We start from the raw sequence: 72,089 nt of genomic DNA on the forward strand, positions 1-72,089 counted from the left end.
AGTTCGACGACGGTGATGGTGGTGATCCGATGTGACAGTGATGGTGGTGATCCGGCGGATGGATGGCAGTCACACCTTCAGGTAATAGAACCCTAGCCCCTTTATCATTTCCTCTCTCTTTCCCTCTCTAAAACCAGTCACTGGAGATGAAATTCCGGCGACGTGGTGACGATGATAATGTTGACTGAGATGATGATGATGACGATGGAGAATAGCAGTGGTCGAGGTGGGAAGACGGTGACAGCAGGTGGAGATTTGGTTGAGACGGTGGTGGGAACTTCGGTTCACTGTCATAACAGTGGCTTTTATGTGTTTGATGATATTCTTGTAACAAGCTGTTTGATTAGATCTGGACATTCGTCTGTTGATTTATTAGAATTGGGATTTTTTATTTAAGTCATGGTGGTGATTTGGGGGTTTTGTTTATGAACAATGGTTGAAGATTGGATGATGTTTTAATTTGGGGGTTTTGTTTATAAACGAGATAATCTGGTGGTGATGGTGGCGGCGGTGGTGGTGGTGGCGGCGGTGGAGGGTGGTGGTGATGGTGATGAAGGGTGGGGGTGATGGTGGTCAGTAATTTACTCTATATATAATAATAATAATAATAATAATAATAATAATAATAATAATAACAATAATAATAATAATAATAATAATAATATTTTAATTTTTTTTGTTTTATTTTTAGATAATATTAAATAAATGGGGTAGAAAGACTGAAATGCCCTTGAGTGACCAGAATTAACCAAAAAATCTAACTGAGTTTGGCCTAAAGGACAAAACGTGCAAGATTTTGAAAACATAAAGGACACCGCCTGTCAAGTTTTGGTTTAAAGGACAGCGTCTGAAATTTGATGTAAACATAAAGGACAAAACTTGTAATTTACTCTAATAATAATAATAATAATCAAATATAAACAATGTTTAAGATATGACGAGTTAGATTGCGCTCTTTAAAAAAGTCTTGGTGACACCCGTCGTATCGCATAGTACTATCTTATTTAAATACGTAAGTATATAATTACCAAATGTTTATATAGTTATAATAAGAATAGTAATAATAATATAATAATAGGGTTAGGATATACAATAAAGTTTATTTGGGTAGAAAGTATAGGAATTAATCTTGACCATCAATTAAACTAATCAAGGGTTTTGATTAAATGGATAGAATTGAACAAAAATTAAGAGACGCGTGAGATTTTCAAGGGTATTCTAATCCATCAAAGTTAGTAGTTTCTCTCTCCTCCAATTTCTCTTCATTTTTTAAAACGTTAATAACTTTTTTCATACGACATTATTTAAAAAAATTGCACCATAAAAACGAACGTTTTTTAATCTTTAAAACGAGCACACTATTGCTATACTTTTGAAAAAAAAAAGTTTTCGATAACCCAAATGCGTAAAACGCAATGAACAAAAAATACAAAAAATGATTTTTTTTTCTAAAACGCAATGGACTAAAAATACAAAAAAAAAATGTTCTTTCTAAAACGTAATGGACTAAAAACACAAAAGAAAGTGTTCTTCCTAAAACGCAATGTACAAGAAACACAAAAATGTGTCTTTTCTAAAACGCAATGGATCAAAACACAAAACAAAGTGTTCTTTCTAAAACGCAATAGACTAAAAATATAAAAGAAAGTGTCTTTTCTGAAACGCAATTGACTAAAAACTCAAAAGAAAGTGTTCTTTCTAAAACGCAATCAACTAAAAACACAAAAAAGTGTTATTTCTAAAACGCAATGGACTAAAAATACAAAAGAAAATGTTCTTTCTAAAACCCAATGGACAACAAACAAAAAAAATGTTGTTTCTAAAACGCAGTGGATAAAAAACACAAAACAAAGTGTTTTTTCTAAAACGTAATAGACTAAAAAATACAAAAGAAGGTGTCTTTTCTAAAATACAATTGACTAAAAACATAAAAGAAAGTGTTATTTCTAAAACGCAATTGACTTAAAACGCAAAAGAAACTATTTATTCTAAAACGAAATTGACTAAAAACACAAAAGAAAGTGTTTTTTTTTTCTAAAACGCAATGGACAAAAAGATCACAGAAAACGTATTTTTTTCATTCTTTTGTAAAACGCAATGGACAAAAAACTGTGTTTTCTTATTATTTTGTAAAACACAATGGACAAAGAACATAAAAAAATATGTTTTTTCATTCTTTTGAAAAACGAAATAGAAAAAACGTTGCATTTTCATTGTTTGGTAAAACGCAATGAACAAAAAAACACACAAAAATATGTTTTTTCATTCATTTGTAAAAAACAATTCTAAATGAAAGTTTAAACTAAAAATTGTTTTGTAATTTTCTTTGAGACATTTTGTCAAACACCAGGTGTGCAACTTTTTATCACTGATTTCTTAATAGAATTAGAACAAATAATGTTGCCCAGACGCAAGAATACATCAAGAGAAGGTTAGAATTATAGACATTTGAGAAAAGACGTACTTGTTTCAATCGATTTCTCAAGTTCCATTACATTGTGTTAAATTAAAAAAAAAGTAAAATTGCATAAAAATAAACTGGGTTTCTTCAAAGAAATTGAAAAACACGTTGATTGAGTGTTTAAACCATTAATTGATGAAGAAAATCGAACTATGATGTAGTAATTCTAGAGAGAGAAAGTGAAGGAAAGGTTGAAGATAGTGTGTTTTGAAAATTGTGGGTTTTGAAGATGCAGAGAAAAACAAACAGAATAGTGGAAAGGTGATTGACTAAAATGCTCATCCTTACGTTTTTTGTTATTTGCCACGTGTCCTCTTATTATTACTTCCTACACTTCCTACTCAAAGTAAATTTCCTATTTGATCTTTTCCCTATAATAATAATAATACACATGGTGTATGTCGAGTTAAATTACACTCTCCAAAACATACTCGATGACACTGCTACATCGTATGGGCCAACTCACTATTCTTCAACAGATGATTATATCAAACTTTTATATCCATGTTTATGCAACTTTGTTATATGTATGGGGTAATCTGTAGGGTTGAGTAAGACTCAGGTCATTTCAAGTAACCCGGATGACTGACTCGGGATCAACCCGATAACAGAGCAATTAAGCATATTGGTTCAACTTTTTGTCTTAATTTTAGGGGTGAAATCAAGTTCGGTTCGTCTAGGGTAAAATCCGAAATATGGAATATCTTAGTATAAAAAAATCATATTAAGTTATAGGCCAACCTAACTCATAAAGACAGATATAGACCCACTATATATTCGTCAAGTCTTTAATTTTGATTGTTTTTTTACATATTTCCCCCTTCTAAGTCGCCTTATTACGTATTTCCCCAAATAAGAAAAACGATTACATATTTCCGCTTTTTTAAGAAATCCCTAATTACCCTTGTAAAAACCCATTATCCATAAGTTGGTTTCATCTTCCTCTAGTATACGCACTAACAACAAAACCCCACACTAGACCATCGACCTTTTGCAGCCAAATCCAGTGTTTGTTTCATCAGTTCGTTTCATCGTATCTTCTGCTTTTGGCACTGATGATGCAGCCAAATCCGACGTTCGTTTCATCAGTTTGTTCCAGGTTTGTATATCCAATCGAGTTTTATGTTAATCAGTACATATTCAATTAAGTTTTACGTGCATCAATACATTCAATCGACTAAAGGTCCCAAACTATCTCTATATCCAAACCGCAGACGATCACCAACCAATTATTGCATATTACATTATGTCTATTTGAATAATAACTCTTAATATTAAAAGCAATCGTACAACAAAAGTTCATAACTTATATTTATTTATTATTCATAAGCGAGAAATATACCGGAACAACAATCGTACAACAAAAGTGCATATTAAATTATGATTTGATATTTTGTTATTGGGTATATGTATTGGAACAACAGGAACAACACATATTTGTAAGTATTTTGTTATTGAATGGTATTTACAGCAAAAGTATTTTGGGTATATGTATTGGAATGCAGACCATCACCTACTATTGTCTTTTAAATTATGGTTGTGTATTATAACATGTCGATGGTGGATTCTATATCAGTTCTGCATAATGATTATAAAATATTCAGAGCTCAACAAGTAAAAGGGTACGAGTAAAGAGTACAAAAAAACGTGAAAGTAATTAGTGGTGTGTGCGAAGCGTGATATATTTTTATTGATATTTTAAACCCATTTTACGCATTAGACAAGTTTTAAATTTATAAAACACGATATTCTACTAACACTAAACACACACTTGGGCAAGTGCACCCATCGTGAGCGTAGTATAGCGTTGGTAAGATACCGAGGTCGTCCAAGGACACTAGAGCTTTTAGTACTGGTTTATCCTCAACGTCTAATCAAGCTAAAATTCTTGAGAAAAGGTTAAACATGAAAAATAAAACTAAAAATGCAGAAATAAAAAAAAAATAGATAGAGGAGATGAATCACTTGGATCCGACTCGCCTTTTAAGTACCATTTGATGATTTTTGCACTTTCGGTCTTTTTAAGAGTAAATTAATGCCAAGACACCACAGACAAATGATAAAGAAAATTCACCTTCAATATAAGAAACTAGTTATTAAAGTCATTAATACAAAACCAAGTAAAAAGTGCCGAAAGATTAAAAATCAAAAGTAATACATAAAAGACTTGTCTTCACCAAGTGATGTAAGAGACTTAGCCAAACATGGCATTTGACTGACAAGAACTCTTACTATCAATCTTGGATCTCGAGACTACTACACACTCTAAAGGTGGATGATGGATGATGGTGGTGGGTGTTGGTAGTGTAGTGGTGGGTGGAGTGGTGGCAAAGAGAGAGAGGGTAGTGGTTTGCCAAGGGATGCCTTTGAAGTGAACCAAGCACCCCTATTTATAGCCTGAACAGAAGCCTGGCCACGGCCCCGCCCCCGTGGCCATCCTTTTCTCTTCCTTCATTAATTGCATTCAACATTGAGCTCTACACGGCCCGTGTTCGCTGCGCACGGCCCCGTGTGTCACACCCCAACCGATGGCGGAAACATCGGGGCGTGGCACTGAGCGAAACAGATTGTCCAGAAGTTTCCGTAACAACTATATTTACCAAATATTTATAGCAACACGTCCCATACCATGTCATAAATGATAATACATTTATTACAGAAAAGATCTAGTCAAATTGTTCTGTTCCGACAACTCAGATTTTTATTACAGACAATTGCTTATTGTTGACCTAGGTCTTTCCTAGCCTCGATTTCACACCAAAGAAAGCAAATAAGCATCCTAAGCACCTGTCACATACGTTAAAGTAAAAGTCAAGACACATAGTGTAAAGGTGAGCATACAAGTTTGATAATAGCATATAGAGTTCGAAAGTGTTACGCATAACCAGCACGTACACAGAGTGAAATGAGGCATGTTAGTTATCGACATGAACCTATCGATACCAATGACTGCGGGTTGACTGCCCAAGGCAGTTCGCGATACATTCTCACCACTGTGAGCCATGTAGGTGATTGTCCTTAACAACCCCCGAGTGAACGGGTGCTGAGTCCAAACTAATAGTACTATCGTTGCTAAGGCAGGTGGACAGCATTCCATGTGTAAACATAACAAACAAGCATTCATTAAGTCACGTATAACATGCGGTAACGGTTAGCGTTTAAAGTATTGCGTAGTGTGTTCGATGTGATTTAGTATAAGTAACGTATGTAACACCCAAAAGTGCGTAAAGCAAAAAGGGATCGAGTATACTCACAGCGGTTGATGGATTGAAGGGAGCGCTAGAGAGTAGGGTTGGCCTGAACAGATTGAATATCATAACGATAAGCGACGCGTAAAATGGAACAAGTGAAGGTTGGGTCGATCAGCAGTTCGATCGGATGGTAGTCCGATCGGACGGCCGGTCGTTCGGTTGACAGTCCGCTCGGATGGTCATCGGGTCGGGCGACCTTCGAGTGGATTTTTTCTTCCTTTGAGAAGGATGTGTTTGTGTATGATGGCTTGACTTTTAAAGTTTTTGTTGTAGCATTTTGAAAAAAATAGAAGTATCTCTACCTTTCAGGTCGGTCGATCGGACAGTCGTTAGATCGGCCGGCAACCCGATTGGTTGGGCACTTCAGTGAGAACAAGTTCAAAACAGGTTGTCACTCGATCGGACGGTCATTCGATCGGGCGGCATCCTTTGTGCATTGAACATGTTGAAAATTGTTTAAGTGTTGAAGTTTAATTGTCACATGTTCGAGCGGTTAACCCGGTCGGATGGTAGTCCGATCGGACAACAACTCGTTCAATGATCAGACTTCGAATGTTGGTGATTAGTTTAAGTGTGGGACCCAAGGTGCAAGTCGTTCGGATTGGCCAGTCGTTCGGATTGGCTGTTCGATCGGACAGCAGTCCGATCGGACGGCACTCCATCCTGGTCGACCTGTTCGTCTTACACTTGGTTGTTTTGATTGTTTGTCGTTTTTTATCGAGGTGTTGTGACAACGTGCTAAACAACAGAAACCTCGTCAATACTTGGTACTCCTGATCGGACATGAATCACCCAAATCCGATTAGTTAACTGTTCGAGACGGTGTTCCATGTTTAACCCGAAATCGGTGAACCTCGTGGATAGAATCCAGATCTTGGGCCACACAACCACAAGAATGAGTAGTAGGTCGGCACAAGCTCCGTTTCTATCGGTTTTGAAGGCATTGAGTGTAAAAGAGTTGAAAGAAAGTTAGAAAACCATCTTTCAATCCTTTTCATTGTGAATATGTTTAGATCTATGAAAGATCTTTGTTTATTCATGTGGAAATCGGTTAGATCTAAGTTTTTCTTGGTGGATTGAGGCCAAACAATGAAGTTCTTCAAGAACACATGATGACGTCATCCTAGAACACCTTGAATCTTGATGATTTCACGGTTAGAAGTTAAGATTAAAAAGATAGAAAGGTGTAGGAGTGCGTGTAGATTAAGGAAGTACAAGATTTAGGACGAGATCTTACCGGAGTTGCGAGAAATCGAAGGGAAAAGTGAGCAAGAGCACTGGTCGGACGTCAGTTGCCAAAAGTAGAAAGTGTGATGGTGACAAGGGGTATTTATAGGGTTTCCCAAAGTGGAAAGGAGGGGAGATAGGCTGGTCGATCGGCTAGCAGGCCGGCCGACTGGCTGATCGATCGAACTGCTGGTCGATTGGTTAGCTGCCTGGTCGACCAGTCACTTGGTTTGACGAGTTTTGCCGTTTCGATTGTGATTGCGAGCGATGCGAATGCGATAGAGTTTCCTATTCGAATTACTTTTAATGCCATCTACTATATCTAACATACAACCATCTTAATTCACTTGCTTTTAGCGTTTGCGATTGAGTTCCGATTGCGTTTCGATTGATTACCACAACACAACATATTAAACATGCACAGGTAACACATAAAGGCATACACACGTATAACAATACCCATAATGCATAATTCGTGCTGCGAGCGCGATTGCGATAAGCGATGAACATCAATAAATAGCGAATAAACTTCGATTATTAATAGATAATCCACATAATACAACCAACGTAAACGATAAAATAGACTAATTATAAGTCAAAGAAGTCAAAACATGATTAGAGCAGGGAGTGACAGATCGCAATTAGCGATCTTTTCTCCCTTTGACTTCAATCTTGACTTTGACTTTGACTTTCGAAACACGGGGTGTTACAGCCTCCCCTTGTTTAGGGAATTTCATCCCTAAATTAGGATTCAGCCGTAACAAACAACTGCGGGTACTTCGCCTTCATGTCGCTTTCGAGTTCCCAAGTGAACTCTGCGCCTCGTTTGCCTTCCCATCGAACCTTCACAATGGGAATGCGCGAGCGTCTGAGTTGCTTGGTTTGGCGGTCCATGATTTCGACAGGCTTCTCCACGAAGTGTAGTGTTTCGTTTATTTGGAGGTCGTCGAGAGGTACAATTAATCATGCTCAGCTAGGCATTTTCGGAGGTTTGACACATGGAAAGTCGGGTGGACATTACTAAGTTCCTCCGGTAGTTCGAGTCTATAGGCAACTTTTCCGATCCTTTCCAGAATCGTAAAAGGTCCAACATATCGAGGCGCTAGTTTTCCTTTCTTGCCGAATCTGACCACACCCTTCCAAGGTGATACCTTTAGGAGTACGTAGTCGCCAACGTCAAATTCAAGGGGTTTGCGTCGTCTATCGGCGTAACTTTTCTGTCGACTTCGAGCTTTCAACAAGTTGTCTCTAATTTGGAGGATTTTGTCAGTCGTTTCTTGCAACAGCTCAAGACCGGCTAATTGCGAGTGACCGATCTCGTGCCACACAATGGGCGATCGACATCTTCTTCCATATAAAGCCTCAAATGGTGCCATTTGTATGCTGGAATGATAACTGTTGTTATACGAGAATTCGACTAACGACAGGTATGCATCCCAATTACTACCGAAATCTATGACACACGAACGGAGCATGTCTTCAAGAGTACGGATCGTTCTCTTAGTCTGGCCGTCAGTTTGAGGGTGGAATTCGGTACTTAGATTAAGCGTAGTACCGAGAGCCGCTTGTAACGTTTCTCACAGTCGCGAGGTGAACTGAGCATCACAGTCAGAGATGATGTCGCGAGGCGTCCCATGATTACAAATGATCTCATTAGTGTAGATTCGGGCTAATCGTTCTACCTTGTAGTCTTCTCGTATTGGAAAAAAGTGAGCTGATTTTGTCAAACGGTCAACAACAACCCAGATGTTGTCGTGACCTGATGACGTGTGCGGAAGTTTTGTTATGAAGTCCATAGCTATACTCTCCCACTTCCACATAGGGATTGGGGGTTGCTCGAGTAAGCCAGAGGGTCTTTGGTGTTCAGCCTTAACCTTTGAGCAAGTCAGGCACTTCCCAACGTAGAGAGCAATATCCCTCTTCATGCCCGGCCACCAATACTTGTAGCGAAGGTCCTGGTACATTTTATCGGCACCGGGATGAATAGAATGCCGGGATTTGTGGGCTTCATCCATCAAAATCTTTCGCAATTCGGTCCGTTTAGGGATCCAAATTCGGTCCAGAAAATAAAAGATCCCATTCGACTTATTCACCAGTTGAGCTCCATCGTGGTAGATTCTTTCCTTCTTCAAGGTGCGTTCACTAAAACAGGCATGCTGAGCTTCGCGGATGAGGGTTTCGAGGTCTTATTGGGCTTGGACGTCACGAATGCTGAGCAGATAGCTCCGTCTGCTGAGGGCGTCGGCAACGATATTTTCTTTGCCTGGGTGATAACGAATCTCACAGTCGTAATAGCTGAGAAGTTCTACCTATCGGCGTTGATGCATATTAAGTTCCTTCTGATCAAAGATATGTTATAGGCTCCTATGATCGGTGAAGATCATACACTTGGTACCAAACACGTAGTGTCGCCAAATCTTTAACACAAAAACAACTGCGCCTAGCTTGAGATCATGGGTTGTATAGTTCTTCTCGTGGATTTTGAGCTGTTGAGATGCGTAAGCTATAACCTTGTCTCGTTGCATAAGGACACAACCGAGACCAAGGTTGGAAGCATCACAGTAGACAATAAAGTTATCATTTCCATCGGACAATGTGAGAACAGGAGCATTGCAAAGCATGTGTTTGAGGGTTTGGAAAGCAGACTCTTGTTCAGTTCCCCAAACAAAAGGCTTGTCTTTATGCGTAAGGGCGGTAAGCGGCACAACGATCTTTGAGAATCCTTCGATAAATCGTCGGTAATAGCCCGCTAGTCTGAGAAAAGAACGGACTTCAGATGGGTTCTTAGGTTTAATCCAACTCTTAACTGCTTCAATCTTCGCTGGATCAACGTGAATACCTTGACTATTGACAATGTGACCCAGAAACTGAACCTCCTCCAGCCAAAATTCACACTTGGAGAATTTGGCATAGATTCGATTCCCCTGGAGTAGCTCGAGAACCAAGCGTAGATGTTGCGCGTGTTCGGCCTTCGACTTGGAATAGATCAAGACATCGTCGATGAACACGATGACGAAACGGTCGAGATATGGTTTACACACGCGATTCATCAGATCCATGAAAACCGTGGGTACGTTGGATAAACCAAAAGGCATAACAACGAATTCATAATGGCCATAATGGGTGCAAAATGCGGTTTTGGGTATATCCTCCTCCTGAATGCGTAGTTGGTGATAGCCTGAGCGTAGATCGATCTTTGAGAAACACGTAGCACCTTGTAGCTGATCAAACAAATCATCAATGCGGGGGTAGGGGATAGCGGTTCTTGATAGTTAACTTATTCAATTCCTGGTAGTCGATGCACATCCTGAACTACCCATCCTTCTTTTTAACGAAAAGGACTGGCGCGCCCCAAGGAGAGGTGCTCGGGCGAATGAAGCCTTTCTCAAGTAATTCCTGAAGCTGACTCGAAAGTTCACGCATTTCGGACGGTGCGAGTCGGTAAGGAGCTTTGGCAACAGGGTTGGCTCCAGGAATGAGGTCGATACGAAAGTCAATATCACGACTTGGCGGCAGACCTGGAAGGTCTTCGGGGAATACATTCGGGAATTCACACACAACGGGGACATCGATTATACCCCGTCTTCCTTTCTTTTCCTTCTCCGCTACTACAATGTTAGCCAAGAAAGCTCTGTATTCCTTACGGAGATACTTCCTAGCTTGGACACATGACATGAGCTTGAGACCTTTCGAAGCAGTTTCACCATAGACACACAATAAATCACCATTCGCGAGGGAGAATCGGATCATCTTATCAAAACATACAACTTCAGCATGGTTTTTGCGAAGAAAGTCCATGCCTACTATGACGTCAAAACTTCCGAGTTGCATTGGAATAAGGTCGATGGGGAAGATGTGATTGTTGAGCTCAAGAGTACAATCACGAAGAACAGAATTAACGGCGACAGTTCTTCCGGTGGCGACTTCAACATCTAACGTCGAGGGGAGATGGGAGCGCTTACAACCAAGAAGCTTCTCGAATTCAAATGACACAAAGCAGTTATCAGCTCCAGTCTCAAACAAACATGAAGCATAAATACCATTCACAAGGAACGTACCATTGACCACGTTGTTGTCAGCCTGGGCTTGGCGCACATTGATGTTGAAAGTTCTGGCGCGTGCGGCTTGTTGCTGCTGTTGAGGCTGTTGCTGCTGGTGTTGCTGCTGCTGCTGCTGGGGCTCTTGTTTCACAACCCTATTCGGGCACATGTTCGAGAAGTGGTTGGGATCATCACATGAGAAGCAGACTCGGGCGTTGACCGCGGGTGCTTGAGCCACTTGTTGGCCTTGTGGGACTGGGAGTAGAGCTTGATGAGCAGTGGCTTTAGCTGGTGCTTGACGGGGACCAGTACAGCAGTTATCAGTGAAGTGACCGTACATATTGCAGTGGGCGCAGAAACGGCAGGCGAGACCCACCGGGCGATGATAAGAGCATGTTGGACAAGCAGGGTGGGGGCCTATGTATGCACGTTTTGCAGGCGGTGCATAAGTAACTGGTGCTGGTTGGTGATGGGACTGCTGCTGGGCCGGTACGGCTTGTACTGGAACAGCAGTGGTAGGGATGGCACAGTTCTTATTGCTGGAGCAGCTGTTGTTGTTCTTCTTCTTGCGGCATGAGGACTTGGACGATTGGGCGGCGACGGTTTCGGAGGTCGGTGCGGCGGTGACTTGATGCAGGGTCTTTGAAGGCTTATCCCAAAAACCAGCTTTTACTCGCTTATCTTTGATTTAAGCGGCAATGTCACACCCCGAATTTCCACGTGTCACCGGTGGGCCCGGTGGGGGATTAACGTGACGTAGTTGATATCATCATAGTCAAACAACACAATTTATAATGCACAGCGGAAGCAAATGAAAATAGATTTATTTCAACCATCGAATGTAATATTTAAGAATCACAAGTAGTCGAAATAGATCCACAGGCGGATCGGAATAAAAGGAGAAAATTGTTCAACAGATAAATGCATCCCAAAGCTTGCGAGACTCTATGATGCTAAGGAGAGACCAGCCTATTACGTACAGCACCTGCACTTAATCTTTTTGGGGAAAATACGTCAGTTTACACTGGTAAATACAATTTAACTGACTCATTTTGAAAAGATTTTAAAAATTGATTTAAATGCACAAGGCACAAAACATTTTTATAACGTGGGAATAATTAATCAAAGTTTAACTTGTAAAAGATTTACATGTTTGTTGTGCGTTCAGTCGCCCGAGTCGTGTCGGGTTTAAGGTTAATTGACACACCACTTAGTATAAGTCCGCGGCGGGAAGCCAACGTTTATACCTTAATAATGGACATAATACCGGGTGTACGCCTACACCCGGGTGTCAAGGTCGTGGCCAAAAATGATGCCAAGGATATCCGGGACATGGTCAATAAGCTCCCAAAGGCGTAAAAACAAACAAAACCAAGTTTTCAAACGGGTCACATTGATAGTACCCAACTACTAATGAGTTGGGGTCAATTGCCCGACCAAGCGGTATTTTATATACCGTACCCCCAAGCCCGTATAAGGGAAAATAAGTTAAAAGTATTTACCTGAGCAAGTATAACCACAAAAGAAAAATGCACGTGTCTTTTACTGGGCTCCTATTCTGGAACGAAGGTTATAATAACCTATTAGAATCCTAACGGGTCTTTTAACATAGCCTAAGCTTAGACCGGTTAGTTTCAAAGAATAAATATGGTTTAATCGCTAGGAATGCGAAAACCGGGACGAAATGTGATTAAGACCCTACAAGCTTGGATACTTGTATAATATGGGTAAACTAAACACATTCTGAATTTAGAGACTAAGATGATACGGTTTGACCCGTTTCGGCTAATATGCGTGAACTAGTCACATAAGCCGATCCGAACGCGAAAGTGCGTAACGAGTAACCATATAAGTCATATGCAAGTTTCCTGAGATGATATGTACCAAATATGTTGTAATATCAGTAAGGTATGTCCAATTATGCCCCAAATGACTTTAAACACCAATTACGCCTCATAAGGGCATTTTGGTAATTTTACATAAGCTAAAAAGATAAAAACGGGCAATCTGAGTTTTCATCTCTAGTTTACTGTTAAAATATGACATTCTTCTAAATATATCAGTAGGTATTAGACCTTTTATATAAAAACTAGTTTTGACATATACTATGTCGTAAAAATGCCAAAAAGGGTGATTTGGAGCCATTTCCGGGTTTTAAAAGAAAAGCTGATATTTTTATAATTCCAGAAGGCTCAAAATATTATATATAGCATAACAAATCAGTAGGAAAAAGTTTGGGGTCGAAAGGTTTAGTAAAACTCATTCTATGGCCGAAAAGGGCAAAACCGGCATAAGCCGAATTATACTTAAAACCTCAAATTATGCTCAGCCTAAAAATAAATAAAATATTTAAAATTCCCAAAATATTATTACATAACAGTGGGTATAAGGTTTTGGTATAAAATCTAAGTTTAAATAGGCTATGCATTAATTACGCTAATTATTCACTAAGAAAGCTTCTAATTACGCTAATGAGCATAACTCTTATTCTAGATTTCAAACTGATGTCAAATTTTGGGGACAAGCCTATATTTCAGCAACTAAGATGTCTACCCTTTTATATTTTCAAAAACCATGATTTTTTGACATTTGGGCATAACGGTCAACATATGGGCATTTAACGGAAACATGCACGTGATCAAGATATCTAATGAACCATGTTGTATAATCACAGGAGGATATACTAACATGTTATTAGGTCCAAAAAAAGCTCTAAGGCGATCTTAATCTTAACTAAAACGGGTCAGAACTGAAAGTCAAAGCGAAAGTCAAACTATGCGACTTTCGGTTCCGAACCGGGTCTAAACAGAAAATTGTCGAGTTGAACACGTTGGAACATGTTCTTATACTTATTACCAAGTTATATTAATGTTCAAACAGGTTACATGCAACCTACATTGCTAATTATGCATTAATTTGAAATTAAGCATTCTGTTGACTTTTTATGATTAACTTTGACTCGACAATTGACATGCTTAGAGTGGGAATCTGGAAACACCCTTTTAAGGATTTGTTACCCACTTAATTACCTTCCTAAAGGTACCTTTAATTCGTGATTTGACAGAGCACATTATGATTAATCACGAAGTCAAACCTTAATTACGACGGTTTGACTTTTACTTAATTAACTAAGTTAGAATGGATTAAAGGAGGTTAAGGACACTTACAAGAGTCCTAAGAAGGATTATGGAGCCTAAGAAAATGGGTTGCTGATCAGGGAAGCTCCAGAGAGTCTTGAACCAAAGTTCCAAGTGAGCAAGTGCCAAATGATCACACTCAAGTCCCTTATATAGTGAACTAGGAGCCTTAGGATCTTGCCAAGATAGTCTAGGGTAGTTAGGAGATGATCCTAGGTGTCCCTAGAGAGCTATTTACTGCCTAGCAAGCCCATAGATTCACAAATTTACGTTTTAAGTCGGTTAAACGAATTGGACAGGCAGCTGTCCAAAACTTACTGCCAGCGACGATCTTACGGTCCGTAAGCTTTAGGCCTTACGGTCCGTAAGGACCTCTTGCGGACCGTAAGCTAAGACCCTTACGGTCCGTAACCGACCTTACTGAAACATCTTCAGGTGCCTTCCTTACGGACCGTAAGCCTAAGGCTTTGCGGTCCGTAACCGATGGCCAGAGGACAAAAACTTGAGAACTTTCAAGTCTTGACCATGCATTCCAACTATTCCGAATTCAGTCCTCCCTTTTCAAATGTGGGCCATCTTGACCAGCCATTGCATGGCTAACTTGCTCTTACATGTTCCCCATTCAATTCAACTTATGAGGGTCTTGAAAATTTGACGGAGATTACCAAGAATGAGTCTTGGATTCTCATAGAAGTTGGCCAAGGAATAATTAACTATGTTAATTCTTATTCACAAGAATTTTATTTAGATTAGAAGTAGTAACAACCTATAATTCCAAAGTCCTTGATAAAGATGCAACTTTATTTATTTGAGAGCAACCAGTTATCATATGAGATGATCATTAATTGATTTAAGGATCTTGGGATTTATAAAAATTCGGGTCGCTCAGAGGTGATTTAATAACGTGTCGCCCTTGGGTCGTTCAGAGGTATTTTAAATAACATGACGCCCTTTTTATTAGAAATCCTACCACATATCTTTTTATTTAATCCGGTTTCTCTGACACGTCTATCATACATGACACGTGTCTTCATTCTAATGGACAGGAATTTTCGAGGTGTTACAGGCAAGCAAGTAAGTTTCTTCGATAGTTGCTGTCTTCGCGGCATGCGCAAAATCCGTAACACAGTCGGGTAGAGCTCGGATGTACTTCTTGATTGCCATGTCGGGCATTTTCACTTGATCGGGACAGATGATGCTGAGCTGCTTAAAGCGAGCAGTCAGGGCAGCGTTGTCACCTTCCTTCTCCTTAATGTTGCAGAATTCGTCCTCCAGCTTTTGGCGTTCATGAAGTGGGCAGAATTCATCCATCATGATGGCCTTTAACTCTTCCCATGTCAGCTCATAGACTGCATCATTCCCGCGTTTGTTTCTCTCGGCCATTCACCAGTCTAGTGCGCGGGACTGGAAGACGCTGGTAGCGTTTAGGGTACGGAGATTTTCAAGACAACCGCTCTGGCGTAGAGTGACTTCGACGGAATCGAACAATTGGAACATAGCTGTTAGGCCATCTTCTCCAGTGAATTCCTTTGGACCGCAAGCCTTGAACTGCTTGAAGCTAAAAGCAGTCTTAGGAGTAGCTTTAGGAGCGTCAGTTCTGGATTCCTCAAACGATTTGCTAACATTTTTCATAAATCTCACTCACGATCTGAGGCACAACCTTTGCCACTTGTTTAGCGAGGATAGCAGTAAGGCGTTTGTCCCTCTGTTCTTGACGAGAGAGTCATGGGTGACGGGGTCCAGATGATGGTCCAGTTGACATTGTCTGCAACAGACACCGTCATAGGTCTCAGACACATCATAATCGAATCTCACATCACACGTCTAATACTTACTAAAGCTCAGGAACACAGGGGAAACATGTATCACATAAACACGTAGGCACATAATCACAGATTCACAGAATCATAGGAGCACGTAAGCACGTAAGGCACAGAATCACAGAAGCACATATAACATATAGTTCTCCTAGAAGCACACAGAGGCAGTCATAATACAGAAACCTATTATTCAAAGTCGTGCGAGCGTTCGAGAATAGAGATTGCGATTTACATAGCGTATAGTACGGTAAAAGCGATCATCGATTCGAGATAGATGTGTAGTGTAGTCTGTGTGTGTTGATTGAAGCGGGAGGCGAAAAGCGAAATAACTACTAAATTTGAAGCATATAAACAATAAAAACACATAAAACACGCATAAAATCGGCAAATATCAGAGTCGGCAGTTGCGGGCTCAGAATCAAAACATATGAAACTCGAGAAATAGATTGTCTCAGGCTCGATAGAATTTGACTACCCAAAGTGATTCGACTATTCACATGGACCTTTAGCATACGCTTTTGACTTTTAGAACTGTGATCTCGCCTCGAATCTGGGCGAATGGCACGCATTCTTTCAGCTAAAACGCAACTTCAGGTCATTGGAGTCCGTCGAGACTTTGGTGAGTGTTTTGTAAAACATAATCGATCGGAATAAGCTGTCAAGGTTCGGGTTTCACCCCTGGCTTAACAACTTTGTTCCGGTTTTCGATAGAAATAGCGATGAAAATCCACGTCAAAGTATGGATTTTACTCCTGATTCAACGCGAATTCTCGCGTTTTATAGATAAATAGAGATCAATAAGTAATTTAATCGAGAGTTTGCGGTTTTCACACCTATTGTCGACTCGTTTGTGTTCGAAAAGTTGTGCCGTGATAGTGTGGTGGAAGCGAGAATAGCGAGATATAGCACATAATCTCGTATCCAACCCTAAGGATTCGTACAAGTCGGTCTGTTGGTTCCTAACTATAGACTAGGTCTCTAAGATGTTGACCCGGACTAGGTCGAGTCTGGCCTAATTCCCTATAGTTATGGCTCTGATACCAATCTGTCACACCCCAACCGATGGCGGAAACATCGGGGCCTGACACTGAGCGAAATAGATTGTCCAGAAGTTTCCATAACAACTATATTTACCAAATATTTATAGCAACACGTCCCATACCATGTCATAAATGATAATACAATTATTACAGAAAAGATCTAGTCAAATTGTTCTGTTCCGACAACTCAGATTTTTATTACAGACAATTGCTTATTGTTGACCTAGGTATTTCCTAGCCTCGATTTCACACCAAAGAAAGCAAATACGCATCCTAAGCACCTGTCACATACGTTAAAGTAAAAGTCAATACACATAGTGTAAAGGTGAGCATACAAGTTTGATAATAGCATATAGAGTTCGAAAGCGTTACGCATAACCAACAAGTACATAGAGTGAAATGAGTCATGTTAGTTATCGACATGAACCTATCGGTACCAATGACTGCGGGTTGACTGCCCAAGGCAGTTCGCGATACATTCTCACCACTGTGAGCCATGTAGGTGATTGTCCTTAACAACCCCCGAGTGAACGGGTGCTGAGTCCAAACTAATAGTACTATCGTTGCTAAGGTAGGTGGACAACATTCCATATGTAAACATAACAAACAAGCATTCATTAAGTCACGTATAACATGCGGTAACGGTTAGCGTTTAAAGTATTGCGTAGTGTGTTCGATGTGATTTAGTATAAGTAACGTATGTAACACCCAAAAGTGCGTAAAGCAAAAAGGGATCGAGTATACTCATAGCGGTTCATGGATTGAAGGGAGCGCTAGAGAGTAGGGTTGGCCTGAACAGATTGAATATCATAACGATAAGCGACGCGTAAAATGGAACAAGTGAAGGTTGGGTCGATCAACAGTTCGATCGGATGGTAGTCCGATCGGATGGCCGGTCGTTCGGTTGACAGTCCACTCGGATGGTCATCGGGTCGGGCGACCTTCGAGTGGATTTTTTCTTCCTTTGAGAAGGATGTGTTTGTGTATGATGGCTTTACTTTTGAAGTTTTTATTGTAGCATTTTGAAAAAATAGAAGTATCTCTACCTTTCAGGTCGGTCGATCGGACGGTCGTTAGATCGGCCGGCAACCCAATTGGTTGGGCACTTCAGTGAGAACAAGTTCACAGCAGGTTGTCACTCGATCGGACGGTCGTTCGATCGGGCGGCATCCTTTGTGCATTGAACATGTTGAAAATTGTTTAAGTGTTGAAGTTTAATTGTCACATGTTCGAGCGGTTAACCCGATCGGATGGTAGTCTGATCGGACAACAACTCGTTCAACGATCAGACTTCGAATGTTGGTGATTAGTTTAAGTGTGGGACCCAAGGTGCAAGTCGTTTGGATTGGCTAGTCGTTCGGATTGGCTGTTCGATCGGACAGCAGTCCGATCGAACGGCACTCCATCCTGGTCGACCTGTTCGTCTTACACTTGGTTGTTTTGATTGTTTGTCGTTTTTTTATCGAGGTGTTGTGACAACGTGCTAAACAACAGAAACCTTGTCAATACTTGGTACTCCTGATCGGACAGGAATCACCCAAATCCGATTAGTTAACTGTTCGAGACGGTGTTCCATGTTTAACCCGAAATCGGTGAACCTCGTGGATAGAATCCAGATCTTGGGCCACACAACCACAAGAATGAGTAGTAGCTCGGCACAAGCTCCGTTTCTATCGGTTTTGAAGGCATTGAGTGCAAAAGAGTTGAAAGAAAGTTAGAAAACCATCTTTCAATCCTTTTCATTGTGAATATGTTTAGATCTATGAAAGATCTTTGTTCATTCATGTGGAAATCGGTTAGATCTAAGTTGTTCTTGGTGGATTGACGCCAAAACATGAAGTTCTTCAAGAACACATGATGACGTCATCCTAGAACACCTTGAATCTTGATGATTTCATGGTTAGAAGTTAAGATTCAAAAGATAGAAAGGTGTAGGAGTGCGTGTAGATTAAGGAAGTACAAGATTTAGGACGAGATCTTACCGGAATTGCGAGAAATCGAAGGGAAAAGCGAGCAAGAGCACTGGTCGGACGTCAGTTGCCAAAAGTAGAAAGTGTGATGGTGACAGGGGGTATTTATAGGGTTACCCAAAGTGGAAAGGAGGGGAGAGAGGCTGGTTGATCGACTAGCAGGCCGGCCGACTGGCTGATCGATCAGTCACTTGGTTTGACGAGTTTTGCCGTTTCGATTGCGATTGCGAGCGATGCGAATGTGATAGAATTTCCTATTCGAATTACTTTTAATCCCAACTACTATATCTAACATACAACCATCTTAATTCACCTGCGTTTAGCGTTTGCGATCCGATTGCGATTGCGTTTCGATTGCGTTTCGATTGATTACCACAACACAACATATTAAACATGCACAGGTAACACATAAAGGCACACACACGTATAACAATACTCATAATGCATATTTCGTGCTGCGAGCGCGATTGCGATAGGCGATGAACATCGATAAATAGCGAATAAACTTCGATTAATAGATACTCCACATAATACAACCAACGTTAACGATAAAAAAACACTAATTATAAGTCAAAGAAGTCAAAACAGGATTAGAGCAGGGAGTGACAGATCGCAATTAGCGATCTTTTCTCCCTTTGACTTCAATCTTGACTTTGACTTTCGACACACGGGGTGTTACACCGTGGGCAGAAACGTATCTGTACTACCAAGATTTTGCAAGATTCAGCGTATCTTAGCGTTAACCACGCCCCGTGCTGAGCTGGGCACGCCCCCGTGGTGGGTATAGAAGCTTCCACAGCTTTTTCCTTTATGTAGATGCCCGACCACGCCCCCGTGTCTAGTGGGCACGACCCGTGGTCAGTTTTTTGTTTCTTGTTTTTGCTCTTGGGGATGCTGTCGAGGGGTCGGGCATGTCATGTCTATTCCTTTTCTTTGTATTTATGTGGGTTTTTGCTGTTTATTTGTTCTTTTTGCTCGTTTAAGCTTTTTGGTCCTGTAAATTCAAAAGGAAGACAAAAGCACACTTTTTCCAACATTAGTACTAAAAAGGGTTAGTTTTGTGCCTCATTTGATGTAATTTATATGTTGCATTTTGCACACATGAAATACCTCCACACTTGAATATTTGCTTGTCCTCAAGCAAAACTCTTTATTATGTGGCTTACACACCCAAATAGAATGGGTGGAAGAAAAGTTTTGGGCTTGTCTTGAGGGTCGGGAATCCAAGATCTTTATTGGGTTTTATTTTTATTCTATTTACAATCCTATTCGTTATGATTTATTTAGAACGTTTCATAAGAGAAATTACTTATTTGGGCATAACATGCCTCTTTAAAATTCCATTTATATACAAGTTCACATACCTCACGGGAGATCACTCAACATTCGGCCGAATATGTATTTTTGTGAAACACTCGAGACCTGCATGGAACTTACTTCTACCATATGCTTGCCAAGCAATCAATCATCCTCCTTTTTAACTATGAACCTTCTTAAATATCAAGAGGACTTTTTGGGAAAGGGTTAGGCTTGAGCTAAAGGTAGGTGGTTTTGGTTACTGGTTAGTAAAAAGGGCTAAAAGCGTAAAAAGCGTCGGTCGTCGTAAAACCTTTTGTTTTTGTGACTTTTATTCTAACTGAGCATTTTTAAACAAAGTTTCTTTGAGAAACTTGTTTGTTTATTGCTAGACTTTCATTTTTTTCGATAGAGAAACGTCACAAGAAAACTGAGCTTTCTACTAAAATAAAGGGGTTAAAAAGAAAAAGGTTTTGGTGGGTAAAGGGGTGTTTGTTTTGTGGGTTTAGAAATGAAAAGGTTTAGGCTCAAAGGGGTTAACTAGGGTGATTCTGGGTAGGTGACAAAGAAAATGAAAAATAATTGTGTTGAAAGGAAAATGGCTTAGTCCTAATGCCTCAGTCATTTACTTACTTGGGTTTAAGTTGATAAGGACCGGGAATGTATTGTTGTGGCAAGTTCTAGAGTCGTAAGAACCAAGCGGCTATTCACACAAGAAACGAAAAATGAGCATTTAGTTTAAAGATGTATGTTTATATGCTCAATAAAGGCTCAAAACTCACTTGCTGTGGGAATGGGTTTATAATATGATCAAGTATATATAATCAAATTTTAATTAGATTTGTCATGCCTTTTCATAATTTTCTTATGTTAGTTCTTTTTATCACGACGCTATCGGTTGTAAATTTGTAAAAATATAACCTTTTTAGAGCTTGTTATTCCTAAATTAAACCAAGACAAGTAAAAAAATGATTTTTTTTTGAAAAAAATTGAGGTGATTAGCGGTTCCAATAGAGTTTTGTGTAAGGCTTGTTATTAGGACTTGCAAAATTCAAGGTTTTAGCATCCCCCCACACTTAAATTACACATTGTCCTCAATGTGTCACAAAAATGAGTTTTTAGGTTGATTAAATGTGTAAAAAGGTGTTGAAAAACAAAATTTTGTGTTACTGGGCGTCTGGCCACGGCCCCGTGTTGGTCTGGGCATGGCCCCGTGGTCAGATTGCTAGTAACGAAATTTAGCAGAAGGCTGGGCACCGGGCGTGTTCAATGAGCACGACCCCATGTCCAGTTACCTGAACTGGGCAAATTTTTGCAGAGCCTTGGGCACGGGGCGTGTTGGGTTGAGCACGGCCCAGTACTGAACTTGCTGTAATGCTGGAAAATTATCGGGAAGCTCTATTTTTGTGCATGGGGTGTGGTTTTAAAGTTCCCTTGGTAACCTCCACCTTTTTGAGTGTATTCAACCATTACAACATCATCCAAACACCATTAAAAACCATCATTCATTCAAGAGTGAGATACATAGTTCCTAAAAATTAAAAATAAAGTTGCTAAAAAATCAAAAACTACAAAGATCCTAAGATAGATAGGTCATAACATGTTGGAAATCACTAAGGAGTTCTACCCTTAATGTTGTAGGAATGACAAAAACTCGAAAATGACTTTCCGGTACTTTAAGGGCTTTGTAGAACTCGGAACCGGGGAATGTCTTTTAAATGTCATTGAGCCATTCCTCTATCTCCCTAGGGAGAAATAAGGCAGGCTCATTCTCCACAATATCTTGTGGAGGCGGCGCAACGGCTACCGGAACCCCGTGTAGTACGTCTAGAGGAGGTTCCGGAGGCATGACATTCCACTCGGCTGGAATAATGACTTCCGGGATGACACTCCACCCACTTTGTGCGATGATTGGCACCATGGGAGGAGAAGCAAGAATATTCAACCTTTGGTGCAAAAGGTTGACTTCTTGAAGGCAACCCTCTAACCCCACCGACAAATGGTTAATACGGTCAATTAAGGCTTCTTCCACTGCTGTCATCTAATCAATGGCTTCTCACAAGGCGTACACATAGTTGACCAAGGAGTCTTCCACCGATGTTCTTCTTCCCCTTCGATCGTTCCTTGAGTGAGCTGAGGATGTTCCGCTGTTCCGACTCGACATTCTAAGAAAACAAGTCAAAAAGTTCAAAATAATGAAACCGTAACTCTGGCCATGGCCCCGTATTCGCTGAGCACGGCCCCGTGGCCACCATTTTGCAGGTTTTTAAACTTAGGAATCTTATAGTTTTAAATTATATTTCTGAGCTTTGAGACATTTCTGAGCGAAAATAACTTAAAACAATGTTATAAAACTTATTTTTGATAAGATTCCTTGGTTAAAAACCAAGCAAATATCACAATAAAGCTTGAAAACATGGAAGTTTAAAGCTTTATTGGAGGTTTGAGTAGTTTTTGGAGAAGAAAGCAAGAGACAAAAGTGGTAAAGACAAGATGGTTGTTGGGAACCTTCTTTGGAATATACCTTGTAGGGTATATGTGAAAATCCCAGCAGATCTTGGTCTTTGAAATGGTTCCAAATTTGCAGGAATCATGCTGTCTTTATAGAAAACGACAGCACACTGACCATGGCCTCGTGTATGCGGGACACGGCCCCATGGTCAGACATGACACTGACACATTTTGTCCATATTCTGAACACGGGGCATGTTGGCCTGGACACGACCCCGTGGTCAATTTTTAGGCAGGCACGGGGCGTGTTGACCTGGACACGGCCCCGTGGCTAGAGAGTTTTATGAAGCTTCGTCTTATTTTAAGGAATTTATCCAGATCGGGCGGTTCCTTACTGGACGGAACAACACCGAAGTGGCTAAGGTACCTTAATTGCCCTTGCTTTAGACAAGAACGCAAGAGGTTATCGAAAAGGGTAAAACCTAAGCTAAATACCTGTAGGATCGGGGAATCGATCTAAACGAGTCGATCAGAAGAGTTCTTGACCAAATCAGAGGCTGAATTCATTGATTTGATCTTCATTCAGCTTGATATGCACTTAGAAGTAGATTAAATGTCAATTGTATTGATTTGATAGCTATTACAGATCGTACGACACTTCGGCAGAGCTTCGCTACTGGAATCACACACACACAAATGAAGAACCAAGACCTCCTATATATAGGAATGTCTAGGTCGCACGAACTGGCCAGTTCACACGAACTGGTCACTTCGTGTGAACCTGCTGGTTCAGACCTGTTTCCCATTTTTCTCGAACTACGCGTCTTGGTCTATCTATTCTATTACATGACTCGATACAAGACGAAGTCAACAGACATATGCACCAACAAACTCCCCCTTGGATGTTGACGAGTCTTCAGTGTATTGAGTCTTCAGTCTTGATCAGTCTTCTTGCTCTCTCCAAAGTATCTGTCACTGTAAGCATCCTCATCAATCTTTCTCTTTCTCTCTCAGAATCTCAACCTGGCTCTATCCTCTCTTTAATTCTCTTGATCACGTCTCTTGATTCCTTAAGTTTGTCAGCATCAGCAGTTTCTATCTCGCGCTTTGTTCCAAGATCTGTATCTGGCTATTCTGTCTTCAGACTCCCCCTTTGCTAACAAACTCCCCCTTAAGTGCAACTGGGATCGCAGTCTAGAATTCACTATCTGCAAGCTTTCACATGTTTAGTAACGTCTCCTGGCTCTCCGTAGCAATAAGATCAGAAACCTGGCTTTAATCTGCATACGCTCAGGAGTCGAAACCTAGCTCTTTCAAAGCTTTCTTCCTGCACATACTCTACCCAAAAGTAAATTTCTCACTTGTTTAAAATTTAACAATTTTAATCTCTGCTAAACCACTTGAATTCGTAACACAAAAATTTGGTTTCAAATTAATGAACCATTTAATCATTTCAAAATCATTTATCTTTTCAAACAAACTCTCCAAACCCTGTTGTCGTTCATCATGTTTAGCACTTGGAATTTTGAAAATCAGCTTTTCAAACATTAGTTGTCGAAAATAAGATGAAATAATATCTTTTTGAGTTTTTCAAAATTTTATGCTAAACACATTCTTTTTGGATTTTTAACTTTAATGAAAAGCAGTAAAGAAATATTTAGAGACAATATTTTTGTGAGTTTGTGTAAGAGGATCATATCAGTTGTTGAGACAAATCACTAACACCGTTGACCTTTTTAGACTTTAAGTTCTAAACGATTCACTTAGATTGTCAGTATACTGATCCACTTAAATTTTCACACAAAGTTCAATTGTTTCGAGATACGAGATTAGTGTTTTAATGGACTTAACTTATTTGCGTGTCCCACCTCAGATTATACTCCCGTATCCAGACTCCTATATTCAGTCTTACAGGTGAATGTACACTAACGATATCTGTAAACGGGTAATGTGAGACCATGAGAGCTCAGGTTAGAACTTTCGTTCAGACAAAGAGATGATGGCTCATCTTTAGGTGTGTCCCGTTTGGGGAACTTTTCTTCAACAACACATGATTAGCATTTTTCAATGTTTCATCATTTTTTATGCTGAGGGTGAGCTTTATGATTAAAGTAGTGCAGAGGATTATACGAGGACTAGGCTATTGCTTCCACAAAATTAGAAGTCCTGGTATAATACCCCAGATATCATCACGTACAAAGACCTAGTATGTCAGAAATAGAACACCCTTCAAACAAGATTTCGAGGGTTACCCATATATCCGAGAGATGTTCCCCACGAGATAAGTAAGTATTTGATATTTAGGTTTATATCTTGAAAACAATCTACTGAGCGTGTAAAAACCTACTGACATATCATCAGTGAGACCGTTTATCACATTTGACTTTTTCATATCTTTAGTGTGCTGTGATAGTCCACTGATGTACTATCATTTCCTCTTTTTCACAACAAAACTCATACTAGTTTAAAAATCAAAAATGAGTTTTCAATGTTTTTGGCTTTTTGGATTTTATCATGTTTTTGGCTTTTTAGATTTTATCATGTTTTTGGATTTTTCAAATTTTCAAAATTTCTAAACTTTTTACTCCCCCTAAAATCAAAAATATGTTTCATTTTTTGATTTTTCGGGAAAATTTGAAAATAAAGGCAATAAACTGTACAAATAAAATGACAAACTGATGTGAATTGCTTCAATTCTCTATTCACTTAGCTTAAACAATCATAACTCCCCCTGACAACAAACTATTTTCCTATTATGATTTCAAAATACTTACGTTTGTTTTAATCAAAATGGTTTTTCCTGAAAATTAGTTTTGTTGATTTCACACATCATGGGGTTTCATCACATTGTTTTCAAAATACCACTTGTAAGTTCACTTCTCCTTTCTTTAAACCACTTGTAAAATCTAACATTTTTAGGTTTTTCACAAAAACATTTTTCAAGAATGATTTTTCAAAAATGTTTTTTCAAGAATGATGCCGATTCATGCTCCACGATTACCAACTTGGGAGATCCGGCAAGTACCACATAAACATTTTTATTTCTAAGAAAGATGCCGATTCCTACTCCCCAATTACCAACCTGGGAGTTCCGGCAAGTCATGATTTTTTTAAGCATGGAATACAAACACCCTAGCCTAACCAGCTTTGGGTGCATCCGAGTTATTTTCACTCGGTGTTTGAACATTTCTTTTTGATTCATAAAAATCTTTTATCCCTTTGGCCCTACCATCGACCATTTTTCCAAAAATATGTTTCACTATTCCATTAAAAGATTTTTCGACATCGAATTCTTTCTTTTCAGAATAGAGTTGACATCATTCATTGGCGGAACTGAATTTTCTCTTTTTAGCTCATTTTGTGGCTCCCCTGACTTTGACGAGTCAGATTCATCGCAAGAGATAACATCTGATTTCTTAACAGCCCACTTGTGATTGTTAAGGTGCACATTTCTTTGGTAAAACCTTTTAGAACATTCACCAACTTCAAATGTAGAATTTTTAAACACTTTGAATTTTTCAGTTGGTGGTTCAGTTTTATCAACAACTTTTTCTTTGAGTTTAAGAGACACTCCCTGCTGTATGTTGGTTGCCTTTGGATAGTTCCAGGCAATGTGACCAACATTTTTACATCGGTAAGAGGTTCTTGTCTCCTTTTTCTGATTAGCTTCATTCTTCTCATGTTTTTGTTTTTCTGCAAGAAACGCTTTGTTCGATTGCTTCCAGAATGAGCTCTTTTTCTCTTCTTCAGAACTTGCCCTTGAAACAAATACTGTTTTTGATTTAAAATCTTTAACATTTTGATTATTTTCAACATCAAAACCCAACCCCTTCTTTTTGAAATTGCTTTTATGATTCGGTTTCTTTTGATGACCTGGACCAAAACCTTTCTTCTTGTTTAAACGTTGTTGAACTCTAGAAGTATATTTAGGTTTTGAAAATCCCATTTTATCTTTTATTTCTGAAAATTTTATTTTTATCAATTTAAAAACTGTTTTAATATTTTCGATTTTCACATTTTTAATTGGAAATTCCTCATCAGAATATAATTTGTCTGAATTATTCAAAGTATATGTTACTTTGAATGTTTCATCGTTCAAATTATTTTTTGACATCAGAAAATATTTATTGTAAACCCTTTTGACCGATGATTTTGAACTGTCAACTGATGAACTTGAGCTCTTAGATTTAGACTTTGACTCTGACTCCTCATCCTTATCCAACACCTGATCGACCAATTTCTTTATTAACTCAGACTCATGATCAGTGTCAGACGATGTGAATGTGACATCAATGTTGTCTGGTAACTCATCAGTTGTTTCAGACTTTAACTTTATATTGACAGGTTTTATGAGTTGTTCCGAATTTGGTTTTCTAGGAGAATAACCTTCCCAGATCGGAGGCGGACACTTGTTATAATTTGCACTTTGTTTCTTACCAGTATCCATATCTTCCGACTTCTTATCTTGAAAGGCTTCAAAACCTGCTACTGTCGAATAGATTCTATCAATCAAGTAATCAGAACTTGAGTAACTCATTAGCAATCGTCTGATTCTTTCATTCTCGATCTTTTCAGTCTCTCATTCCAGCTTCAACTTTGCACACTCTTCAATATAGTGATTGATGGCCTTCTGCTTAGACATCATCGTTGCATTCATCATTGTCAAAGCATCTTCTCTTTCTGAGTTTGTCTTTTCCAACTGGTTGACTGTTCTGTTCAACACATCATAAAATTCTTTCACGTACTTAACATCGAACAATAATTTTTCTTTCATCTCGTTGAGCTCACTATACTTCTTATCTTTTTCTTCGCAATGTTTGCATGGTTCCAAACATTTCAGACAAGGTTTTGTGACGTCTACAATCTTTTCAGCAACTTTAACTTCTTCACTCTGTTCATTCTTCTCTTCCTGAGCAACATTCTCACATTTTACCTCTTTCTTTTCTTTTGCTACTCGTTTCTCCTTTAGCTTCTCCAATTTATCTGCAAAAAAGAATTTGAAACTTTCAGGAGGTAGATGAGTTTTACCAATGTTTATTTGTTTAATTTCTTCATCATCATCACTGCTATTAATTGATGATTGATCAAAGACTGGTGTCTTTTCTGAACTATCTTCTGAAGAAATAGATTCTCCATCTTGAATTTTCTCATCATTTGCAAACACATCCATCCATTCTTTCATCAACTCTGGCTCTTGAATGATCTGTGCAATAAATGCTCTAAACTTTGAGTTACTTTCAGCCGGAATATATTTGTCCCAGCTAAATCCCTCTGGCAATCTTTCATCTTCTTGATCTGGAGGCAAAGTAATACAAGCTTTCTTCTTTCCATCTTCAATCGGAATAGCACAGGATTATGACGGTTGTTGAGCTACCTGATGATATATTGCTTTCCGATAATATTCATTGTTCCCAAAAGGATTCTGATCTCCACCTGCTTCTCGGTTGGTACATTCCCTCTTGAAATGTCCTTTTTCCCTGCACCGAAAACAAGTAACTTTAGACTTATCAAAACCTAAAGTAGAAACATAGCATTACGTAAGTCATCTCTTCCTGTAATCTGCTTAATTTCTCAGCTCTCCTTAACACGCTCACTAAACACCACTTAATATCCATCAGCTCCAATTCCTCAGCATCAATCTGATCATAATCCTCTTTTGTTAACATAGGATTTCCGATTCTTCCCGCAACCAAACTCTCATATGATTCTAACACAGTAACTAGTAATGCCATATGACCTTTAGCGACTTCTTCAGAGAAATTCTGACCGTTCTGAAGATGCAACGCGATGTTGCATTGTAGCACATGATCATTACCATTGTTTGAGCTTTGAGATTGATAATTTGAAGTTGAAACATTAGGATTAACACTCGGATATGAAGAAAATCCACTGTTGTTGATTGATCTTTGATTGAGTGATCCAGATGAGTTTTCTGCGCTGAAAGCGGTTTGAATCTTCGGACTTGCTTCAACACTTTGAACATTACCTTTGAAATACATCTTGATATCTTGTTGACCACTTGAATTGTTCATTCTAACGATCTTTTGTTGTTCAAGATCTTGTCCTTCAAGTTTTTCAATGAATTAAGCAATTGTCAATCTATCATACTCTCCGGTATTCTTCAAAATCATTAGATATGTACCCCATTCTTTTTGAGGTAAATCATCGGCTAATTTCTCAACCCATTCTTCACGAGCTTTTTTGATATCCAAACGACTCATTGAACGTACTAAATGACAATATCTCTCTATAAGAGTTTTTGTAGATTCTCCCGGCAAACTTAAGAACAAGCCAAATTCTTTCTTTAATAGTGACTTTTTATTCTTGATCATCTCCGTACTTCCTTGGAATTTTGTACGTAGTGCTTCTCAAATCGAACGTGCACTATCATCATGTTGAAGTTATATGAAAATGTCTTCTTTCACAGCTTGTTGAAGTAAACTGATCATCATTTTTTCTGCCTTGTATACTTCTCTTTCTTTTTCCGTAAATTCAGAAATATTCTTTACAACTCCCACATTATTACGAGGTCGAATGTACTTAGTTTCAATACACTCCCAAGACCTTAGATGATTTGCATGAACCCAGTTTTCGAAACGTTCTTGCCAACTGTAATATTCTTCAATGCTCATTAGCTTTGGGGGTTTCTGCAACGTTCCCGTTTCATTTTCCACGTTTACATTCTGAGCAACAGTAACAGGAGTACCCGGGGCAGTAGCAAATGCATTATAAAATTCATTGTCCATGTTTCGGTATCGAAAATTCACAATAACTGATTGTTCAAACGAGCTGAGTTTGAAACGAACTGAGAACCACAAACGATCTGACTTTGGTGCGATCTGGAAACACTGTTAAACGATCTGGTCAACCTGTGCGACCTGGAGAATTCTCACACGACCTGAACAGAATCCAAACGACCTGATGTAATGACAAACCGTACGATCTGACCAGAGTTTCAAACCGTGCGACTTGACCTGATTAAACCAAACGATCTGACCACCTTCAAACCGTGCGACCTGATATGATTCAAACCGTGCGAGCTGGGTTCACTCCGTGCGAATTGGAGTCCATTTCACACGACCTGACGAGATTTTCAAGCGACTTGAAACATTTTCACACGACTTGACACACTTCGTGCGAGCTGGATCAAACTTTCACACGATCTGAAGGGGTTTCGAACGATCTGACATGTTTTTAACACGGTTTGATCAATTTTATCAAGTTTTAAGCTGAATTAGGTTCTGATTTGTTCAAGGATTGATTAAAACAGTGTTTTACGGGTTATATGTCAAAATCAGACCATTTTATCCGTGAAATCTTAGTTAATTTGATGAAAAAGTGTAGAAAAATGAGTAGAAGTGAGTAAAAATCATATTTTTCCTTGAAAACAAGCTGAAATGGTAAGAACTCTTCCTCCTGAGCTTTGATACCACTTGTAGGATCGGGGAATCGATCTAAACGAGTCGATCAGAAGAGTTCTTGACCAAATCAGAGGCGGAATTCATTGATTTGATCTTCATTCAGCTTGATATGCACTTAGAAGTAGATTAAATGTCAATTGTATTGATTTGATAGCTATTACAGATCGTACGACACTTCGGCAGAGCTTCGCTACCAGAATCACACACACACACACAAATGAAGAACCAAGACCTCCTATATATAGGAATGTCCAGGTCGCACGAACCAGCATTGTCTAGTTCGCACGAACTGGCCAGTTCGCACGAACTGGTCACTTCGTGTGAACCTGCTGGTTCAAACCTGTTTCCCGTTTTTCTCGAACTACGCGTCTTGGTCTATCTATTCTATTACATGACTCGATACAAGACGAAGTCAACAGACATATGCACCAACAATACCGGTGGGCGAAACCGACCTTTATTCCCCTTATCCGGGCTCTCGTTAAAGAAGGTATATGTCGAATCGCTCAGGTCTATAAATGCATCGGCAGAGACCGATGGAGAGTCCTTCACGACACAATTGACACAGGGACAACTATCGCTCATGTCCTCACAAGAGTTAGAGGTGCTTTCGGTATCGACGATGTTGTTAGATTCCGAATGCGTCCCCAATAATTCTCCTTGATTATCGTCTTGTGATAAATAACTTGTATCCATCTCAAGTTCTTTTAATAATTGGAGAATTATTTCATCGAGCTGACATAATTCTTCTAAAATTATGTCATCCAAAAGAAATGGTTGAGGGCACTCAGGGGAGAGATAAGGATCGTTTTTATATTCGCCCATCTTAAGGTTACAGGGAAACAATAGGTCTATATAGTGGGGAGTGTAATTTAGAAAGTAACATTCTAATTCTTTATGAGATCCACCACATATTTGACACCACGCACCATAAGAGGGGCGAAAGTAAAAATAATCAATATCACTCATGTTTGTGTCAGAAATTACCAACCGTCGGGATCTTACGGTTCTGTTTTCAGTAACTGGTGTTTGGACACGGTGGCGTGTTCAGTGGGCACGACCCCGTGCTGAAATCTGCAGACGCTGAAAAATTAAGAAAAAATCCTAAAAAAATAGAAAAATAAGGAAAAATGATTAAGCCATTGATTCCTAACTTTCTTAAAATCCCTGTGTCCCTGGCAGCGGCGCCAAAAACTTGGTGTGTGCGAAGCGTGATATATTTTTATTGATATTTTAAGCAAATTTTACGCATTAGTCAAGTTTTAAATTTATAAAACACGATATTCTACTAACACTAAACACACACTTGGGCAAGTGCACCCATTATGAGCGTAGTATAGTGTTGGTAAGATACCGAGGTCGTCCAATGACACAAGAGCTTTTAGTACCGGTTTATCCTCAACGTCTAATCAAGCTAACATTTTTGAGAAAAGGTTAAACATGAAAAATAAAACCAAAAATGCAGAATTAAAAATAAAATAAAAACATATAGACAAGATGAATCACTTGGATCCGACTCGCCTTTTAAGTATCCTTTGATGATTTTTGCACTTTCGGACTTTTTAAGAGATTATCTTAGTTATAGTAGTAGGCCCCTCTTTTGAAGGTGATGTTACCCTCAACCCAGTGGTTTGAGTCAGCAAGGATACAATCCCAAAGAGTCGGAATATTGAAAGATAATTAATTAAGTTATTAATGCGAAAAGTGGTAGGCCCCTCTTTTGAAGGTGACGTTACCCTCGGCTAAGTGGTTTGAGTCAGCAGGGATACAATCCCAAGTAGCCGGTTTAATATATTAATAGTAGTTTACATATGAGGGGGTCAAGCCATTCACACCCCCGCCATCCAATACCAATAGGTATTGAAGGAGGTCCTAGTAAGCTTGACCCAGGTCCTTGCAGGATCTATACACTGAACAAGGCAAGAACCTTATTAAACCATTCCCTTAACCCCCGACCAGGTAGCCAACATACCTCTATATAGACTGTAGAGATATGAATGATGTAAATCTTTTACTTTATATAGACAGTAAAGTAATGCCAATACACCACAGACAAATGATAAAGAAAATTCACCTTCAACATAAGAAACTAGTTATTAAAGTCATTAATACAAAACCAAATAAAAAGTGCCGAAAGATTATAAATCAAAAGTAATACATAAAAGACTTATCTTCACCAAGTGATGTAAGAGACTTAGCCAAACATGGTCTTTGATTGACAAGGACTCTTACTATCAATCTTGGATCCCGAGACTACTATACACTCTAAAGGTGGATAATAGATGATGGTGGTGGGTGTTGGTGGTGTATGTCACACCCCCAAAATCCACCCGCGGAATACCACCGCTCGGGAGCGTGACTGACCAGGATCAAGCCATCAATCATATCAAACCATAGCAATTAATAATAGAAGTAGTTAATATAAGTCACCATGACATGATTGATGTTTCAAAAACCAAACACTGTTTTAAGTAGCGGAAGCATAGTAAAGTAAATCCAAATAGTTTTACGAGTTATGAGTTCAACATCATTACGATCCATCTGCCCACAACGACCTGCTCTTCCCTGTGCAAGCTCCAAGTATACCTAAGGTCCTGCAAGGCATGCAGCAAATAATCAACAAACTAGTTGAGCGAGTTCACAGAAAGTAAGTTCATTGTGTAATGCATAAGTATAGCTAGTGGGGGCTTCCCATACTAGTGTGTAATAAAAGTGGGGGCTTCCCATGTTCATCCTGGTTAATGAGGGCTTCTCATTAACGGTACTTACTAGACTAACATCCGACCATGTGTTCTTCTTTACCGAGAACAGGAAAACGTACAGGGTCACGTAGGCTTTACGTGACGTGCCCTTCCCCGAGGACAGTGGTACGCGTGGGGGCTACGTAGGCTTTACGCAGCGTGGCCTTCCGACCTGGAAGCCAGTAGATGGTATTGGGTTACGTAGGCTTTACGTAACGTGTCCTCCCGACCCGGGAGACATATGGCAAATATACTGGGTTACGTAGGCTTTACGTAACGTGTCCTGACTAACCTGAGGACGATGGTCTATAGTCTGGTATATGCGTAAGTACGAGTAATCATTCCATATCCAACATATCCAACCCAATTCCCAACCCGGGAATCCCATGCCTTGGCTGTGTGAACTCACCTTGGTTTGCTCGGCGGATACACAAAGAATATAAGTAGCAAGTAAATGGTCACTCACGTCCTATCATGGTTATTATACGAGTCAGGTTTGTATAGCACGTATATAGTAATCACGTATAGTCATGGCAAACATGTACGCACGTAAGCAGATAAGACATAGCATGTGAGGATCCAATTGTCTAAGTCCAACCATACCCGGCCCAATGACATAAGCAGCCCAATAATAAAACAATCCAGATTCTCAATCGGCCCAAATAGCAAACACATACAAGTCCAATAATAAACAGTCCACAGTTCAAATCGTTGGGCTCAATAGATTGGGCCCGTGACAGTGAAGGCCCAACAGTGTGCGTGTAAACGATGGTGATCTCGACTCGCAACGGGGATCTCGAGTCGCAACCGGAGATTACGAGTCGCAACAGCTGGTTGCGAGTCGCAATGGTGATCTCGGTTCATCATGGTCTGGTTACGAGTCGCAATCTGACTCGCAACCGTGGTTACGGTTCATGCGGTTGTGGTCTCGAGTGGGGTTCCGACTCGCAACGAGTGATGCCGAGTCGCAACCGCGTGTGTAACTGGTTTCCATATTTCCTGCATTGACTTATCCGTGATTCTAGCAAACAACTTAGGCAGTTTCACAATTTCGATCAGTCACAGTTAATTCCGATTTCATTCAACTTCAAATCATGAGTATCAAGCATGTTCATATTAACATCAAGAACAGGAAATCAGATTATTATAAAAACATACCGAATCATAAATCAGCTATCATGCATCCTACCCGGTTTGCATACATTCAGACTATTAACCCATCCGAATTATTCCTCATAACACAAACATACATATAACCGATTTCATGTCAAGTAACTGTATATCTTAATCATTCATGAGAACCGATTAACAATCCAATTATCATCAACATTCAACCAATATTACTAGCATACACCCTAGTTACATCGCCTAACGAATGATAGCAATCACATGATATCACAAATAATCCAAAAACATAACATCATCACTAACCGGATGAAGGTAGAGGATCGATTCGTTTCACAAGCTTCAAAGTGTGTGTGTGTGCCGTCGGGTTCCAAGCAAGCCGAGAGAGAGAGGAAAACTTCTAGGGTTTGTGTGTGTTTTTGTGTTTGTGACAACTAACCAAAACCTATCCCCAACTATGGGATTTACACGGTTAAAGGGGAGTGGGCCGAACCCACATGGGCTGCCCTAATAACCCGTGTGCAAAGTATAAGGCCCGAATGGGCTTGTGCGAGTGTGGGTGTGTTGTGCGGTCCGATTCATACATGTACAAATAGTAAACATCAAGCACATAACACAACATTTGTTCAATTAATATGATCACGTAATCACACTAGTTCGATGGTTACACGTAATGTACGAGACGGTAAAGTACGAGTTGTCACATTATCCCCAACTAATTGGAAATTTCGTCCCGAAATTTGGTATGCACTCACTGAGGAAGCTAGGTAAACTGTACTGTTCACTGATTTTCCTGGGGTGTCACATCCTCCCCCCGTTGATCTGGAATTTCGTCCCGAAATTCCGAAGTAGTAGCTTCAGCCTCAGTAGTGGTTGCCTGGTTCCCGAATAACTGGGGGTACTTTTCTGTCATCCTGTCTTCGCGTTCCCAGGTGTACTCTGGACCACGTTTGGAGTTCCAACGAACTCGAACAAGAGGGATTCTCTTGTGTTTGAGGACCTTCACATCCCGGTCCGTGATTTCAACTGGTTCCTCGACGAACTGCAACCGCTCGTCGATAGTGAGTTCCTTAAAAGGAATGATGAGGTTTTCATCTGATAAGCACTTCTTTAAGTTCGACACGTGAAAAACATTGTGAACTGCCCCGAGTTCAGCTGGTAGTTTCAACTTGTAGGCTACTTTGCCAATCTTTTCTAATATTTCGAATGGTCCGACGTATCGCGGATTCAGTTTACCCCGTTTGCCAAAACGAACCACACCCTTCCAGGGTGAGACTTTCAATAAAACCCGGTCCCCGACCTCAAATTCCAATGGCTTTCTACGCTTGTCCGCGTAGACTTTCTGACGGTCGCGTGCTGCCGCCATGCGTTGTCGTATTTGTGCAATCTTTTCTGTGGCGTCCACAACAATCTCTGGACCCGTGATCTGACTATCTCCCACCTCTGCCCAACAGAGAGGTGACCGGCATTTACGCCCGTACAATGCCTCGAATGGAGCGGCTTGAATGCTGGTATGGTAACTGTTATTGTAAGAAAACTCCACCAAAGGGAGATGCTTTTCCCAGCCGTTGCCGAAATCGATAACGCATGCCCGAAGCATGTCTTCAAGCGTTTGAATCGTTCGCTCAGACTGCCCATCCGTCTGAGGGTGGTATGCTGTGCTCATGTCTAGTCGTGAGCCAAAGGATTTATGCATTGCTTGCCATAGTTCTGATGTGAATCGTGCGTCGCGATCCGAAATGATAGATGTGGGCACCCCGTGCCTCGAAACAACTTCTTTAAGATAGACGTCTGCAAGTGTGGAGAACTTGTCCGTTTCCTTAATCGGTAGGAAGTGTGCAGACTTGGTGAGTCGATCCACGATCACCCATATAGTATCATTCCCACGCTGGGATCTAGGTAAACCCGTAACAAAATCCATGGAAATTTCCTCCCATTTCCATTGCGGTATTTTAGGCTGCTGCAGTAGGCCAGCTGGTTTTTGATATTCGACCTTGACTCTCGCACAAGTCAAGCACTTTCCAACGTACGTAGCGATATGTGCCTTCATACTAGGCCACCAATAAGTAGTGCTAATATCGTGGTACATTTTATCCGACCCTGGATGTACCGAGTAGCGAGACTTGTGAGCTTCATCCATCACAAGTTCGCGTAAACCGCCATAAAGTGGGACCCAAATCCGGCCCGTTACGTAATAGGCGCCGTCTCCCTTCTGTTCCATTTGTTGTCGTGAGCCGCGTAAGGCTTCAGCCTTGACGTTTTCGGGCTTCAGTGCTTCTATCTGAGCAGCTCGTACCTGAGCAGGAAGGCTAGACTGAATCGTAAGCTGTAGTGCTCGCACGCGCTTCGGTAAAGTGTCCTTTCGACTAAGGGCATCAGCCACCACATTGGCTTTGCCTGGATGATACTTGATAGCGCATTCATAATCGTTAAGTAACTCGACCCATCGTCGTTGACGCATGTTCAAATCCTTCTGCTTAAGAATATGCTCGAGACTCCTGTGATCGGTGTAAATCGTGCACCTGGTACCGTACAGGTAGTGTCGCCATATCTTAAGCGCAAAAACAACAGCTCCCAGCTCTAAATCGTGCGTCGTGTAGTTCCGTTCGTGAACCTTGAGTTGACGAGAGGCGTAAGCAATAACCTTGTCGCGCTGCATTAACACACATCCCAGTCCCCGAATGGATGCATCACAATAAACCACGAAGTCATCTGTGCCCTCTGGCAATGAGAGGATAGGTGCACTGCAAAGTCTATCCTTTAGGTGCTGAAAAGCAGTCTCCTGGGGCTCTCCCCAGCGATAGGTAACACCCTTCTGTGTCAGTAGCGTAAGCGGCTGAGCAATCTTCGAGAAGTCTCTAATAAACCGTCTGTAGTAACCTGCCAGACCCAAGAATTGGCGTATTTCCGTTGGCGTACGCGGTGCAGGCCAGTTCCTGATCGAATCTACCTTGGATGGATCGACATGGATCCCATCCTTGTTTACCACGTGGCCTAAGAAGTGGACTTCACGAAGCCAGAAGTCGCATTTAGAAAGCTTGGCGTACAGCTGTTCCTTCCGAAGAAGTTCCAATATCAGGCGAAGATGCTGCTCGTGTTCCTCCTGACTCTTAGAGTAAATCAGAATGTCGTCGATGAACACAATGACGAACTTGTCGAGATAGGGTTTGCACACCCTGTTCATAAGATCCATAAATACCGCAGGCGCGTTCGTTAACCCGAATGGCATGACGAGAAACTCGTAGTGACCGTAACGAGTTCTGAAGGCTGTCTTGGAGACGTCCTCATCCCGGACTCTCAACTGATGGTACCCAGACCTCAAGTCTATCTTCGAGTAGTAACACGACCCTTGCAATTGGTCGAATAAGTCGTCTATGCGTGGAAGAGGATAACGGTTCTTCACCGTCACCTTGTTGAGTTCACGGTAGTCGATGCACATCCTGAACGTACCGTCTTTCTTTTTCACGAAAAGTACTGGAGCTCCCCAAGGCGAAGAGCTTGGACGAATGAAACCCTTTTCCAAGAGTTCCTGCAGTTGCTTTGACAATTCCTCCAATTCTGATGGAGCTAGACGATATGGTGCGCGAGCTATGGGTGCTGCTCCTGGAGCGAGCTCGATCTGAAATTCAACCTGACGATGAGGCGGTAAGCCTGGTAAGTCTTCAGGAAACACCTGAGGGTAATCACGTACAACTGGAATGTCTTCCAATTTCTTTTCCTTTGCTGAGGCGTCTGTAACAAGAGCCAAAATGGCTGTGTGACCCTTACGTAAGCATTTCTGAGCCTTCAAGAAAGAGATGATGCCAACCACTGCACCACTCTTGTCGCCTTGAACTTCGAGGGGTTCCTGACCAGAACGAGGAATGCGAATAACCTTTTCGCTGCATAAGATTTCGGCCTGGTGTTGGGAAAGCCAATCCATCCCAATCACGACGTCGAAGCTACCCAATACTATGGGAATGAGATCAATGGAGAAGGCTTGACCAGCTAGGATAAGATTACAACCCTGAACTACGTGCGTGGCTTCTAGACTTTTACCGTTAGCTAACTCTACTACATGTTTGGTGGGTAAAAGTGTTGGTGCACGTTTTAGCAGTTGACACATTTTCACAGACATATAGCTTGTATCCGCACCCGAATCAAATAAAACAGTAACGTAAATATTGTCGAGGAGAAACTTACCCATGACAACGTTGGGATCGTTCACTGCGTCACCTCGACCTAGCACGAATGCACGACCACGAGCTTCATTGCCGTTGTTGTTGTTGTTGTTTCCACCGTTGTTGTTCCCGTTGCCCTGGTTGTTATTGTTGTTGCGGTTCGGGTTTAACTGAGGACAATCGCGTTTGAAATGACCTTCAGCCCCACACTGGAAACACCCCCGGTTTCCACGCTGTGGCTGCTGCTGCTGCTGCTGGTTTTGTGGAGCTGGTTGCTGAGGCTGCTGGTTCTGATTCGCAGGACGAGGGCTCCTGCAGTCTTTGGCCTCGTGACCCATTTTGAGACACCTTTGACAACGACCCTTGTTACATGGGCCGTGGTGATGCCTGTTGCAGTTGTGGCACCTGGGTTGACTACCCTGATATCTCCTCTGCCTGTGACCACCAGAGGATTGCTGACTGGGACTCTGATAGTGATCGATCTTCTGCTGCTGAGATTGTGGCTGAACAGATGCCGAACCTTTGCTGGAATCCCCATCCCATTTCCTTTTACTGTCACCAGACGTAGCAGGAGTAACTGAGGTGGTGACATTAGCAGTAGCATTAACACGCTTGGGCAATCTATTCTGTTCCACTGCCTGATCGGTGATACGGTGAGCGAGACGCTGTATTTCCTGAATGTTTTCGAGATTAGCCGACGTCACGTGGCTCTGAATTTCTGGCGCCAATCCCTTGAGATACAACTCAATGCGCTTGTATGGAGGGTCCACCATAGTTGGACACAGAACGGCCAGCTCATTGGACCGTTTGGTATACGCTTCGATTTCCGATCCAACCATTTTCAAGTTATAAAGCTCATCTTCCAGCTTGTGTATGTCTTCCCGCGTGCAATACTCACGCTTGATGAGTTCCTTAAAGTCGTTCCATGGGGTGGCGTTAGCAGCTGCCAACCCTAAAATCTGCACTTGTGCGTTCCACCAAGTGAGCGCAATCCCTTCAAGTGTGCCAGTGGCGAACTTCACCCTGCGAGCCTCAGGGCATTCGCACATTTCGAAAACCGACTCGAGCTTTTCAAACCAGTGGAGGAGTCCAACTGCTCCCTCTGTGCCACTAAACGAGCTAGGACGACATTCCATGAAGTTCTTGAAGGTGCACCCAGGCTGCTGCTGAGCGGGTTGACCTGCTTGGGCGGCTGCAACTGCCGCAGCAATGAGAGCCTCTAGCTGGGCTTGAGTCATGTTAATTCGTGCGGCCATTGATCTTCATAGTAACAAGTAGCATACATAAGAATGGTTCGCGAGTAGGGCGATGACAGAAAAGCGTAGGCATATAGGTGTTCTCATGAAATCAAAGCATGTGTATCTAAGCGTAATGCGAGCAAAGTTCTAAGCAGTTCTAGCAAACAGGCAATAAACATAAACCTTATTACCTAGGATGTCGAGTCTTGCACGTGGAGCGAAGCGTCGTTGTGGATCGTTGAGAGCACTGTCCTGGTTATAGTCCGGTTTTAATAAAAACGTTTTCCCATATTAAAACCAAGTTCTCTATAACCAATGGCTCTGATACCAATCTGTCACACCCCCAAAATCCACCCGCGGAATACCACCGCTCGGGAGCGTGACTGACCAGGATCAAGCCATCAATCATATCAAACCATAGCAATTAATAATAGAAGTAGTTAATATAAGTCACCATGACATGATTGATGTTTCAAAAACCAAACACTGTTTTAAGTAGCGGAAGCATAGTAAAGTAAATCCAAATAGTTTTACGAGTTATGAGTTCAACATCATTACGATCCATCTGCCCACAACGACCTGCTCTTCCCTGTGCAAGCTCCAAGTATACCTAAGGTCCTGCAAGGCATGCAGCAAATAATCAACAAACTAGTTGAGCGAGTTCACAGAAAGTAAGTTCATTGTGTAATGCATAAGTATAGCTAGTGGGGGCTTCCCATACTAGTGTGTAATAAAAGTGGGGGCTTCCCATGTTCATCCTGGTTAATGAGGGCTTCTCATTAACGGTACTTACTAGACTAACATCCGACCATGTGTTCTTCTTTACCGAGAACAGGAAAACGTACAGGGTCACGTAGGCTTTACGTGACGTGCCCTTCCCCGAGGACAGTGGTACGCGTGGGGGCTACGTAGGCTTTACGCAGCGTGGCCTTCCGACCTGGAAGCCAGTAGATGGTATTGGGTTACGTAGGCTTTACGTAACGTGTCCTCCCGACCCGGGAGACATATGGCAAATATACTGGGTTACGTAGGCTTTACGTAACGTGTCCTGACTAACCTGAGGACGATGGTCTATAGTCTGGTATATGCGTAAGTACGAGTAATCATTCCATATCCAACATATCCAACCCAATTCCCAACCCGGGAATCCCATGCCTTGGCTGTGTGAACTCACCTTGGTTTGCTCGGCGGATACACAAAGAATATAAGTAGCAAGTAAATGGTCACTCACGTCCTATCATGGTTATTATACGAGTCAGGTTTGTATAGCACGTATATAGTAATCACGTATAGTCATGGCAAACATGTACGCACGTAAGCAGATAAGACATAGCATGTGAGGATCCAATTGTCTAAGTCCAACCATACCCGGCCCAATGACATAAGCAGCCCAATAATAAAACAATCCAGATTCTCAATCGGCCCAAATAGCAAACACATACAAGTCCAATAATAAACAGTCCACAGTTCAAATCGTTGGGCTCAATAGATTGGGCCCGTGACAGTGAAGGCCCAACAGTGTGCGTGTAAACGATGGTGATCTCGACTCGCAACGGGGATCTCGAGTCGCAACCGGAGATTACGAGTCGCAACAGCTGGTTGCGAGTCGCAATGGTGATCTCGGTTCATCATGGTCTGGTTACGAGTCGCAATCTGACTCGCAACCGTGGTTACGGTTCATGCGGTTGTGGTCTCGAGTGGGGTTCCGACTCGCAACGAGTGATGCCGAGTCGCAACCGCGTGTGTAACTGGTTTCCATATTTCCTGCATTGACTTATCCGTGATTCTAGCAAACAACTTAGGCAGTTTCACAATTTCGATCAGTCACAGTTAATTCCGATTTCATTCAACTTCAAATCATGAGTATCAAGCATGTTCATATTAACATCAAGAACAGGAAATCAGATTATTATAAAAACATACCGAATCATAAATCAGCTATCATGCATCCTACCCGGTTTGCATACATTCAGACTATTAACCCATCCGAATTATTCCTCATAACACAAACATACATATAACCGATTTCATGTCAAGTAACCGTATATCTTAATCATTCATGAGAACCGATTAACAATCCAATTATCATCAACATTCAACCAATATTACTAGCATACACCCTAGTTACATCGCCTAACGAATGATAGCAATCACATGATATCACAAATAATCCAAAAACATAACATCATCACTAACCGGATGAAGGTAGAGGATCGATTCGTTTCACAAGCTTCAAAGTGTGTGTGTGTGCCGTCGGGTTCCAAGCAAGCCGAGAGAGAGAGGAAAACTTCTAGGGTTTGTGTGTGTTTTTGTGTTTGTGACAACTAACCAAAACCTATCCCCAACTATGGGATTTACACGGTTAAAGGGGAGTGGGCCGAACCCACATGGGCTGCCCTAATAACCCGTGTGCAAAGTATAAGGCCCGAATGGGCTTGTGCGAGTGTGGGTGTGTTGTGCGGTCCGATTCATACATGTACAAATAGTAAACATCAAGCACATAACACAACATTTGTTCAATTAATATGATCACGTAATCACACTAGTTCGATGGTTACACGTAATGTACGAGACGGTAAAGTACGAGTTGTCACAGTGTAGTGGTGCGTGGAGTGGTGGCAAAGTGAGAGAGTAGTGGTTTGCCAAGGGATGCCTTTGAAGTGAACAAAACACCCCTATTTATAGCCTGAACAGAAGCCCGGCTACGGCCCCATGTCTAGCGGACATGCCCCCGTAGCCATCCTTTTCTCTTCCTTCATTAATTGCATTTATCAGCATTGGGCTCCATATGACCCATGTTCGCTGGGCACAGCCCCGTGGGCAGAAGTGTATTACTACCAAGATTTTGCAAGATTCTGCGTATCTTAGCGTTGACCAGGCCCCGTGCTGAGCTGGGTACGCCCCCGTGGTGGGCGTAGAAGCTTCCATAGCTTTGTCCTTTCTGCAGACACCTGACCACACCCCCGTGTCCAGTGGGCACGGCCCGTGGTCAGTCTTCTGTTTCTTGTTTTTGCTCTTGGGGATGCTGTCGAGGGGTCGGGCATGTCATGTTTATTACTTTTCTTTGTATTTATGTTGGTTTTGGCTGTCTATTTGTTCCTTTTGCTCGTTTAAGCTAATTTGGTCCTGTAAATTCAAAAGCAAGACAAAAGCACACTTTTTCCAACATTAGTAGTAAAAAGGGTTAGTTTTATGTCTCATTTAATGTAATTTATATCTTGCATTTTGCACACATCATTAGCCAAAGTTGAGCAATTGAATTTTTTGTATCGTATTTGTACTTCTTAAATTTTACGAAACTTTGTGTTTTTTCAACGAAATTGATTATGAACAAGTAAAGATTGCATTTTAATGAAAGTTTGTTTTTTTTTTATTATGAGTATTATGGTTTTGTTTGTATTGTTTGACAAGAATAACAAGTAGAATATTTGGGAAAATACTAAATGAATTGGGTAAATATGTAATTGATTGATAATATTATAAAGGGAAAATATGTAAATATTCATTTAATTGTTCATTAATGGTCAAATAGTTATAAATAAGAGTAATTTTAATAAAAAGGGGAAATACATAATATATATATATATATATAGGTTAGGGGGTAAATACGTAATAAGACGGCTTGGGGTTCAGCTTCTTTCGCTTTGGCCTAGTCTTGTATCAACATAAACACACCTCTAGTAATTTGTTTTAGTTAAACTACATTTATATATAAATTCAAGGTATATATATTTAGTTAATCATTTTTAATTTGTTTATTTGGAAATCTTAACCATCCCTATGATTTTTTTTTGATATTTTTTATGCTCACACATTACAACTTGCCAAATGCCATATGTGCAGCTAACAGATTACTTTCACGCCTTGTATACGAGTCATATAATATATGACACGTATACAATCATATCACACGACAAAGGCTAACATGTATATGGTTCGTATACATATATACGGTGCGTATATATGTGTATGGGTCGTATATAAAACTCGTGTATACATATACGTGTTGTATACTTGCGTAGCCAAATACATTCTGGCATTCCCTTACTAGTATACGACTCATATACAAGTATACGGGTCGTATATGTGGTTAGGGAGAGACCTTTTGTTCCAAGTGACCCAGGTTCGATTCCTGTCATTCCCATTATTTTCTACGTCACCTGGTGATGATGGGAGACTAGGCGGAGATCGCTAGTTCGATCATTGAACTGAGCGAGTTTTACCTCACCGCATTGTCGTGCCTTCGGGCGAGTGCAGGGATGAGCATTTGGTACTGGGTATATTCGATACCGGTACCTATTTTCCCTGTTTTTCGGTACTGGTACCGGTACGGTTCTGGTATTTACTGGTAAAACACCGGTAAATATCGGTACTGTACTGGTAATGATACAGAACTGGTATATTCGGTACTTGTACCAATTTTCTCCATTTCTCGGTACCGGTACCGGTTCGGTACCGAACGGGTACCGGGCTCATCCCTAGGTGAGTGTTCACGGGATTCAACTCTAGGTGAGGGTTTTCCACAATTCGGAGACGAGTATATCCTGATGTGATGAATTTCGCCAGTAACTCATTTGAAAGGTTCGTTATGCGTTAAAAAAAAGTATATATTTGAATGAGTAGCCGGATTAAGATGATGACATGACATTTAGTTAAGAATAAGAAACATAATTTATCATTCCACCGTATCATCTAAAAATACATCATGATTGTCGCCCGTAAACTAGGCCTGTAAACGAACCGAACGAACACGAACATACGCATGTTCGTGTTCGTTCATTTAACTTTAACCGAACACGAACACGAACATATAATCGAACACTTTTTTTTGTTCGTGTTCGTTCATTAAGAAATCGGGCATGTTCGTGTTCGTTTATGTTCGTTCGTTTAATGCCTAAATGAACAATTCACGAACATAAACGAACACAAACGAACATAAAAAAAATTAACTGAACATATTTGAATAAGCATAAATTAACATGATTGAAAAACAAGTCTAATATATTACATTTCATCCGAAGACACGTCTAAATAAAGGTTCATAGATATACTAATTAGTTATATTTATATAACTAGCTAGAAAACCTAATATTTATATAAATATAACTATTTATGTATTTATTAATATTTAAACGAACATAAACCAACGTAAATAAACGAACGTTCATGAACATAAATGAACGGACATAAAAGAATGTTCACGAACATAAATGAACGAACACAAGGTGTGTTCATGTTCGTTCATTTAACTAACGAACAAATTTTTTTGTTCGTTTTCGTTCGTTTGTTAAATAAACGAACTTCTCGCCGAATAAGTTCATGAACGTTTGGTTCGTTTACAGGCCTACCGTAAACACCGCGCTCATCGAATGACATGGAAGGACGATGGTGTGTGAGGCCTAATGTTCTTTTTTTTATTATATATTTTTCAATTTTCAATTTAACTTAAGAGTACATTTACGGTCTCTAAAATCATGTGTTTTAGTGACTTACGCATCACATTTATTTTAAATTTTCGTTCTTTTATACAGTACTTTAATATAATTTGTATAAACTGTTTTACTTTAATTTGTATAAACTGTTTTACTAACAAATATTTATCTTATTATATTCAACTAGTTCAATTTGTATAAATAATTGGATTTGGTTGGTATAATAACATTTTGATTATAAAAGGGTTTTGAAGCCATGACTTAGTAGTATAATGTTTGCTACTAGTTGTGAATAGTTTGTCATTCATTTTTTCATTTGATACAACATAGCCATATCGGAAAGTATTTATTTAAATTGAAATCTAATCTTAAGAGGTAAACTAGTGTGATCTAATTTAATATTAAGAAAAGTGTATTCATCCAGCTACACTTATTTAAGACGTATCACTTCATGGCAAGAAAAACCACTTGACTTAATATGGTGCAACAAAAGTAATTTTAAGTAGAAAACCGTATGAACACAAGTATATATTATCTTAATTATAATTATGATCAATAAGACGGTTCCGCTACCTTTGTTTCTCTCTTTCAATATATATGATTAGCGTGTACAAATGGTTACGCCAATTCTTGTAGTCGTCTTTTTTAAACTACTTCTGTATTAAAGTGTCCTTGCCTGCGTATGTATGGAGTGTATTCATCATATAATTGTTCTGAGTAGAGAACAAAATAAACATTGTATGTGTGTTTTAGTAAGGGTTGGAAAGAGAAACATGGTTGGTTTAAAAATCTTATGCATCAAATTAAATTAAAATTGTACAAGTATTTGTACGTTTTTAACATTCTCTTAGAGTCGACCCTAAATCAATGGATAAATTACTTTATGACTCCAAAAATATTAGAGACCGACTTTTTTTTTTGTTTTTTTTAGCACTGAGATTTCTTATTTTTTCACTAAAAAACAAATGTTTTTATATTAAACGTCTATAGTTGAATTGTTTTATAAATGATAAAAACAGGAAATGTCAGAGATGGAATAAAACCAAAACTATTATTCGCATCCATGAAGAAAGAGATTGAAGTATTATAATTTACAAAAGAGAAAAAGAAAAGTACACATAATCATTAAAAATAATACTTTTCTAAAGAAAATGACATGGATAATTAAAAAAGCAAATTCCTGGAAATATAATTAAAATTGATAAAACAAAATATGACTTTTGCCTTTTATTTTACTAATAAGTTGACCATAAAAGGCTCAAGAGTAGCGACTAAGTAAAAATTTTAAACGAAGTATGGTTTACATCTTTTAATATATGTATGTATCTTATAAGTTTCATAAAAAGTTTTTGAATGATTTATTATAAACAAGTAGTTTAATTTTTGTAGGAAAAAATGTGTTGATTTTTTGCACCTTCTTTTATACTACTCAAATCTTTTTCGTATTAACTCGCTTTTGATGCAATCAAATTGTAAATAAAAACCATCACTCGATCTTCAATTAAATCAAATTTTATGTTTTATATTACTTTTCTTACAAGTCCATCAATTTGACAACACATCGTTTTTATTGTCTTTCTTATAAACACCATTTTATTACATGGTTAATACACAAGATTATCAAGTATGATGTGGTAGTTAAATTTTTTATGTCAATGCCGTGTATTTTGTTGGATTTGTGTCTAGTCATCCATAATATTTGTTAATTTCATTACATACTATACACTCTTCAAATTATACTTGAAAACTTTGAAATTCGGTTCAAGTTATACGAATTACGAATCGAATACAAATATGTGACTTTCAATCCAATTCGATTGAAAATTCGAATTCAAATTATGTATTTTATTTATACACACATAGTTTATATACATGTATATACATAAACATACATGCAAAATATTAAAAAAAGCATGTAATACTTTAAGTTCCAACATCTAGGTTTCTTTACATTTAATATGCAATCTAATGGGTTGGATAGTGTAAAAAGGGCTAAAAGTGTGAGAAGTGTAAGAAGTGTTTTAAATCATTAGATCTTTTATCTAATAGTTAGGATCAATAGGGACCAAATTATAAATTGTATTTTAATTATTTGGACTGATTTGAAAATTGTAGGGGTAATAGTGTCTTTTTATATGTTTCAAATAAGATAACCTCTCCTAAATTCCAGCGATCCATTTTTAAACTAACACTAAAAATCCGGACATTATAAAAATCCGGAAACATGTAACGGCTACCAGAAATATATAACACTTTATAGTATATAACACTATACATCCATCATAGACCTGCTATCAGAAAAATATAACACTATAACGCTATATAACACTATACATCCATCGTAGACCTGCTACTAGAAAATAGAACACTATAACACTATATAACACTAGACATCCATCATAGACTACTACCAGAAAATATAACACTATAACACTATATAACATGATAACACTGTGTAAAACCTTCATTCTGCATCCATCACTATATAACATTCTATAAAACATTTATTTTGCGATCTTCAGAAAGTTATAATTGATGAACGATAAAAAAATACAAATTCAGAGATTAATTCGTATTCCTAAAATAAAGGGTGACGGTTATAGAAGGTTATCAATTAATTGAATCAATGAGAAAATTACTTGTTTACCCTTTAAATTAATTTAGATTGAGGACACATGTCATCTCCACAATATTTCTCACACTTCTCACACTTTTGAATTAATGTACAGGTTATGAGTTAATTATTTTGCGCAATTTGGAGTTCATTCAGACATTGTGGGATTTTGAATCGAAAGTAGTGATTGAATTAAGTCATTATAAGAATTTATAACTTGAATTTGAATTCATTAATCGAATTTTAAATGAATGTGAATCCAACTTCAAAGTTACGAATCAAATTCGAATTTGATTGGAACTTAGTAATTGAATTTCATATCGACTTCAAATGAAACATCAACATTTCAAAATTCAATTAGTTTGAGTGTTCGAGATTTAATTCGTGAAACATCCTTATAATTCAATAACACTGGTATAAGTTACTTTGGGATAGAGGGGTTCAATAAGGATGTCAGATATGTTGGGTATCAGTTTATTATTTTATTTTCTATAAAATCCAATTTTATCCTTTTATTAATATCTCATATTAATTGAGTAGCGGAAGCGTGAACATGTTATTTAAATCCGATTTTAATTCACAAAACAATGATATACAACCATAGGGTGTGTTTCAAATTTGTACCATTTGACGAAAAACCGAAAAAACACACAATGGATTCGACAAACGCCACGCTAGTTGACGAGTTCACGATCACCCGAAGTTCCCAAATCAAATCTTGAATCGAACTAAAAAAACTCGAGGCAAAAACTGATTGCACGTGAACCGAGAGCGACGACAAGGCCACAAGGGCAGCTCAGGGCAGTCAGTTATAAAAATTAGCGGCGATGGTGGCATGCGTCAAAACCCGGTACTGATGACTGGGTGGTGGGTTGGGTTGGGGCGGTGAAGGCGGAGGGCGGTGGCCGAGGGCGGACAATGAACGACGGAGGGGTGGTCCGACGGTAGAGGCGCTCCGACGATGGGGTGGTGGGGATGATTGTCTGGTTTCTTTTGTCTCATAATTTGGTGTAACCTTATGTTGATCGAAATCCATATATTTATAATTGGACTCTTTTACATTTAGGTCCCTACCCAATTGTTGTCCAATAAAAATACATCACCTATTATATTTATCTCATAAATATAATATTTCTATTTAACATTTAAATAATTATTACCACTTATCTATTACCAATTTCAAAAATAATCACTTAATTTAATATTTCACTAAATATTTAATTTCCCGCTTTATTAAACCGCATTTCGTGAACCGATATTTAATGCTTAAATATTATAACTTGTTTGTCGTCCAAAGTGTAACTCTTTACATCGTACCTCGTTAGCAATGTTGATTAATCGATTATCATACATCCTATATCCAATGATCTCCCACTTAGACAATTTCCGTGGTGTGGAGTGTATATAAATACTAATGATTTTTAGCCGTTTTTTTACATTGAATCAAGTCTTAAATTTAGAAACCATGATAATATATTATTACTCAAAATATCACGTTGGGGCAAGTGTGTAACACCCTGACTGCGTATAAAACAACTCGCGGCGAAAACGTCGGGGGGTCACGTTACAAATTATTTCACAACACATGGTACTCAAAGTTTTGTTGTATTGAATTAATTTAAATTACATTGTCTTTGAAAACACAAACAAAACACAAATAATTGTCTTTAGATTTTAAAGTAAACTAAGCCCCGAGTCCATCCTACGTGTAGCAAGCTTTCACAGTCACACATTTGCACCTGAAACATATGTGAAAAAGACGGACAATAATGAATGTTGGTGAGTAACATAGGTTTTGTGAGTCAAATTCAAGGCTTTGTGTTTGTTATTGCAATACCTCGTCCGACTACGAGAGTTGATGAGTGAAAACCTTGTATCCAAACTTGTAATTAATGTGTTTGGTATGGCAATATGTTTAACCAACTATAAAAGTTGGTATGAATTAGAAAATCTTGTAGCCATGAATCTCCACAAAATTTTTTCTTTTGTAAAACCGTATAAGAAATCGATTTAAAAGAAAACTTTGTATGTGATGTGCTAAAAGTAGTTTAAAAAACAACTAAAATTAACCTAACCTAGACACAAAGTAATACTCTAGATGCTCTAAACTCGACTAAACTACTAACCGACAAGTGAACCGATCGACTCTAGTAGAGAACAGTACGTCCGGATATCGAACCCATGAGACTCTAATGATTACGTTGATGACTCTACTTAGACTGACATGACAATTAACTATTTATATGTTTTTATGGGTGGGGGGGGGGGTTTCTAAATAATCCTAAAAATTGCAATTAAATCAAAATTAAATTAACTAGATTAACTAACGTGAACTAACTTTGGACTTTTACTCAGATGGTGGAAGACACTACCTAGACTGTAATCATGGTTTGCTTATAGTAACGAATTTTATTAGGATATTAATTATTATGGAACGAGGATCTTAAAATTCTCACCTTTCGGGATACCGAACAAGACCCTTCTCTAGAGACACTTATGGCACCCTAGAGGCTATTACGAACACCGGTTGGTTAGACTCTCTCTCAAGACATCTAAGGGGTTTACGAAAGTACCCTAAAAGATTCACTCCCTCTCAGGACATAAACCTAGGATAGACTTAGGTTCTCGATTAGACTTGTTAGACAGCAGCCAATAGGTTTACTCCTAATGAAGCTCCTACCTTACGATTTAATGACTTAGACCTAACAATAACCTCGCACCTCTCAGCTATTGAGAATTAGTAGAACACTTAATTTATTTGATTACTGAGTATTACTTCTAAGGTTTATTACGTAATTCAACCCTAAAGATTAAATATTTATTATGTGATATAGACACTCACCAAAATCTAAAACCTAACACGACTCTATTATGTGATGAAGACCGTCACCAAGAATCGTGCGAAGTAATAAACAATTTTCAAACAATGTTAAGCATGCAAACACATCTAATCAATAATCAAGTCGCCTACAATTCATAAACAATCCATAAAAATCAACTATCCAGTATGAAAAAATGCAACTTTAGCAAACCATTCATCCGTCTAGGTAGTTTAAATAATCTAGCCAAGCAAAGTCATCGAAAACATCTTAAACAAAGTATTTTCAAATACACAAAGCATAGTCAAAGAAAGAGACGAAAGTAAAAGACACCCGAATGACAGAATTGCACCCACGATGGTTCCCTAAGCTTCGAATCTTCAACCGACAGCTCCAAGCACTCGAAAACGCTTCAAAAGAAACCGAAAATTTGTCCAAAAGCTTATTCGTTTGTAAGGTGTTGCTGTTTGAAGATTATGATCAATTAATACTTAAACCCTTTTCACGTAACAAGCTTGTGCCGACAATACACCCCGTCGCGCGATGCGACGGGAGCCTCCACTTGTGATCGGGTAGCGCGACAGTGATAACGTCCATATATTATCTTTAATCGTAGCGTGCCGCCACGGTGGATTCCAGATCTTGTCGCGTGACGCGACAACGTGTTTTTCCAGATTTCTACGCTTTCAGTTCCTGTTCAGCTACGCAACGAACCGACTTCCATTTCAACTCAATACTCAGCCGTTTATTCACCGATTTTCTCCATTTTCAGCACTAACGACCGGGAAATACAGAAGCTAATCAAAGTAACGAATTCAACCCGAAAACTGAACAAAGGAATACGAAATATATACAAACTGTGCACGATAAACGGATGTATTTTACAATACATCAAATATCCCCACACTTAACTTTTTTTTAGAGGTGAGCAAATTAACCACCATAACCAATAACCGAACCACTAGTAACCGATAACCAATATAACCAATGGTTATGGTTATGAAACTTTGTATAACCGCTCAATCGGTTATGGTTATGGTTATGAAGCTTTGGTTAATCGATATAACCGAAACCGAACCAAACTTGTGATGTTAACTTTATATAATGGATTCGTGCTTTACAAAACAATATAGAGGGTTTTTACTAAGATAAAAGTATGTTAGTAACTAAATGATCTTGATGTAGATGCCATTTATTTTGATAAAGAATTAAGGTATTATGGCCATAATTGTTTTTGTTTGAGAATTACCTTACTAAAAAGAACCCTAAAGTTTAATCAAATATTTTAGTCTCCATTATCTTATAAAATAGCCTCAAGCTAAGTTCAAATCGTGCACAACCCTATTTATTTCAAACCTTGCTTGGTTATTTAACCGAAATTAACCAAAACCGAACCATAACCGACTTCATAACCGATTAACCGTAACCGAAGTTTGGTTATGGTTATGGTTACCAAAACTCTATAACCGAACTAGCGGTTATGGTTATGGTTAATAGTGAAAACCGAACCAAACCGACCCATGCACACCCCTACTTTTTTTCGTCCCCGAAAAAGAATTATGCAAACGGAATCAGAATTAGATAAATGTTCGGGCACAAAAAACTAGATTACTTTATTGAAATTAAAACCTGTGTTAACTGCGATTGCAAGTATATTGCTCCTCTTAAACCCAAACCCGGTTCCAAGCCCTTATCATGTAGATTTAATTCAAGTTCGGCTTATTCACCTAGGGTCTTACACTAGAATTGGTCGTTTCACCTAGTCTCGCCTCAAGCTTATAGAATAAAAGGAACAGTCACTACTGGACTAGTTCCTAACCGCTTTATACCAAGATCAAGAGAATTTAACATCAAATTTTTATCTCTTTTTTTTCTTTTCTTTTGATCTTTTAGACTATGCATACCTTATCCCAGAGGCTGTCTCAATCAGAGTTACCATCCCCAAGAGCGACAACAATAGACATCGGTATTTTTGCGTTTTTATTCAACAATCACAGAGGCATTCTAAGTCAGAGTCACTATCCCCAACAGAGATTGCATTGGCCTTGTCAATTTTTTTCGGTCTAGCTCTTTTTATTATCTTATCATTTTTTTCTTTGATAAAAAATTCTAATAATCTTAGCTTATAACGACATCCCTTATACTATTATTGGCAGTTTCGGCTTCCCTACCTTTCCTAGATGAGAACCCACTAGCGAATCAACAATTAGGTATATTTTAGCTCAAAGGAACCTAAAACCGGGCCAGGCCTACTCACACATCCCAAATTAGACACATGCTTAACTTTTTATTCTCATATTATTATTATTTGAAACCCGAACAAAAACTGATTTTTCTATCATTTTCCGTTTTTATTTTGCAAACTTCTTAATACGAGAGACATTTTCAATTTTTTTTGGATTTTTCAATTTTTTATTTTTTTTTGTATTTTTTATCGACTCGATAAGCTAAGTTACGACTACTAGAACTACGACTCAAATGCTCCATCCCCACACTTAAAATTTGCATTGTCCCTAATCCAAGGATGAAAACATGACTCAACTACCTAAACTACCTAAATAATCACTAAACTAAATACCAAATAAAATAAAATGTACAAAATTATACAAGCGGAAAATAACTTAGCTGATATGCGCTCAGCAAACAGTTCCTAAATCTCACACGCGAACGGAAGCGGCAGCAATCATCAAATCTAGCAACAAGCATCAACAAACATACCAAACATAATATATAACATAAAGTGCATCAGTTCAACATCACAAACCACCCAACCCCAACCCAACCAACCAGTTTAAAAGTATTTAAAATATGAGTACAGACCGAAATATGAGGACAAAAACAGCATAAAAGATAAGATAAAAGATACTAAAATCAGTTCCTATTGCATCCTCATCATCCCTACACTACTCCTCATCAGTCTCCTCTTCTTCATCATCGCCTCCACCAGCTCCTGAACTACCCTGTCCAAACATAGTAAACGGGGAATGCGGATCCCCATAACCATACTGACCTGAGCCATCTGCAAAACTCGGTCCCGGCTGACCCGACTGTGTCGCCGACCAGAAAAAATCAGGCACTCCCATGCGCTCCAAATCGAGCAAAGTAGCGGCTTGAATGGTCAAATGGACCGTGTGTTTTGTTCAGGATTGAATTTGGGTCGAGTGGGCGAAATAATGGTGAACAATGGTGGCTATTCGGTGGTCTAATGGCGGTAGTAGGGTGTTTACGGCTGGGGAACTCGTGGTTTAGGGTTATGTTCAATTTGGGGAAGATGAGAACTGGATATGTTTTAATTCGAGGTGGACGTGGTCGCGTCGTGCGACAATAAATCAGTGGGGTCGTGGCGTCACGCTAAGGGCTGGTCAAATCATCCAGTTCATAATTCCTGCTGATTGAATATATGTTGGAGACTTTTGTGGTCTGTGAAAACCACACATTTTGTACCATAGAGGTAGTGTCTCCATATTTTGAGAGCGAAAACAACAACACCTAACTCAAGATCATGAGTTGTGTAGTTATTTTCATGGATTTCAGTTATCTAGATGCATAGGCTATCACTTTGTCTATTTGCATGAGAATACAACCAAGGCCTAGATTTGAGGCATCACAGTATACGACAAAATCGTCATTTCAATCGGGTAAGGATAGAATAGGAGGATCACAAGGTTTTTGTTTCAGTGTTTGGAAAGCTTCTTCTTGTTTGGCTCCCCACTCAAAAGGTTTATTATTTTGAGTTAAATAAGTGAAGGGAACCGCAATCTTGGAGAAGTTTGCGATGAAACGGCCGTAATAACCGACGAGTCCAAGAAAAGAACGAACTTCGGTAGGAGTAGTAGGTGTACTCCAATCCATAATCGTAGTGATTTTAGCGGGATCCACATGTATACCTTGTTCATTGACAATGGGACCCACGAATTGAACTTCTTTAAGACAAAATTCACACTTGGAGAATTTGGCATAAAGTTGTTCTTTCTTTAGGAGTTCCATCGTTAGATGGAGGTAATGTTTATGGTCAGCTCGAGATTTTGAATAAATCAAAATGTTGTCGATGAAAACAATGATGAACTTATCTCCATACAGTTTACAAACCATATTCATTAAGTCCATGAAAACGGCAGGAGCATTTGTTAAGCCAAAGGGTATGACAGTGAACTCGTAATGGTCGTATCGTGTGCGAAAAGCAGTTTTGGGAATATCTTCCTCGAGTACACGAAGTTGATTATACCCAGAACGGAAATCGATCTTTGATAAACAAGTAGCGCTTTGTAGTTGATCAAAAAGATCATCAATACGAGGTAGGGGATATCGATTTTTAATCATGAGTTTGTTGAGCTCGCGATAATCGATGCACATGCGAAAAGGTCCATCCTTCTTTTTCACAAACAACATAGAAGCATCCCAGGGCGAGAAACTTAGATGGATAAATTCTTTGTCCGATAGCTCTTGGAGTTGTTTCGACAATTCTTGCATCTCAGACGGTGCAAGACGGTAAGCGGATTTGGCAATTGGATTGGCATTGGGTAAAAGGTCTATGCGAAATTCCACTTGGCGTATCGGGGGTAAGCTAGGTAGCTCTTTCGGAAACACCTCAGGAAAATCTCGAACAATTGGGATGTCTTGAATACTCTTACTCTTGCCTTTCTCCTCTACGATATGTACCCAAAAAAGCTACATATTTCTTTTGTAGGTATTTCTGGGCTTGGGTACAAGTCATGAGTTTGAGGCTACTGGAAGGTTTCTCTCCACAAATTCTTGGATTTCGCCAATAGGAGAGGTACGCGAACAATCTTATCAAAACAGATAACTTCAACATGATGTTTGGTTAACCAGTTCATTCTTACTATGACGTCAAAACTCCCAAGTTGCATTGGCGTGATGTCAATGGGAAAAAAGATGGTTATTGAGGTTTAATTTGCAACTACGAATGACAGAATCAAGTACACGATGTTCGCCACTAGCTATCTCTATTGTTAAAGGTTTTCCTAGTTTAGTTCGAGGCATAGATCGAAAAGGTTCAAAGGCTAAGGATACAAAACTCCTATCCGCACCTGAATCCCAAACAATAGAAGTAAGACGATTGTTGACAAGGAACATACTGTTAACCACATCGTTATTAGCACACGCCTCATTAGCATTGATGTTAAATGCGTTTCCACGGGCAGGATTAGCATTAACAAGTTTTGGGCAATTATTTTTGAAGTGGCCCATCTCGCCACAATTGTAACAAGACCCAGGTGGAAAGTGAGGTCGAGCAGGACTTGCTTGGGGTTGAACCAGAATTGGGATAGCTTGGTTTGGAACAGATCGACAAACATTGGCCAAATGATCAAGCCATCCACATGAGGTACATTGATGATAGGCTAATTGATTCTGGTGGTGGCCATTGCATCGGTTGCACAAAGGTGCAGTACCAGCGTTCGGTTTCCTAACAGGAGGTTGAGCTGGATGGTTAGGAGTAACTTGATTGGTTTGAGCAACAATAACAAAGTTTCTTAAAGCCTTACGCTTCCTTGAATTTCTAGAGGGTTTGGCTTTCAATACTTTCAAACCATTGTAGGTGTTGGATCATGTGGACCCCTCCAAAAGAACAGATGATTGGAAAGCCAAAATAATCTACAATTATCTGATCAATAATAACAGTGCTTAGAAGAACTGCTCTCCCCAATGACTAAGGCATCAACATCTGCTATTCTCAAAGGTCTACAAAAGCTAAAGTTTGTCAAAGAGTAACATCTGATGAAGATAAAGTCTGCTGATACAAAGGTCTGCTATAGTGAATCACTGCTTGATGACAAAGTTTGTTGAAGCAAAGGTCTGATCATCCATTGCTGATGAAGACAAAGTCTAAAAAAGCAAGGTCTGCTATGGCTCAGCAGATGTTAAAGCTCAACAACGGATTACTCAACAGATGCTGAATAACAGCGTTTTCAATTTAACAGTACTTAGGCATTTAGCAGATGTTAGAAGTTGTTAGGTTATTAGATGTCATTGTCTAGGTAACGTCAGCCAAGATGCTTCAGATGTTTGTTTTATACTATAAACAGAATAGTGCATGCACTGTTCTATTCATCACTTTCTTTCTTGCCATTTTGTACGAACAAATAGGAGTGATCTTAGGCTGAGGGGGAGTTTGTTATTTTCATTCATACGTGAATCATTGTAATTACAAACTTTCAATGAAAAACATGATGATGAAAGCATTTTTCCATTGTTGTGATTTAAAGTTTATTCTTCCGCTGCATTATTTCCATAATTGTTTATCTTCTTTCATTGTCAATCTTAAACATTCACAACAATTCAAACTCATATCCTAACAATGGTATCATTGCTTGGTCAATCAAATTTGATCTAAACAATCAATTTGATATAAAAGATCAGCTCCTTCTACCGATATCGTTTGTACGTTGGATTGAAAAACAGAGTAAAAGTTTATTCACGTTCAAAGTAGTTTAAACAAAAACATTGTTTGTAAACAATCAAAATATCTCAAAACACATAAGATCCACACAACACTGGTACCCTGTACAAACCACTGATGCTTGTACATGCTTAGCAAAACACCGGTTGCTGGAAATCGGTTATCTTCGGACCACATGTTTAGATGGTGCCGAGCGCTGAAGATCCCAAGGTCCAAGTACCTAAAAAACCTGAAAATTACTCCGAGCAATATTTTCAGAAAATAGAGTTAGATGCTAAAGCATTTAGCATTGTTGCTACGGCTCTACCTAATGATATCTCTGCTGGCCTATTACATTGTAACATTACTAAGGAGTTGTGGGATGCACTGAAAAAGCAATTCGGTGGTACAGAGGAGGTTATTGAAAACAATAGAGAAGTTCTGAACCAACAATATGAAACATTTTGTCATGATAAAGGAGAGTCATTAACCCAACAATTTGAGAGGTTTAGTTATCTGATAAATGAATTAAAACTGGTAAATGTTGAGAATGCTATTTCAACCTTGAATAGTCGATTTCTTAGATCACTACCAGAAAAATGGGACACTATGGCCTTTGTAACCAGAAACTCTGTTGGTTTCAAAGAGATGAGTTTGACTCAACTTCATGGTAGGCTCCTCACTTATGAGAGAGAGCTTAACCAGAAAAAAGAAGCTACAAGAGTCAGGAAAAATGGCTGATGACTATGCTTTTGGTAGCACGACACTTTTTGGTCAAGAAGAAACCTCTGGTGACATTAAGGATCAGAGTTATGATCATTTTATTGACATAACATTTGGTGAAGCATTCAACTCTGATTCTTACTTACCCAATTATGCTTTTGCAGCAAATGGGGAAAACCAAGTTTTTGACAACTTATCGTTTGAGTTAAATGATCTTCAACATTTTGACCCCACAGATCGGGAAGAATGGACATTGATGTGTGTAAAATACAACATATAAATTACATCAAATGAGGCATAAAACTAACCCTTTTTAGTACTAATGTTGGAAAAAGTGTGCTTTTGTCTTCCTTTTGTATTTTTAGGATTAAATGAGCTCAAATGAACAAAAGAAGCAAAAAGGCAGCTAAATCTAACATAAATACAAGAAAAGGAATAAACTTGGCATGCCCGACCCCTCGACAACATCCTCCCAAACAAAAACAAGAGAACAGAAGGCTGAACACGCCCCGTGCTCAATGAGCACGGGGGCGCGCCCAAGTGTCTGCAGAAAAGACAAAGTTGTAGAAACTTCTATCCCCCACCACGGGGGCGTGCCCAGCGGACACGGGGCCGTGGTCAACTCTAAGATTCGCAGAATCTAGGAAAATCTTGATAGTACAGATACACTTCTGCACACGTGGTCGTGCCCAGCGGACACGGGGGCGTGGTCAACTAATACAGACAAACTGCTTTTAATGAAGAAAGAGAAGATGGGTGGACACGGGGCTGTGCCCAATGGACACGGGGCCATGTCCGGGCTTCTGTGCAGGCTATAAATAGGGGTGCTTGGCTCACTTGCAAACTATCCCTTGGCAAACCACCTCTCTCACACTTCACCCACCCACCACCACCATCACAACCCACATCCACCACCATCATCCATCATCTATCATAGAGTGTGTGAGTAGTCTCGGGATCCAAGATTGATCGTAAGAGTTCTTGACAATCAAAGGCCATGTTTGCCTAAGTCTCTTACATCACTTGGTGAAGACAAGTGTCTAGTGTAATACTTTTTATTTTTAATCTTTTCGCACTTTTTATTTGGTTATGTATTAATGACTTTAATAACTAGTTTCTTATGCTGAAGGTGAATCTTTCTTATCATTTGTCCGTGGTGTCACACCCTAACCGATGGCGGAAACATCGGGATGAGACGAACAAATCGCTCAAAAGCATCATAACACTAATTGTGACAATATAGATCAAATCAAATTTCATAAATGCTAAAATTCGTACATTGTATCCAAATAAGACAAATTGCAACAAAATAATTCACAACTTTGCTTATTCTAAGATGGGTTTCTAGGTTCATCCTAGCTTGTTTTCTTGATCACTTCGCCTAACCTGCAACATATATTAAAATAAAATCAACAAAAAATGCTGGCGAGTATACAAGTTTGATACATAGCACAGTAGAATAAAATGCTTAAATGTGCTCATATCCAACATGAATAAAATGATACAAGTTACTACTTTGCCATTCAATATCGTTCAACATCGTTCAAATATCGTTCAACTTCACAATACCCCAAGACTCAAGGGCATTGAGATTAACACGTTCAACTTGTATAGCATATGAGATTACAAGCATCAAATTGTTTCATGTTTAAATGTGGATAGAGTGTGATAAAAATAAGATTCAAACGTTGCGTGTTTTTGTATAGAATACATGTTGCACCCAAAAGTGTTAAAATAAAAATGGGATCGAGTATACTCACAATGGTTGCGTTGCGATTTCTTGTAATAACGCACGAGTAGAGATGTCCAAGAGGACGAACGTAAGTGATTAACCGAAACAGTGACGAAACGGTTTCTGTCGTAAACTCCGGCGTACTTTGTTTTCTCCGGTCGATCCTTCGTACGACTCCGGCTGGTTCGTCTTACTCCAACGACGCCCTCGATCTCCGGCGGTTGTGTAGGTGATACGAACAGGTGATGAGAGTGTTGAAGTTGTTTATATAGAGTTTCGAGGTCTAGTAAATTTGGAAATGATCTATGATGGAGTTGTATGTGTGTCGATTATAGTATAGGTTCATGATTTGTTAAAAAAAAATACGCGTAACAGCTCAATCCCTAACAATCAGCGATCAAAGGAAAAAGGAAATGATGGCTGTTCGCGTAATCGTATTGCAATCCCGACAATTTAGTTCACTCAACTAGAAAGGAAAGAAAGAAATAGTTGACTTGGTTGACGTGTTTTTGGCGACAAAATGAAACGGGGAATTCAAATCCTATGGACCAATTCTTGTTTCTTTTTAATTAATGGTTTCAAAAAGTTACAATAAACCCCCCTTAATTATACTTAACTGAACTAACTTAGCTTTAAATAATACTAACTTATATTGCCTTAAAACTTGTTTTAAAACCTAACCAAACTAACTAGACTATTTTATGAAATTAATAAATTTAATCGCCATATTAAATAAATAATAATAATAATAATAATAATAATAATAATAATAATAATAATAATAAAAATAATAATAATAATAACTAAATCAATAATTGGATTAATTTGAGTTACTAACTTGGTTAACTTGTATTACTTCAAACTAACTTTGAACTCTAACAAAATTAACTAGATTATTAAAAAAAAATAAAAATAAAAGAATAAAACTTTTATTTGAAAATTTAATTAATTAAACTAATGAATAATTAAATGAGCATATTATAACGACTTGAACGATTAATTATTTCCTGAAAAATTTCCGAGTTTCAAGGATTAGGATCCAAAATTCAAAACGGGTCGGATTCCGTGAATCCATTTTTGACGGATGTTACAGTCTCCCTTACTTTAGGAGATTTCGTCCTCGAAATCTAAGAGGAGTACTTCTAAAAATTCAAAAGAAAGAATAGGTGAGAATAGATCGTAACGTTTTGTTTAAGGGAAATTGTTTTCACGAATGCATCACATAGCATATAGTTTCACATAGCATATAAAAGGATCAATTAATTTCACATAGCATATAAAAGGTTCAACTAGTTACAAATTGCATAATCATGAATTTCACGTAGCATAATATAGATAATGAAAGCATCGTAAATTTACTGTGTTCACGAGAGATTATTATTATTTGTTTTAGATTGCGAAGATAGTGCGATTCGTGTCTCCAAGCTTAACATGAAATTAACGTTTAAAAATTGAGAACGAAGAAGAGTTGGTAACTACCTCTGAGATAAGGAAATCACCCCTAGCTCGTTGGTGAAGTTGAAAAGTGAGTGGAGCTAATCGTTAAGGTAAGGAAATCACTCCTATCTTGATGATAAGCTTCCATTTTTGAGAATATGAGTATTAGCATAAAAATCTAGAACAATCTACATGACATACTTTGTTAACAAGATTAACGTATCACTGGCATGTGAATAAACATGTCAACCCATCGTGTACCGCAATGTTGACTACCCAACATCGTCGCAACGAAGAGGGTGTAATGTTGCTAACTTAACATGGCCATTAGAATATGGGCGGGCGCTACTCCTATAGCACTACGCATAGTGCTATACATGTTAAGGCGTGGGTTAAAGGACAAGTTCATCACATAAGAATAACCCAATGACACGAATCCAGTATAACATATTAGCATGCATGATATATCATACAAATGTAAAACACATGAAAATTGAGATAACATAAAAGAGAGATAGCATAAAAGAGATAAAACATAAAACATGGATTGTCACGGAACGTAACATAAGACTATTCCCAAGTAAATCGAAGTCCTTTTCGAATTAAGGAAACGTGCTTTGGCCTAATAGACAAATACTCTCATCGAGGAGCGACTAACGATATTTGTCCTTCCAGTTACTACACGTCCATAATCGATTGGGAAAATCGAAACTTTGGAGAGATTGAAAATCGAGGAGTGGGACTAGTTAACAAGATGCGAGTTTCACCTCTAACTTGATAACATCGAACCGTAACGTGGTTGGTACTTATCAAAAGATAAGGGTCCACTAGAGTATGAAATGGAAATTCCCTTCAAGATTTGGATATCACTCCTAACTTGAGGGTAGATTTGGTGCAAAATTCAAAGTATAGCTGAGTGAAAGTCATCACCAAATGTGGGAATCACCCCTATTTTGATGAATCGTTTCGATTGTGTTATAAGAGTGTCTTCAAAGCCTCCAAGTGTGTATTGTGTTAGCCTTAGGAAAGGCATGTATTTTTAAGGTCCAAAGAAAGTAGAGGGAAGCAAAGAAGATAGAAGGGAAGTTGTTTTAAACAGCACATAAGGATAAAGCTCCTAAACTGTAGGTCCCCCGGAGGTTGAGGTTAAACCTTATCCTTGTTATGTTTAACACACTAGCAAGTGCGGAATCCAAGCTAGAATGCAAACCGGTAGTTTATATGAGAACACAAGCTACAAAGAGAAAGGTAGACACACGAGATATCAAAGTTTTCTCTTGTATTTCAGTGGACACGGTTACAGCCCTTGACCAAACTGAAAATACGCTCTCTACAAGACTAAGTTCACTCACACTCTCTCTATATCTGAAGTGAACACATTACATGAGTATATATACCTATCACAGCTCGTCTGGTCGAAGGATCAGATAGACTGATCGAAGGATCATCTATCGATCTGAAACCTATCGAAGGATCCACATATACCTCGAAGGATGATATCCTTCGAGGTCCATCAACATCCATCGAAGGTTTATCTTTCGAGCTCATCGAAGGATCTAAACAATCCTTCGATGACTCATCCTTCGACACAAACATATTACAACCATTGTCTAACTGTTTGGCCAAGTCAAACCAGGAGGATGGTTGACTTGGTCAAACTTACAAGACTAACAAAAGACATCGTTTTATATCATGACAAACTACAGACAAAGTACAGACACAAGTGCACCAACAAACTCCCCCTTGGCTGTAGCTTTGTCTCGATCTTCGTGTCTTCAAGTCTCTGACTTCCTTTCAAGTCTTCAATGTCGGAGGATCTTCAAAGTCTTCACGTCTTGAAAGCAGAAAGTGTATCAACAAACTCCCTGTTTCATGTAGGAAGTGTGTTGACAAACTCCCCCTTAACATAAGCTCCCCCTTGAGTTATGCTCGTGAAAGACTTGATCCTTATAGTTTGAGATCCTTGTGGTGTTAATGATGGTCAGCGGCAACTCGGTCATTTTCATCTTTTGAGGGCCTTCACGTCGTGTCTTCATTCTGAAGCTTGTCATCGACCATGTTCTCCTTGCCTTTAGAATCTGCACATGCAAGAACTCTAAACGCGTAATGAGAACAACTGCTTGAAATATAGTTTATATAAACAAATGACACACGAATGACCATGTCACAATCAAACACCATCCGACAATTTGAAAGTTTAAAAAAATTTGTCAGTTTTAGTTTCTAACTTTCAAAACTTGCAAATTTCGACCGTTTATGAAGATTTAGTCAATTCGGTTTTCAGTCAGGTTTCAGGTAACGAAGACTCGAGATCCAACATCGTACGATCGAAAATAAAATAGAAATAAAATCTTTTTGGCTTTTATAAAGTTTATATTAAAACACACCTAAAATCTTTTTGGTTTTTTTTTTTATCTTTTAAATGTAAAGACTGAAAGCAGTAAATAAATATACACAGACATTCTTTTTGCGAGTTTCGAGGGTAAGAGAATCATATCAGTGCACGGTCAAGCCAAAACACTCTCTTTGTTCAGTTAGTTAACATTAAGATAAGCATCCTATAACAATTATCGGTATTGTTGTCCACATAAGCTCAACTTATCAAGATTGAGCCAGTCGCATTTTGTTGTCCCGATTCTCGTATCTCAGCATACAAGCCAGCATTTTCGTTATTTCTGATTTGATTCCTTGTCCTTACACCACTGAGAACATCACCTATAATATTCTGCTGAGGATGAATGTTATGAATTCGGTTTTCAGGAACTGGAGGAATTTCAACATTGGTCCTCAAGTTATTGATATTTAAATTCCCGATATCATTCTGAAGCTGTTGAGTTGTAGAAGATGATGCATTTTCTTCTTGGACAATTGGCGCAGACACTTGATCCGTTGCTTCTGAAGTACCTTGAACCGGACGCGGTGCTTCACCATCATTTGCATCAACATACTCCTCATCTTCCGATGACAAATTGTAGTCGACAGCATCATTAAACACCTCATTTGAAACGAGATTGTTGACAGAAGAAGATGCTTGTGAGTCAACAATGATTGGGCGAACTAACTGAGAGCCAGTCGCATTCTCGCTTTCAGACAACATTTGAGCAATTACATTGTCATCATCAAATGTCGGCAGATTGAATGAGTCGAAAAGACCATCATAATCGAACATCCATGGATCTCCAGAAGGCTTCGGTGGATTAGAATATCTTTGAACTTTTACTTCACCCCACGAAAAATCCTTTTTACAGCTGCAAGATGTGAGGCCTTCGGGTTAACTTGATATCTGGCAAGCAGGCACGTTGGGTACATTATATCTGGCCTTGATGCTGTGAGGTACATAAGAGATCCGATCATTGCGTGGTAATATGAGGGGTTAACAGCTTCACCCTTCAAGTCTGGAGTAATTCCGTGATTTTGTGGCAATGGGGTACCAATGGGCGTTGCATCAGACATCTGGAACTGGCTCAAAATGTCGCCAACATATTTAGTCTGATGAATGAATATCCCAGACTCCGTTTGTTGTACTTGTAGGCCCAAAAAGAAGGTCATTTCCCCCATAGCACTCATCTCGAATTTATCCTGCATAATGCGCTCGAAATTCCTACACAAGACATCATTAGTAGAACCAAAAATAATATCATCGACGTATACCTGTACCAGAAGAAGATCTCCATCTTGTTCTTTGATGAAAAGAGTACAGTCGATAAGACCCCTTCGAAAACCGTTCTCCAGCAAGTAATTAGATAAGGTTGCATACCAAGCTCGCGGTGCTTGATGAAGACCATAGAGAGCTTTGTTGAGCAACCAAACCCGATCGGGATGAATAGGATCTTCAAAACCTGGAGGCTGTTTGACGTACACTTCTTCTTCAACCACACCATGTAAGAATGCACTTTTGACGTCCATCTGTTAAACCTTGAATCCTTTGAATGAGGCATAAGCCAGAAAGATCCGAATTACTTCCAGACGTGCAACAGGTGCATACACTTCGTTGTAGTCGATCCCTTCAATCTGACGAAAACCTTGAACGACTAAACGTGCTTTGTTCCGGATAACAACTACGCGGTCATCCTTTTTGCATTTAAACACCCAACGGGTTCCGATCTTCTTGTAACCAGCAGGTTTCTCTACGAGTTTCCAGACACCTAGCTTCTGGAATTGTTGCAGTTCTTCCTGCAATGCTTCCACCCAGGAATCATCTTTCAATGCCTCCTTCCAAGATCTAGGCTCTTCTTGGCTAACATAGCAGGCGAAAGACCAATCATTTTGTTGTCCCGATTCTCGTATCTCAGCATACAAGCCAGCATTTTCGTTATTTCTGATTTGATTCCTTGTCCTTACACCACTGAGAACATCACCTATAATATTCTGCTGAGGATGAATGTTATGAATTCGGTTTTCAGGAACTGGAGGAATTTCAACATTGGTCCTCAAGTTATTGATATTTAAATTCCCGATATCATTCTGAAGCTGTTGAGTTGTAGAAGATGATGCATTTTATTCTTGGACAATTGGCGCAGACACTTGATCCGTTGCTTCTGAAGTACCTTGAACCGGACGCGGTGCTTCACCATCATTTGCATCAACATACTCCTCATCTTCCGATGACAAATTGTAGTCGACAGCATCATTAAACACCTCATTTGAAACGAGATTGTTGACAGAAGAAGATGCTTGTGAGTCAACAATGATTGGGCGAACTAACTGAGAGCCAGTCGCATTCTCGCTTTCAGACAACATTTGAGCAATTGCATTGTCATCATCAAATGTCGGCAGATTGAATGAGTCGAAAAGACCATCATAATCGAACATCCATGGATCTCCAGAAGGCTTCGGTGGATTAGAATATCTTTGAACTTTTACTTCACCCCACTCTTCAATATTCTTGGTAGTCAGGTTCCATACTCGCAGATTAGGAGTAGCATACCCAAGGAAGTAACCTTCGATAGCTTTGGCACCAAACTTCCCGTCAGGCTCAATCATGGTACATGGTGCTGTATTCATGAAGGATTCCTGTGTAGGAGTTCGAAGCACGTTTGTGTAGGAGTTCGAAGCACGTTTTGCCATGTCTTTTCACTGTGAGAACCCTGGTTAACGTGTAGCAAGCCGAGGCAACAGCTTCAGTCCAGAATCGAACTGGAAGCTGAGACTCAACCAACATGGTTCTTGAAGTCTCAATTAAGGTTCTGTTCTTTCTTTCAGCGACTCCGTTTTGTTGTGGCGTGTACCGAGTGCTGTATTCATGAAGGATTCCTTTTGCACTGCAAAATTCATCCATAACCCTGTTTTTGAACTCGGTTCCGTTGTCGCTTCGAATTCGCCTCACCTTTAGATTATAAAGATTTTCCAACAAGGTGATCAAATTCTTTAGAATTTCTGGAGTCTCGCTCTTGTGGACCATGAAAGCAACCCATGAAAATCTTGAATAGTCATCAGTGACTACCAAGCAGAAAACCTCCCCGTGCACACTCTTGTGTTTGACTGGGCCGAAAAGGTCCATATGCAGACGTTCGAGTGGCATGTTTACAGTGTTAACCTTCTTCAATGGATGTGATTTCTTGATCTGCTTCCCTTTCTGACACGGCACACAGACATCTTGAAGTTGAAAATTCTTCACATTGACACCTCTCACCAGATTGTTTTTGACAAGGTGATTCATTTTTCTGAGGTGAATATGACCCATCCGTCTGTGCCAAGAGATCGTCTCCTTTTCAGTGGCTTTTGAAATAAAGCAAGTAACTTGTTTGGACTTAGTTATTGCTTGGCTCATATCGAGGACATACAAATCATTAACTCTTGGTGCTGATAAGAGAATCCATTCTGCGGGAATCTTGAATCCTGGCTTCAGCACATAACAACCGGCATCATCAAAATGCACGGTGAACTTCTTGTCGCAGATCTGAGAAACACTCAGGAGATTGTGATCCAACTGTTGCACATAATTGATTTTGTCGAAACTCACAACTCCATTTGAGATCATTCCCTCGCCGGTGATATACCCTCCTTTGTCTCCAGCAAATGAGACATATCCTCCTCTTATACTTCGTACATCGAAAAGAAGACGATAGTCGCCCGTCATGTGCCTGGAAGCCCCACTATCAACAATCCAATGACTATTAATAGTTCCTCCTAGAGCCGCCTGCACATGCAACTAACTTATCAGTTTGAGAGGGGGACCCAAGCCTTTGTGGACTTAGGTCGTCCTTGATCATCAAGGAAAGTGATTTCAATCACTTGATGATTAGGAAAAAGAACCTGTGGTGCTCCCCCTGATTGAATTACCTGCTTTTGCTTCCAAGCTATTTGTCTTTTACCAGTATTTGAATTTATTATTTTAGCATTTAATGGTTTTACAGTTTCAGGTTTTGCTTGTACAGGTTTTTCTTCTTTGACCTCTGATTTTAAGGCCTTTTTAATTACCTTTTGATTCTTTTGCTTTTGTTGATGCATTTATTGTCTATCGCCTTCGTCAATCCGAGTCGTAGTGAGAAGCCGGAAGGAATCAAGCGCATAATGTCATATTTAGTTAGAAATGACAAGGTGGCAAACTTGTAATTAATGAGAACTTCCATTAAAAAGCCTTGACCATATAAATAGGAAATCATGTCATAATTTTAGTAGGATTTAAAAGTTCTTGAAAGAGTTTAGGAGGAGACTTGGAGAGAAGACTTTCTAGAGAGAGAAAGTAGAGAGAGAAAGTTGTATATTTGTGATTCTTGTACCGTACACGTAAAATTTAGCAATGGAATCACATTAGTAGTACGTTATCGTGTGTTCGGTCACGTTCGTTCACGGATTCCGCACGTGAAACGTTCGTTACGCAATCGAACGACGTCAAAACCGGTCCTACAATTGGTATCAGAGCTAGGAGCTCGATTGCTTGATCAAACACATCGTTCTCGTACAGATTTCAGCGATTTCAGAGGCGATTCAGATCCGATTTCACCTATTTCTTCATCTTCTACCTACTTTTCACGTTTTTCATCGTTTTTCATCAAATTGAACAGGTAAATACGGTCCGTTTCGTCTGATTTTTGGATATGTTGTGCGTATAGACCCGATCTACAACGTTTCAGATCGAAATTCCAAGTAGTTTCGGAGAAATTGCGGTTTTTCGGTCCGAATTCGCGTCAAATTTCAGCTCAGGATCGTTTATTTGGCACTACTGTGGATCGCTTATTTGGTCAGAAAGAGGATCGCTCCAAATCAACTATTGAACCGCTTATGTGACATTGTGGTCCGCTCCAAGTGTCAGTATAGATCGCTTTTGTGTCACCTTCTTCACGTGATTGTCTGAATCATTACAGGTTGTCGGCTACAATCGATTGTTGGTTGGCAGATTGTTATTATTGTTTGCACATATCATGTGATTATTAAAGGTTGTCGACAGTTTTTTTTGTCACCGCCCCACCAACCTTTTTGTAGCCCAATCATTTCCTTGTTACACCGCTGCCACAAAACAAGGCCCAATCTTCACGTGGCCATGTGCACAGTTCATTAAAAGCAGCAGCCTTGTCCAATTATCCAATCACATTTTGTTTCACCGCCCACTTCAACAGAAATTGATGAAGTTTTTGTGCCGCCCATTAAACAAAATCGGCCCAATTGTTGTTGCCACCTATGATACCACCCACTATCTTTTAAATCAACCACCCCATATTATCCAGTGAGCTGCAACCATTCCAAGTATAGGCCTATCCACCGGAGTTTTGGCGGTAAACGAACGGTTGTTGACAGCTTGGTATCACAAGTGTTTTTTTTAAAATAAAGGCCCAATCAACATAACCCTTTGTACCGCCCCACTACCTGATTTTTAAATAACCGCCCATTAAGGTTTAGCCCAATCGTTTTCATCACACCGCCCATTTAAGTTGCGGCCCAATAAAGATTTAGGGTGTTGTTGGCCACTAAAAATCAAAGGGTTGGAACTTGTTGTTGGCAAGCTGGTTGTTTTTGTTTGTATGTGAAGTCACAAAAACATTAAGGACAAATCAAAGTGTTTTATATTTGAAACTTGTCAGTCATTTGTTTTAAAAGGTCATATTAAAATCAAGTGATGTTATAAACGATTTTGATTTTCATAGTAGGGTTTTAAAACTGAATTGGACAGTTCATATTTTTTAAAAAAATGTGTTGATCTCAAGAATTGAAATTGTGAATTAAATCAAGTGTACATTCATTGGAACGTGTTCGCGGATCTTCGATACGAGTTCTAGATCATTTGAATTAACAAACTTGTTTTAGATTGTTTGATACTTTTACTGATCGTTTATTTGTGTGTTTGCAGGTAATTCGAAGTGATTTGTTGTCATCGGATTTTCATCAATCGAATATTCATCAAATTTTTTGTTTGTGTGAAATTTTTTAATTGATTGAAAATCTGTTGCTGTGTATTTCTCATTACCAAGAAAATGGATTCTGCAATTTATACTGCACTGAACAAGTTCAATAATTTTTCAGGTATCGATGGAGAATCGATTGAAGAATTGATCAAAAGGTATGTCGAGCTGTATTGGATGATGGTGAGTTTGAAGATAACCAAGACAAATGAGGAATGGGTTAACAAATTAGGAAATGCTTTACCGGGTGATGAGTGGAGAATGTTTTTGACAGATTTGAGGCAGATATACTTAGAAGTGAATTTGAGCGAGTTTATCGAGAAGATTAAAGAGCGAGAACGTGAACGACAAAAGATTAGTAATGCAGAAACTGATAAAGAAAAATTCAAATCTGAGGAAAATGTTCGAGAGGAAGAAGAGCAGGTTAAAGACATTTCAGCTATCAAGGTTGAAAAGAAAGCTGAGAATGTAAAAATGATCGAGAAGTGCTCAAACTGTGAAGATCTGAAAACTGAAAATGCCAAACTCTTGAGGGAGTTAGAGAGTTTGACATTAGAAAACGAAAATCTTAAAAAATCAGAAAATGTTTTGAAAAATCAAATACAAAATTCAGAAATTGAAAAAGTAAAAATTGATAAAGACTTTCAAGATCAAATAAAGATTTTAGAAGATGAGAGAGATATCTTTGGTAAAAATAATCTTGAAAAACAGATTGAAATAAATTCTCATCTTGCTAAAATCATTCAGCTTGAAAAAGAAGCTGAAAGTTATCGGCATAAAATTGCTGAGTTAGAAAATAAATTGAAAGGTTTTGTGATTTCTTCAGCGTATGTGAATATTCCATGTCCAGAACCGATCAATGAAATTCCAATAAGTGACGATGTCACAAACTTTGACAATGTCAAAGTTGAAGATTGCGATGAAAAATCTGATGATGAAAATGGAAAAATTGAAAAACAAAAATTGTTTTTAGAATTAAAAGAAAAATTCAAAAATACTGTTTTGCAATCAACTGAAATAGGTGAATGCTCAAAGCAAAAGCTGTTAAGATGATTGTAGAACAAAAACAAAAGGGTAAAACTGAGAAAATTGTACAAAAAGAGAATAAAAGCTCATCAGATCGATCATCCAATCGCAATCAAAAATCACAAAAACTGAAAAACGAAAACTCAAAAATTGTTGGTAATAAGTGGTGCAGGTCAGACCACAGTGCTCAAAAGACAAATCCAACAATCAAGAAGAGGAAAGAGTATCACCAAGCCAAACAGTGCTTTGATCTAAGCGTTTGGTATGAAGATGGTGATTGGTACAATAACAGAGTGTGCTACAAATGTGGATATCACGGACACATTGCTGTTAACTGCCAGAGACAAAGATTTGAGACAAGAAGATGCTATAATTGTCAAATCAAAGGTCACATTGCCAGGGATTGCCCAAGAAAATCAAGTGAAAGATTGAGGGTTAATTCTCAGAAATTGGCAAAGAAACCAGTCAATGTCAAGCCCAAGAAACTGAAAGTTTCAGAACAGAATGTCAAAGAACAGAAGGTCCAAGAACCTAAAGTTCAAGAAAAGAAAGTGAAGCTTTCTCAAGGGCAAAAAGACAAACTGAGAAAGAAGAGGAAGAAGGCCAGAGAATATCTGGAGAAGATTTTGTCCTCGGGTTCACCCGACAGATCGAATAAGAGTGCTGATGAATCAACTCCATCGTCTGCAAAGCCAAGCAAGATGAATTCATCAGATGCAAATCTGAGGACAAAAGAGGAGATAAAGAAGAAGGTAACAGTTTGTGGCGATGAATCTGTTTCTTCGGAAACAAAGGAGCCACATGTCGGCGATGAATCTGACAGGTCAAAGTCAGACAAGCCACATTCAGGCGATGATTCTGATTTGTCAAAATCAGGGGAGCCACAAGTTGAGCTCAAAAGTGAAAATTCAGTTCCGCCAATGGATGACACAAACTTTCCACCATTGCGAACTGAAAATTTTAAACAAAAAGATGGTAAAGTGAAAATTTCGAATCAATTCTATTCTGAAAAGAAAGAATTTGATGTCGAAAAGGCTTTTAATGGAAAAGTGAAAAATATTTTTGGAAAAATGGTTGAGGGAAAGGTTGAAGGGGTTAAAGAATTTTATGAAACAAAAAGGAATGTTCAAACCCCGAGTGAAATTGAAAAGGTCACACCCAAGGCTGGTCAGGCTTGGGTGCCTACATTCGTTGCTTAAAATCCTGACTTGTCGGAGCTCCCAGGTTTGTAAGCGTGGAGCATGAATCGGCATTTTTTTTAAATCTGTGTTTGAAGGTTTTGCAGGAATTGCCGGAGATCCCAAGATGGTATCGTGGATCATGAATCGGCATCTGTCTAAAATTCTAATCGGTAACGTCAATCAAACAAACGGTAAAAAGGTTTGTTTGTGTTTTTCTTTCAAGTGGTATTAGACGAGTTTATATTTTTGCAAGTGGTACAGAGGATTCTGAACTGCAAATGGTAAATCATGGACATTAACTTGTACTTGGATTTTCCTACATCTGATCGAAAAACAAGATGATGAAGTAACCCCGTACTTAAACTGTTTGGTAAACAAACTAATTTTCCAGAAAAACCATTTTGATTAAAACAAACTTAAGTGTTTTGAAATCATAATGGGAAAATAGGTTGTTGTGAGGGGGAGTTCTGATTGTTTACGCCAAATGGATGGAGAATTGAAGTGATTCTCATCAAGTTGTCAAGTTTGTACAGTTTGTTTCAAATTTTCTCAGAAAATCAAAATTGAAACATATTTTATTTTAGGGGGAGAAAAATTTAAAAAAAATTAGAAAATTTGAAAAAGTCAAAAACATTAAAAGTTAAAAAATGAGTTTTGTTGTGAAAAAGAGGAAATGATAGTAAATCAGTTGGACTATCACAGCACGCTAAAGAAATGTAATGTCAAATGTGATAAATGGTCTCACTGATGATGTGACGATAGGTTTTTATACATTTAGTAGATTTATTCGGGATATAAACCTAAAATTTCAAACTTGTGAAATTTGTGGAGAACACTACTTGGATATATAGGTAACCCCTGAAATCTCGTTTGAAAGGTCTCGTATTCTGATATACTAGGTGTTTATACTCTATGATGTCTGGGGTATTATTCCGGGACTTCTGCTGAACAGTAGTTCTGACCTAGTCCTTGGCTAATACTTTCTGCAAAATGCTTGAAACATAGCATAAA

This window comes from Helianthus annuus, chromosome 17, assembly GCF_002127325.2.
Source record: "Helianthus annuus cultivar XRQ/B chromosome 17, HanXRQr2.0-SUNRISE, whole genome shotgun sequence".
Taxonomy (NCBI): Eukaryota; Viridiplantae; Streptophyta; class Magnoliopsida; order Asterales; family Asteraceae; genus Helianthus; species Helianthus annuus.